Source organism: Elaeis guineensis, chromosome 5 (assembly GCF_000442705.2).
Source record: "Elaeis guineensis isolate ETL-2024a chromosome 5, EG11, whole genome shotgun sequence".
Classification (NCBI taxonomy): domain Eukaryota; kingdom Viridiplantae; phylum Streptophyta; class Magnoliopsida; order Arecales; family Arecaceae; genus Elaeis; species Elaeis guineensis.
Window position 1 is genome coordinate 28,920,988 of NC_025997.2, and position 72,089 is coordinate 28,993,076.

Below are 72,089 nucleotides of genomic sequence, written 5' to 3' on the forward strand. Positions count from 1 at the left end.
CATGCTTAGCTCGTGTGTCATTAGCGATCCTAGAAGCTCCTCCAAGAGTAAAATATTCAGATCTTTGGCTTCTTAAATTGCGGTCACTTTGGCCTCCCACGTCCTTGGTAAAGACCTAAGAATCTTTCTCACAAGATCGCTGTTAGAGTAAGACTTTCCAAGACTTTTTAGATCATTAATAATATCCGTAAAATGAGTAAACATTTTAGTTATTGATTCATCATGCTCCATTTTAAAGAGTTCATATTTGTGCACAAGCATGTTAATTTTTGATTCCTTAATTTGATTAGTGCCTTCATGTGTTACTTCTAATCTATTCCATATTTTTTTAGCTAACATGCATGTTGAAATGTGATTAAACTTATTAGTATCTAAAGCATAATATAAAATATTCATAGCTTTTGCATTAAGTTGAGCCATTTCTTATCAACCTCATCCCATTCTTTTTCGGGTTTGGTTGATTCCACACCATCAATTATTTTAGTGGGTGTGTATGATTCATTTACTATGATACTCCACATATCATAGTCAAGTGCTTGAATAAAGATTTTCATCCGAGCTTTTCAATAGGTATAATTTGACCCATTGAAAAGAGGAGGTCGGTTTGTGGACTGCCTCTCGGCTAGTAAAGCACCAACTTGAGTTGCCATAGATCTTTAGCTCTTTGATGGTTAAATCAAAGTAGGGCTAGAGCACCGAACTCTGATACCACTTGTTGTCCAGCTATGCAACCCAAGAAGGAGGGTGAATTAGATTTTTAAAAATTTAAAATTAATCTAGAACCACAAGGATTAAGTAATAAAAGGCAAGTTAGTTGAAGTGAGTGATTTTAGCAAAGTAAAGATATTAGATGCAAGAGTGCAAGAAGAAAAAGAAAATAAGATAGAGAACAAGTAAGCACACCACAAACAACCAAGATTTATAGTAGTTCGGTGCCAACCTTGCACCTACATCCACTCTCCAAGCTCCTACTTGAAAATTCAAATCCACTAAACCGTATTCAACAAGAATACAACGTCGGTACCTCCGACTCTAGCTATCTCAAGTTAGAACACTTATTTTTTGGGTACAAACCAATCCAATACAATCTGATTCAAAGTTCGGATCAATCTTTCCACGTTTTAGAATCCTTCCAAAACTAAAGATCAACTCAAAAGCAGAGTATAACAATTAATCACACGAAAATACAAAGTAGCTCCTTTAATGAGCAAATAAAACTTTAAATATACTTTACACCACAATAAAGAAGTTTTTTTGATTTTTATCAAGGTGGTTGAAGACTTGAATAAGCTCTTGAGGAGTTGGTGAACTTGAAATGAAAGCTTCTTTAACTTCAAGAGGGCTCTTTCTTAGGGCTAAAATGAATGTTTAAATTTTTTTTTTTAAAAATTTTATTTATTTTCTCCTTTAAGTACCTTTTATAGCTTCAAATGATAGTGGAGAGTGATCTGGATAGTTTTAGAGCCATTGGAGATCATTAAATGAGCATTAAATACACCAAAACGAGCTGAAAAACTAGTCGTTACGGAGTTTTTCCATCGTAGGGGTTGACTCATAGGGTCGACTCATACACATGAGTCAACTCATGGGGTCGACTTTCGTGGCACAGAACAGAAAATGATTGTTCTGTAATTTTGACGTACACAGCAACAGAGGTCGACTCATAGGGTCGACTCATGCACAGGGATCGACTCAATTGAGTGTACCAGCCAAAAAATAGCATGCCGTTCAGCCCCATATGACATGAGTCGATTCAATTTTATAAACATGATTTTTTTTTAAAATATATATCCAAAAATATTGAAATTACCTCCAATAGATCACAAATCTTCTGTTCTTGCTCTTAAGGCTTTCAAGTTAGGACTTGGTGAAATTATGATTTTGTCTCTGAAAAATAATAAATTTTTTTTTCAAGTCAAAATCATTAATAACCCCCTTAAATACTTTGTAATCATCAAAATGAATTCAAGGAGCAACAAAAGCTTAACAGCAAAGCCACTCCTTGCATCTTTGTTGGCTATGGAGATGAGGAGTTTGGGTATAGATTATGGGATCCAAAAAAGGAAAAGGCAATCGGAAGCAGAGATAGAGTCTTTCATGAGCACGAGCTCAGAATAGATCTTGAGAAGGTTGAGAAGACTACAGAGATATCCGATGGTATTGTTGATTTGACTGCAGTTACTAGTTCATCACAAATTGCCACAGAGGAGGGAGCAATACAAGACATAGAACTTGAGGATAGAGATGAGCCAGCCATAGTTAATGATGGATTAGATGCAGATGATGATCAGGTTGAGCCAAACACGGAGGTATTGAGCAAGGAGAGCATTCCTCTCCGCCAGAGGATCTGGGACTTCAGTTGAGAAGATCCACTAGAGATCATCATCCATCTACCAAATATCCTAGTTCTGAGTATATTTTACCTACAGAGCAGGGGGAGTCGGAGAGCTTCCATGAGATGCAATCTCACAAAGACAAAGACAGTTGGATACAAGCCATGCAGGAGGAAATGAATTCCTTGAAGAAAAATGATATCTATGAGCTTGTTGAACTTCCTAAGGGTAGGAAAGCATTGAGAAACAAGTGTAAAGTACAAGGCTCGCTTGATGGTGAAGGGTTTTAGCTAGAAGAAAGGCATTGACTTCGATGAGATTTTTTCACCAATTGTAAAGATGAGTTCCATGAGAGATGTACTGGATCAGCAACTAGTTTGTACCTTGAGCTTGAGCAATTGGATATGAAGATAGCATTTCTGCATGAAGATATATATATATGGCTCAGCCACAGGGTTTTGAAGTGAAAGGGAAGGAGCACCTAGTCTGCAAACCAAAGAAGAGTCTGTACAGTTTGAAATAGGCTTTGAGGCAGTGGTACAAGACGTTTGATTCATTCATGGTGAATCAAGGGTATAAGAGGATAGATACGGATCCATGTGTATATGTTAGAGTACTCCCTGGAGGTAACTTCATTATTCTTTTACTTTATGCTGATGATATGTTGATTGTTGGACAAGATTCTAGTATGATTCGCAGGTTGAAAAAAGATTTGTCCAAGTCCTTTGATATGAAGGATTTAGGTCCCGCAAACCAAATTTTGGGCATGAAGATTTTTTGTGATAGAAAAGTTAGAAAGTTGTGGTTATCTCAAGAAAAATATATTGAGCGTGTTCTTGAAAGATTCAATATGAAGAATGCGAAGTCAGTTAGTACTCCACTTGCTAGTTCTCACAAGTTGAGTAAGAAGAATTGTCCATCTACTGGAGCGAAAAAACAAGCAATGGAGGTTGTTCCGTACTCCTCAGCTATTGGTTCTTTGATGTATGCTATGGTTTGCACATGTCCAGACATAGTATATGCTATTGGAGTTTTTAGCAAGTTCTTGTCTAATCTAGGAAAGTCTCATTGGGAAGCGGTTAAGTGGATTTTCAAATACCTCAAAGGTACCTCTAAGTTGCATTTGTGCTTTGAAGGTTCAGAACCTATCCTAGAAGGGTTTACAGATGCTGACATGGCAGAGGATCTTAATAGTAGGAAGTCTACTTCAGGTTATTTGTTCACATTTGTAGGAGAAGCTATATCATGACAATCTAAATTGTAGAACTGTGTTGCCTTGTTTACTACTGAAGCAGAGTATATTTCAGCTACTGAAGCTGAAAAAAAGATGCTTTGATGAAGAGGTTTCTTTAGGAGTTGGGTTTGAAACAGTCAAGTTATGTTATTTTTTGTGACAGTCAAAGTGCCATTGATCTGAGCAAAAATAGCATGTATCACTCTCGCACAAAGCACATTGATATGAGATACCATTGGCTGCATATAATAACTGAGAAGAATTTGATGCAGTTGGAGAAAATTCACACTAAGAAGGACACCGCAAATATGTTGGCAAAGGTGATTTCCAAGGAGAAGCTTGAGCATTGTGTCGAGCTCACTAGGATGGACAACTCCACGTGAGAGTCGGGTGGTCAATCTCTGCCTACATGGGCTGGAGGTGGAGATTGTTCCGTTTGGGCTTCGATCTAGTGGATGCCCATTTTCATTAAGCCCATTAGGGGTGTCTTTTGCTTTTTTTTTACTCTAGCCACATGGTTGGCGGCACAAAAAGGTGAGTGACGGGCAGAAAAAAAAGTAGAAGAAGGAGGTAGCAAAGGAAAAAGTTATGGGAAAAAAAAGAAAAAAATAGAGGAAAAAGAGAGAGAGAACAGTGTGTGAATAAGAAAGAGAGTTGCTACTAGAGAGAATATAATAGCCTGAGGGAAGCCACGAGACAGAGAGAGAGAGCAGTGCACAGTGAGCACCGGTGATTTCCTCCATCTTTTGGCTAGTATTTTTCTATTGTAAGGTTTCCTCTTCTCACTCTTATTTATTGAGTTTTGGGCATAAACTTGATATTGGTACTTTGTATTTTGTTCTCTTGATTTCGTGGATTTGATTTGCCCCATGACCCTCTCTGTTGGAAGGATTTTTCCACATAAATTTGGTATCTTGATCTTTTTCTATTTTTCGATTGATTGGCTAACTTATTCTGCTATTATTATTATTGTATTCTATTTAGTTTTGTGAAAATTATGTGGTCTTGTACAATACGTGATGGCTGCACACTCAGAATAAGGTCCTAAAGAATATACCAAGCTTGCCTTTTCTCAGTCATTAATCCAACTCAGATAGTGGTGAAAGCAAATTCGATAAATTTTATTCAAATAAAATATAGTTCACTAATATCTTATCATAATCAAGATCAAAATATTTATTTAAAAATAATTTAAATAATTTTTTTTAAGATCATATGCTCCTCACTGCTCGATCCTAAGTCCAATAGAATCTTTTGGATTTGAAAAAAAGATAAAAAAAAGAGGGTGAGCTTTACGGACTCAATAAGTTATCAATATCTCTAAGGAATCTAGTATAATTACTTTTCAAAATATGATAATTTAATAGTAATATGTAACAACATAATTTTCTCTCAAAATATGTCATACACATCAGTAAAAGTCAAAATTTCTCTCTCAGTCTTTAGTGACTATAGCCACGATAAATTCTATGATAAGATCCGAAAGAGACTAGTCATTAAATAACAAACACGTGATATATCAACATATGTCAGTGGTCAACCCTAACTGGCTAGGCCCAAAAGGAACTAGCTCTCATTCACATGGCGACAATTAGCCCCGTGACAAGCTAAAGAGATTAGTTCTGAAATATATATACATAATATATCAATGTGTGCCAGTGATCAGCTCCAACTGGCTAGGTCTGAAAGAACTAGTTCTGCCAGTGATCAGTCCCAATTGGTTAGGTCCAAAAAAAATATATTTCTAACGTGTGGTCAATGATCAGTCCTATTGGCTAGAACCAAATCATTATCAAACTTAAGAGTTTTTCTTGCAATTTCACCATAACCAATATCTCATAAACAATCATACTTAACTTCATAATAGTATCAACACAAATTTTTACATCTTCCAAAAGAGCAATAAAATATTTTTTATTCAAAAATTCACATAAAGGTAAACATGTATAATTTTATTTTTAGAAATCATACAATATTAAAACAAGAAAATCATTTCTTTCTAAATTTTGTATCATATAGAGGTGGCATTATGCTTGATCCAATATTTTTAAATTATTTTTCATGCATACATACATACTTTTAAACTTTAATAATTTTTAAAATTTTATATATATAAAATCTATTTTTTAAACACATGAATATATATAAAAATAAATTTAGAGATAAAAAAAACTTACAGTTAGTCGAATCCAAAAAGCATGATCTTCGGCATGTGGTTTGATCCTCAAATTTCATGCTTCTCTCGATCTAGATCAAAATCTTAGATCATATCTATCTCATTAATCAAGCAAAAATAGACTAATAGGTTTAGCTTGATCAATCAGAAGAAATACAAAGGAAAGAGCAAATCAAAGTTCGATCTATTTGATCTGACTTAATTAATCTGAAAAAGAGATAGGTGCTCGATCTAGATCATAATTTGGATCGAATTGTGATATGAGGCGAATCTAAATATCTTAAATCTGCCCCTTTTCTTTCTTTCTTTTTTTTCTTTTTTTCCTTTTTCTCTTCTCTTTCTTTTCCTCTTTTCTTTCTTTTTCTCTTCCTAATTCATAGAGGGTTCCACCAAGGGATAGGGCAGAGGGGAGAAAAAGGGGATGGGGTCGACGATGGTGGTGGCGTGACGGCGGTCCGTCGACGGCAATAGGAGATCCAAAAGAAAAAGGAGAAAAGGGGCACTACCCCTTTTGCCATGACAGCGGCACCCAGGTTCAAAAAATGAAGAAAAAAGAGGGAAAGAGGCTTACCAACAGTGGCAGCGATGATAGGAGGTGGTCGATGGGGTTGATTCCAGCAAGTATTATACTCGAAAGCTTCCAGAATAGAGTAGATCAAGAAAAATAGGGAGAAAGAAGGGTTCTTGGGCAATGATAGTTTGATTGTAGCCATCTGTCGGTTGTCAGAGGTGAGGGAGAAGGAAGAGAGAGGTGGAGAATGCTCCATGTTGGAAAAGATCCCTCACGAGTGCAAAATACGAATCCTCCACTCAAGATTGCTAATCCAGATGATGATGTTGATATCGCAACAAGAAGAAAGAAGAAAAATAAAAAAGATACAATCAAATACGTAGATTAGTCCAAAGCTTACCTTCATGAGGATATAAGCTTTACTATGAAAGAAAATAAATATAAGAGAAGATCACACTCTCTCAACTCTCATAAATCTCTCTCTCAACAAGAAGCACAATCCTTACAATAGCTCTCACAAAAAAATCTAAGAGACTCTTTCTACTGCTCTCTCTACTCGACAGGCCACTCTCAGTCGCTACACATTGCCTACAGGCCATCAGGCCTCTTTTAAAGATCCAAAGTCGAGTCCTGTTAGGAATCCAGGTCCAAACCACATCAAAAATAAGTCCAAACCATTTGATCATACCCACATCAAATTTTGGCCGTCTGATCACACACTTCTACCTCTAGACTATGTGTGGACCGCGCTCACTATGGATCAGCCCTTCCTGAATGTGCTGCATGTCATGCGCTCTTTCGCACCATGTAAAAATGTGTCTGGACCATGATGGTCCACGGGGAGCACATGGACTGCAACTCCTGCGTGGTGGACCGCACATGCACCGTGCTGGGTTATTGGGCCATTCGTGGGTGCGCACTTGGATCGAATGCCTACGTGTATCCTGGGCCGCATGCCCAGCTAGGCTGTACGCACTGCAGACCCCACCTAGGCCATGCCCTCTACAGGCCTTACCTAGGCCGCATGCGCTGTAGACTTGGATACCCGCATGCCAAGCCCGTGTGCTTCTCCTCTTGGATCCTGGGCTTCTCTGCTATGGGCTTCTCCATCTTGGACTTCTAAGGGTCGAATTCGAGGTATCAAAATCTAACAATCTCCACTTCGACTCAACATTCGATTTTCACATAACTTTGAGAGCTTCTAAATCATCTCGTCCCTATGTCTTAGGACAAATGTCTGACTGCTCATGGATGGACAAATATTGGAGTCGAGCCAGACTGTTCGATCCCATCTCCATCATGTGCTGTTATCTATTTGACCTGAGATCTTCTTGAGATAGCCTCATATGGTAATAGAAACTTTATCCTGCGACATCATCTGTCATCCTTCCGAGTATCCCATCTTGTGCCCAATCCACCTGTATCTGGAGCTCTACCTCACTCTGAGCTTCTACTGACTCTTGAAGCTCCATCTCGTGCTGAGCTTCCTGTCAAGAGATAATATTCTCTATATCTCTTTTCTTTCAATACAACTCTACTACCGTGCAAAATCTTTAAGATTCCATCATCAGTTCTCTATCTGTAGCTGCTTAAATTCAGTTTGCTCAATGAGATTAGATTTCTCTGAAAATTGGGTATGTATCAAATCTCACCCAATTTCTTCACTATTTCATCATCACTTTGTAGGCTGATAGTCTCGATATCCTTGATTGCACAGTTCGATCCATCTGACAGATGAACAGTGCCCTCACTGCTCTTTAGAAAGTCAAACAGCTCTTCTCTGCAATAAATATGATACGAACATGTAGAATCTAAAATCTATTATGAAAAAAAAATAGATACCTCATCAGACACCAAAAGAACATCATTACTTTCTTCTGTATCGCTACCTTAGACCGCCACCATAGTAGCCTTTGTCCGATCTCTGAGCTGTGGACAATCTCTGACTCGATATCCCAACTCATTACATCTGTAGCATCTGATCTTGCTGTAGTTTCTCGATTTAGACCTAGACCACCCACCTTACGATCCTCTGCACCTTCATCCTTTGCCACCAACTTCTCTAGTCACCGTCATAGTCGAGTTACCACCTGAACTCAAAGCTTCTGTCTGAGAACCTTATTTTGGAAAAGTGTAGAAGTGACCTCATCCATCTTGATTGTGCTCTTCTCCACTAGAAGAGCAATCATCAAGGACTCAAAAAAAGAGAGAAATGATGAAAGCAAGACCAATATCCTGGTCTTCTCCTCAACATTCTCACCAATGCTAAGGAGATCAGTGAGGATTTTCTGAAAGTTGCTTGGATGCTCCTGCACGCTCTATCCCTCGCTCATCTGAAGTTGGTAGAACTGCTTTAAAAAAAATATATGGATGAGTGACTTCGTCATGTACATCTCTTCGAACTTCGTCCACATCACTATCGGAGAAGTTTTGCTAAACATATAGATCACCACATCATTCAATAATTATAAGTGGATCATACTCACTGCTTGCATTTGGAGATGCCTCCAATCCTTCTCCTCTATCATGGTCGGCTTTTTCTCACATAAGAGAGTATCAATCATCCTTTGTTGGATGAGCATATCCTTCACCCTCGCTTGCTATAGGAAGAAATTGCTCTTTTCATCATACCAATTGATCTCCATCTTGATTGAGCCAGCCTTCTCCATCTTTTTCAACCTCGATCAACATCACCACAACCTGGATAACTGCATGTTCTAATACCACTTAACTGTGATATCACTTATTGAAAAGGATCCCTCGTGAGTGTGGAATACGGATACCCCACCTAAGATAGCTAATCCAGGTGATGATGTTGATACCGTAACAGAAAGAAAGGAGAAAAAAAAGATACAATTAAATACGTAGATTAGTCCAAGATTTATTTTCATGGAATATGCAAGCTTCACTATGAAAGAAAATAAATAGAAGAGAAGATGACACACTCTCAACTCTTATAAATCTCTCTCTCAATAAGAAGCACAACCCATACAATGGCTCTCATAAAAAAATCCAAGAGACTCTCTCTGTCACTCTCTTTGCTCCACGGGCCGCTCTCAGTCACTACACATCACCCACAGGCCATTAGGCCTCTCTTAAAGACCCAAAGATGAGTCTTGTTAGGAATCCAGGTCCAAACTGTATCAAAGAATGAGTCCAAACCATTTGATCGCACCCGCATTAAATTTGGGCTGTCTGATCGTGCACTTCTATCTCTGGACCGCACGTGGACCGCACTCACTATGGATCGGACCCTCCCTGTATGCACCACATGTTGCATGCTCATCTGCATGCACGTGAGCCATGTGAAAATGCATCTAGACCATGGCGGTCCATGGGGAGTGCATGGACAGTGACTCTTGTGCGGTGGACCATGCGTACACTGCACTAAGTCGCTGGGTCACATGTGGGTCCACATGGGTGTGTGGTTGGAAGAGCTTCTCGAATGTACCTCCTCCCCTAAGCTCCGACGGGAGGGAGAGTAAGTTGTCAAAGTAGGGGAATGATGAGAGTGTCGCTAGGAGGTGGATCTCAAGCTTTGGGAGCGAGGTTGCCGACCATGATAGGAGGGAGCCACTTGGGGACTCGACTCCACCTGTCAGAGGGAGTCACTGTATAGTGCCGATGAGAGTCTAGATTTGGGGAGCCAGGATGTTCAGCAGCGATAGATCTATTATAGCCGGAGGTTGCACTGCAACAGGCCCGCGAGCAGCACTGCTTTGGCTACGATAGATGGATTACCGATGAGAGGTGGTAGAGTTCTCTACTCTCATTCGCACCATATTCTTTTTTTTCTCAAAAAGGGGATGGCCCTTTCTTTAGCACCAATCTATTACCACAAGGCTCTGATAGATGGTTGATGTGGCTGGAGATGGATGCCACATAAGATTTGAGATATCGAAAAAAATCTGCAAGAAAAGTCTACACTCATCGAGGTTGTTCCAGCGGGGGACCCTCCGATGTTTAAACCAGCTGGAGCTTTGAGAACAGTAGAGAGAAAATAGAGAGGTTGTGGGAGAGCATGATGCGGGATGAGAATAGAAAACCTAGATATAAGATGCATGCAATCCTAATAATCAGATCAACAAGAAGAATTATTAAAAGCAATTAAAATCTAAACATAGCATAGAAATTATAACGAGTGCAGAAATCATGTAGAAGTTATTTTGCCTAGATTAAAAGTAAATCAGAAAAAAAAAAACTCGACATGCACCATCAAAGATTTATTCTGGTTGGACTGGAGGTCGTTAAAGAACTACCCCATTTAGGTCAGGGCTCTACTCCTAATAATTCCTAGATAGATCAAACAAAGTAGGTTCTCAAGCAGCTAATAATGATATGGAGGAACTATCTCTAGGGAAAACCTCACCTAGCACGAGATCTTGCGCGATTTGGAGGAGAAGATCAATCCAGTAGGAGTTGAAGAGTGCCGTAGGGGTTCGACGTTAAAGGAGATCACCTTGCCTTTAGATCTGGATAGCAAACTCGTAGAAAGAATTTGATTGCTTCAGTTCTATTCAACCTTCAAGGAGAGGGCGTTAAGGTGTGAATCTGGTTGTGGGTGGTAAGAAGTATATTATTGTTGATTGAGAAGATGTGGATAACAGATTAGGAGATAGAGGATAGGGGGAAAAGGTAGAGGAGAAGGGAGGGAGGAAGAAGGAGAAGGAAGAAATGGATAGAAGGGAGAGAGACACACCAAAGAGTTTGAGAAAGATTTTTGTTCTTATTCCAAAATATACTGCTACAACCATATGATCGATGGAAATAAAAAAAGAGAGGACGCCCTCAATAAAGGAGGAAATCGCATCCAACTCCTTTCTTGTATGCGTGAAATCACGATAGAAAAGGAAGGGATGGAGGAAAATCATGCCCAACCCGTTTCTGGCGTGCGTGAAATCGTGATAGAAAAGAAAGGGGTGGCACTTTGGGCAAATCCCATACTAATATCCTAATTATTTGAAATTCAAATTTTTTAATTGAATTTCAAATAATCTAAGCTTAGCTTAGTCAAGTAGACTGGCCCACATAGGACTTATAGGACTTGAACTCACAGAACTCAAATATATCAGACTCTACTTACATGACTCATGACTCAAAACAACATAGTCGATGATCAAACCAAATACATAAGATCAAACCAAGTACATGACTATCAAAACAAATATAAATAGATGCTCTCTTGATGAAGGAGATGGCCACTATCTATCACGATGAAGGCGACGACTATGATCTGATGGTGCTCTCCTAATAAAGGTGATGGCTATGATCTATTCTAATGAAGGCGGTGTCCTCACTAATTTCTCTGGACGGAAAAGAACTCGACCCTGTCAAGTCTGGATCTGCTCGGCCCTAGTGATACTCAAGTAGCTCTGGATCGATCCTCTGCAGCTCCTCCTGAGTAATCTATGAATCTTCTGACTTGTGCCTTTCTCACCATCGAACTAGATAACGGCGGTTGTCTCGTCTCCTGGTGGACATGGTCTGCTCGTCTAGAATGCATTTGATCGAGTCATACTTTTTTCACTTTAGCTTGGGGACACTCAGGTGGGAGTTCACTCTCAAAAGAAGGTACAGGCTTAAAAGAATCACTGAGTATTGTTATTGGTTCTTTGTATGGTACCAAATCAGAAACATTAAAGGTAGAGCCAAAATTATAATCAGTAGGCAGGTCAATAACATATGCATTCGAACCAATCTTTTTTAAAACTTTGAAGGGCCCGCTCCACAAGCATGTAACTTCCTAACAGTCCTTGGGGAAACAGTTCTGGTCTAATCCTAATTATGATGTAATCACCCTCAGCAAATTTCTTAACTCGTCTGTGTGAATCTGCCAGTTGTTTATACTTTTGATTACTTATGTTAATTTTCTTAGTGATCTATTTACACAGACTCCTAATATGCTCAGCAAAGGAAGATGCAGACTCAGACACTCTAGCATGAACTGGCAATGGAATCAACACAGTAGCCATGCACAACCTCGAATGGACTCATGCCTATAGATCTATTTACTGAACTATTGTATGCAAACTCGGCTCGGGGTAAAAGTAAATCCTAGTTCCTAACATGCTCCCCGACTAAACACCTTGATAGGTTTTCTAAACTCCTATTTACAACCTCAGTCTGACCATCAATTTGGGGGTGGTACGTAGTGAAGGAAAAAATTCGATTCAGGGTTGGATCGCTAGAGAGCATCTAAAAGTTTTTCTATAATAAGCTAACATAAGTTTTATTTTTTATCTGATATACAGTGGAATAAAGATTAAATATCCAAAGGATTCTTGAATTCGAAGTCTCGTAAAGGTTTGAACATACAAACTCTCTACTTCGTGTGCATGCCAAGCTTCGCAGGAAAGCAGGATAAAGTCTCGGATCGTCATATCTTCTCAAGGCAGCAAGGGACGGATGAATTAGACCTTGGATGAGACATCTCTCACCAAAGAGTTGGATGCCTGGACCTCTTCATGCCAAGGAGAAGTGGGATGCCCAAACGAGCACGCCAAAGAGAAGAGACGTCTCTCTTCTCTTGGTGCCCACACTCTCTCTTCTCTTTCTCACCTTAGTACTCAATCTGATTGTTATGCTTTGATGGTTAGAGATCCTCCCTATTTATAGATGATTTTCTATGAGCCAATAGACTAAGAGTTCTAATTTAAATCAGCTTTGAATTATTCCATCCCTCATCTAAGAAGGAGTCCTATTTGAGATAGGATAGGTGCTTAACTTGGCACCCCCATGCACTCATGCTTGCACCCAAGAGGGAAGTGGCAAAACTAGCACCCCCACCCTCCTTTGGTCGGCTATGAAGAGAGATAGTCCCAGCAAAATTAGACTCTAAGGATCTAATCCAAATATAGATCAAAACAAATCCAATTCCAACCTGATTCGAATTAATTTTGAATAAGCTGTCAATCCCAAACTGTTTAGGATTTAGGATCAAGTTTAACTTAAATTTTTTAACCCAATTAAGTCTAATTAAATCAGATCTAATTTAAAATTAATTAGCACTTAAATTCAATCTCTCATAGACTCCTTGGATCATAGATCAAATCTTATTCATCCTCAAAATTAAACCTGAACCTCATGTCTAATGCTAGCTAGACATAGTCAACTGTTTAATCCCGCATAACCCATAATTTAATTCTTAATCAAGCCAGTCTATATATTCAATCAAATCATGTACTTTCAAATTGAATATATAGACTTACGTCAATTTTTTTCTACAATGCTTGACTTTATGCGTGACTCCATAGATTTGAACACTAAGCCAATAGTATAAGAATCATTTTCTGTATTAATCGAAGTTACCATCTAGCAATAATTTTCGACATTTGGATAGGTCAAATATTTGCAAGGCAATATTCAAGAATCTATGCATATGATTATTGCATAATACATCTCTTTGATCCTGAATGCTCAAGGACGATCTAGGGTTAAACCGTCCACCCTGAAAGAATCATCTATATTGTATTCCAAACTTTCAAATCCATCTAATGGATTATCCTGGTCAAGATTTTATTAAATTAAAATACAGTGATGCATCAGCTCTTATAATCTAGAGGGGTCAATCCCATCTTAATCCATGCACAAACTTCGTAAGTACTTGACTGTACCCAGTAGCTTTCCGTCATTGCATTAGAAATATAAATAGTACGGTACCAAAATACAGTGAGTTACTTGTCAGTCATTATAGTGATCTCAGATCTGAGAGACACTTATGTTCATACGCTTTGTGAGCTGCTCTAGACAGCAGAGCACTCAGTAAGTGAGTCACTTGTTCAGTAATGATGTATGTCTATATCTCACCTGCATGTCATACCAGTGTCTCCATATTTTTTGTTTTAAGAGGATAACCAACTTATATGACACACAACGATCTTCACTCGATAACCATCATTGTCCTTTAATGACATATCATTTGGTCGTGAATATTTTTAAGAACTATACGATAAATCTTCCTTTATCGATTGCTTTATAGTTCTAAAAACTTCATCACAATACAAGAGTTCAAACAAAAAAAATATAACTTTATGATAAAAAATATCAAAATAATTTTTATTTATTGATAGATAATTTATATATATATTACAAAAGGAGTATAATCATCCAAACGATTAATTTTAAGACATATTTTCTAATAATTCTTACTGAAACTAAAGCCAATCGAGGTAGTATCTTATACCCATCTTCCACTTATGATCATCGAACTCTTGGATCCTGAGAGCTTTAGTGAAAGGGTTAGCTATGTTCTCCTTTTCATCGATCTTCTGAAGCTTGACGTCACCTCAATCCACGATCTCACATCCAAGGTGATAGTAACATAGAATATGCTTAGTATGCTAGTGACTTTAGTTCTTTTGCTTGAGCTATAGTTCCAGTACTGTCACAGTACACCAGAATAGGATCATCAACTGAGGGTATCACTCCAAGCTCGATAATGAACTTTCGCAACCACATCGCCTTCTTTGTAGTATCGATGCAGCAATGTATTCTACTTTGCATATAGAATTGACTATAGTATGTTACTTCAAACTCTTCCAGTATATTACTCCTCTATTTAAGATAAATACGTAGTCTGACATGCTTCTAGTATCATCATAGTTTGACTGAAAACTAAAATCAATATATCCCATAAGTTTCAAGTTAGTATCTCCATAAATAAGTCATTGGTCTTTAGTATTTCTCAAATACTTAAGGATTATCTTCATAACTTTTCAATGATTCTCATCTAGATCAGATTGATACCTACTTGCTACCCCTAGTGAATAGGACACAACCGACCTCGTACACGTTATGACGTATGTGATAGATCTCACTATCGAAGCATATGGGATCCTACTCATACATTCTCTCTCCTGAAGGATTGTCGGATAATTTTTTTTGGAGAGAATAATCCCTTGGTCTATCGGAAGATAGTCTTTCTTAGAATTTTCTATGTTGAACTGTTTCAACATGGTATCGATGGACTTGGATTGGAACAATCCAAGCAACCTTCTAGATTTATCTCTATAAATCTTCATTCCTAGGATGTAGGATGCTTCTGTCAAATTCTTCATAGAGAACTGTGATGAGAGCCATAGCTTTATACTTTGCAAAGCTTGGATGTTATTTCCTATTAACAGTCTGTCATCTACATACAGTACAAGAAAGATGACTATAAAATTATTAGCCCATTTGTAGACGCAAGACTCTTCTCTGTTCCTAACGAAGCCATATATTTTGATCATCTTATCAAAATGCATGTTCCAATTCTTAAATACCTGTTTCAATCTATAGATGGATCTATTAAGTTTGCATACATTAGATTCATCTGTGGATGTGAACTCTTCAGGTTATATCATATACATCTCTTCTTCCAGCTCCCTGTTAAGAAAAATAGTTTTGACATCCAATTGCTAGATCTCATAATCTAAGTGTGCTGCTATTGCAAGCATAATCCGGATGACTTGAGCATTGCTACAGATGAGAACGTCTCATCATAGTCAATACTATAATATTGACGGTAATCCTTGGCAACTAGACAGACTTTATAGGTCTCTATCTTTCCGTTCACTACTTTTTTTTTTTGAAAATCCACTTGCACTCTATGGGTTTTATCCCTTCGGATGGATGAACTAGTGTCCATACACTATTGATCTCCATAGACTTCATCTCAGATTTCATAACCTCAAGCCACTTTTAAGAGTCGCACCTTTGCATGGTATCTATATAGGTGTCGGATCCTCATTGTTCTCATCTAGTTCGATATGATCACCATTCTGGATCAAAAAATCATAGTATCTATCCGATTGATGCGGTACTCTATCGATTTACTTAATGGTGCCTCTATAAATTTCGAATTTGATTCTTCAATCAAATCCGATTCTAGATGTGTCAGTTTTTCTACCTCATGAACTTCATCAAGTTCAATTTTGCTGACAATAGTTTCTTCTCCAAGAATTTTTTTTTCAAAAAGACTACCCTGTTGCTGATGAACATTTTATTTTTTAGCAAGATAGAAGTAGTACCCTTTAGTTTTTCTTAGGTACCCTATGAACAAGCATTTATTGGACTTTAGTTCAAGCCTATCTGTCTTTAAATATTTAACAAAAATTGGACACCTCCAAATCTGAAGGTGTGAGAGCACCGACCTACGCTCTGTCCATATCTCATATGGAGTTTTGTCGATAGACTTGCTCGAAACCTTGTTAAGTATGTAGCAGACAATTTCAAGAGCGTATTTCCAAAAAGAGATTGGCAGATTTACAAATTTCATTATGGACCAAACTATATCTAACAGGGTTCGATTCCTCCTTTTAGATATCCCATTATATTATGGTATTCCAAGAGGAGTCTATTGTGAGAGAATCTTATTCTTCTCTAGATATATCAGAAAATCACTGGTGAGGTATTCACCTCCTCAGTCTAATCGAAGAGTTTTAATACTCTTTTCAGTCTGTTTTTCTACTTCACTACGAAATCATTTTAGTATTTCAAATGATTCAGATTTATGCTTCATAAGGTAGACATACCTATACCTCGATTGGTCATCTGTAAATGTAATGAAGTAATAGTATCATCCTCTGGTGCCTATATTCATGGGTCCACATACATCACTATGTATTAGATCTAAAACATCACTGGCTCATTCACCTTTTTTCTTAAAAAGTGACTTGGTTATCTTACCAAGTGGACAAGATTCATAGATCGGTAATGATTCACAATCATTAATTTTAAGGATATCCTCCTTGATTAATCTGTCTATCTTGTTCTTGTTCATATGACCCAACCTACAATGCTAAAGGTGGGAATCATTGATATTATCTATCCTAGGACGTTTGTTCGATATGTACATTACACCAATAGATTGTGATAATATGTATATACTATATTTTAATTATCTACATATAATTATAGTATCATTCATAATGATATCACAAAAATCATCTTTTATTAAAAATTTAAAATTAAGTTTGGCTAAAAGATCTACAGAGAGACATTCATCAAAAAAGAAGGACAACAATTACACTTATCTAATATGATACTATTAGACTCGAAAATAAGCTGCATAGTTCCTAAAGTTAGAACTGAAACATGACTTCCATCTTCAACATTCAGAAACTGCTCGTCTTCTCTAAATTTTCTATTGACTTACAGTTTCTGCAATGAATTACAAATATTAATTGGACTTTCAGTATCCAATACCCAGATAGTAGTATCACAAACAGAGAATTACAAGGAGTTATCATATAAATACCTTATGAAGCAACTGATTGCTTGTTTTTCTTGCTCTTTGATCTGTTTGGGTCAAGAGAAGCTATATATGTAGGATAATTTTTTTTTCAATGATCCAGCTTCTTACAAAAGAAGTATTCTATCTGGCTCTTGTCGACTTTCGACTTTTTACTCTGCTTTGACTTTGGATAAACGGCACGATTCTTTTGCACTTTTTTTCCTCTCTTAGAGGATCGATGACCTGCAGATGAACCTCTCACTGTATGCACTGGCTCTTTTTGGAGCCGATGGTCTTTCTCGAACATCTGCAGCAATCCTAGTAAATTATAGTAGTTCACTGCAGGCTTGATCATTCTATAATGACTCAAGAAGGATAGGTAAAATTTTGATAGCGAGTTCAGGATAGCATCTTTGTCTATCTGTTCATGTAACAGAAAACTAAGTTTGCTTAAGTATTCAATCTGCTCGATCATGTACCATACATGATCGATGACTGATGCCTCCTCTCGCATGCAAGCATTAAATACAGTGCAAGAGGTTTTATGTCTCTCTGCATCCTCAGGAGTGTCAAAGGACTTATTCAATATTTGAATCATATCCTATGATTGCGCATCCTTGAACTTACGGCTAAATTTATCGTTCATAGCTGCCCTCATAATACAACGTATAATTATGCGGTCATTGAGCCACTTCAAATAAGTGTCTCTTACAGCACAGGGTGCATTGGCAGTAGGTTCTTTGGGTGCTAGATCCGTAAGCACGTACAAGATCCTTTTGTGCTCCAGAACAATCTTTAACTTCTAATACCAGTTATCAAAATTGGATTCGATAAGCTTATCACTGTCCAACAGTAAACGGAGCGACAATATGTTAGTCGTAGCTGAAAAAAATATAAACTTATTAGTATATAAATTATTTAAATTTTAAAGATATGGACTTTAGTCTAAAGGTTCTCTCACTATTTTATACAAATTGGTAGTCTCTACCTTCAATTCGAAGAATTACATTAATTTTTAGTGGATATTAGAATCCACATAAACTACATTCGAGTCTGAGTGTGGCTCGACCAATCTTAGTGCATCCATATGTACGCTCCTAACTAATTATTTCTCCAAATAACTTCTAGTAATTAGGTTTTGTCTCAGGCATCTCTTTAGTAGGTGTGTGGCATCTCTACTAAAAATTTTGGTTAGATCCAACCATTAACATGACTATACCAAGCGCATCCAATAAATAAATATTCAGATCTGAGTATGGCTCGACCAACTTGAGCATTGATTTGAAGGACATAATAAGATGGTCATATGATGAATGATAATTCTAATGCCCAATAGACACCAGGCGTGTGGTATCTCCAATGCCTATTTAAAATATTAGACTCATTATTACGCACCTTAATAGGAGGCTATAAACTAGTTATCCCCATAACTATAACATTTAAAGATCTAATAATTTAGAAGATTTGATTTAATGATTTGAGAATAAGAGAAGAAATTGACCTGCAAGTTGTAAATCCTCCCACTGATTTCACTAAGTTATGAAGAGAACTATATACAAGCTGGTCTAAAGATACCTAAATCAATCACACTGATTTATCTTAATGACATGGGTCAGCTCGAATCGATTAGTGACCTAATTAAACTATAATCTATCATGTCAGTCAGATAAGTGAGATCGATGGGTGGGATATGCCATTAACTCACCGTAGATGCTATCAAGGTGAGTAGTTCTCAATTAATGACCACCGATCAAAACTGTCAAACTTATCTTAAATACCAACTGATTAATTAGTTTCGATTTGGTCCATCAGAAGATTCGAGCTCAACCATTAGGTCATAATCATGGTCTACTTAGTATGGTCAAAAATATGGACTCGATCAAGCTATAACTATTGAGGTTGATCTAAAAAAATTCTAACCTAATCTAATTCAACTCTTAATTAGATTCAACCAATTTTTCTATTTAGTCCATATTTATTTCTAACTCTAGGTCTAACTCAGTAGGAGGACCTGATTCATGCTAATCCATTGCCCATCAATTTATCTGGTAGCTTAAACATCTTCAATTCTCAAATCTAGATCATTTTAAACTTAATTCTAAATTAAGTGTGTGAAATATGTGTTTCAGTTTGTAGAACTATTCTACTAAAGATTCAAATGTAGCATACCATATATTTTATATCATGAAAACTAATTTTTATATCTATATTTAACAATTAAACATGCATAATTATGATCTAAACTTCATATATACATCACATGTATCATGATTACTTTTAAAGCACTATCAATTACATCTAATATAACATGCTATTCAAATTTGAAAATAATTTTATATCTAAATTTATCTTATTGAAATTGTAATGAGTCATAAATTATTTTAGATCTTATCTAAACATATTCATGATCAAAATAATTTATAAAAATCTGTTCGCTGTCCTTCTTCATGAAATAGGATCACAATGACACCCCTACACATCATAAGAGAATCCATCGAATGAGTAAGAGAGGGACATTAATCCCTACTTTCTTTTATGATCGGATGGTCTGGTGATCTCATCAATCCAAGTACTGGGCTACTAAGATCTAAAATCTAATTTTAAATAAAAATCACATCTATATATAATTTTTAAAATAAAATAGGTGGGTACATGACTTTGATCATTTCAATCATATTTTTTATCTAATCTAATCAGATTTAATGCATCATGTACATCATATCAGATCTAAAACTTAATTTATACAGAATATAAAATATTAAATTCAGATCTAAAATTATATAAAAAAATATTTAGATGTACATATAAATATATAAAGATTTAATTTCTGGTTAAATCTATTTCGATATTATGTAAAATTTTATTAAAAATTAGATATGAAAATCTATCAAAATAGATTCAATTCAGATCTAAAATAAGTCTAACTTTTAATCTGAAATAACAATATAAAAATTTTATTAAAATTGATTTAAAATAGATTATTATTTCAATAAAAATCTACAGCAATAAAATTTTATTATAACAAATTTATAACAAACCTTAACTAACCATTGATTAGGATCATAAAATCTAATCAAAATCAGATCATAAATTTTATTTAAACAGATCTAAATTAGATTTAATATCTAACATAAAATTTTAATCACATACTATATGTAAAACTAATAGAAAAAATTAGTTATGCATCTATATATCAAAGCCTGGCTCTGATATCAGTTGAAGAAAAAAATTTGATTCGGGGTCGGATCACCAAGGAGCATCTAAAAATTTTTCTATAATAAGCTAATATAGATTTTATCTTTTACCTAATATGTAGTAGAATAAGGATCAAATCTCTAAAGAATTCTTGAATCCGAAGCTTCGCAAAGGTATGAATGTACAAATCTTCTATTTCGCACGCACACCAAGCTTCGCAGAAAAGCAGGATGAAGCCTCAAATCATCGTATCTTCTCAAGATAGCAAAGGAGGGAGGAATTGGACGTTGGATGAGATGCCTCTCACTAAGGAGCTAGATGCCTGGACCTCTTCACGCCAAGGAGGAATAGGACGTCCAAAATAGCATGCCAAAGAGAGGAGACGCCTCTCTTTTCTTGATGTCCACACCCTCTCTTCTCTTTCTCACCTTAGCACTCAATCTGATTGTTATGCTTTGATGGTTAGAGATTCTTCCTATTTATAGATAATTTTTTATAACCCAATAGACTAAGAGTTCTAATTCAAATCAGCTTTAAATTATTTCATCCCTTATATAAGAAGGAGTCCTATTTGAGATAGGATAGGCACCTAACTTGGTGCCCCCATGCACCCATGCCTACACCCAAGAGGGGAGCTGCAAAACCAGCACCCCCACCCTCCTTTGGTCGGCCATGAAGAGAGAGAATCCCAACAAAATTGGACTCTAAAGATCTAATTCAAATATAGATCAAAATAAATCTAATTCAAATCTGATTCGAACCAATTTCGATTAGATTATCAATCCCAAATGTTCAAGATTTATGATCAAGTCTAACTTAAATTTTTTAACCTAATTAAGTCTAATTAAATCAGATTTAATCTAATTTTAATTAGCATTTAAATTCAATCTCTCATAGATTTCTTGGATTATAAATCAAATCTTATTTATCTCCAAAATTGAATCGAAATCTCATGTCTAGTGCTAGTTAGACATAGTCAACTATTTAATCTCGTATAACCCATAACTTAATTCTCAATCAAGCCAGCCTATATATTCAATCAAGTCATGTACTTTTAAATTGGATATATAGATTTAGGTCAATCTTTTTCTATGTTGCTTGATTTTGTGTGTGACTCCATAGGTTCGAACACTAAGTCGGTAGCACAAGAATTATTTCTTATACTAATCGAAGTTATCATCTAGTAATAATTTTTGATGTCTGGATAGATCGAATATTTGTAAGGTAATATTCAAGAACCTATGCATATAGCTACCATATTATACATTCCCTGAATGCTCAAAGATGATCTAGGGTTAAACTGTCAATCTTGAAAGAAACATCCATATTGTATTTCAATCTTTCAAATCCATCAGATGGATTATTCTAGTCAAGATTTTACTAAATTAAAATATAGTGATGCATTAGCTCCTATAATTCAGAAGGATTAATTTCATCTTGATCCACGCACAGACTTTTCAAGTACTTGACTGTATCCAGTAGCTTTTCATCACTGCATTAGAAATACAGCTAGTACAGTACCAAAGCATAGTGAGTTACTTGCACGTTACAATGGTGATCTTAGATCTGAGGGATACTTATGTCCATATGCTAAGCGAGCTGCTCTTGACAGTAGAGTGCTCAGCAGGTGAGTCACTTGTTCAGTGATGATGTACTCCTATATCTCATCTGTATGCCATATTAGTGTCTCCACACTCATTGGTTAAGAGGACAATCAACCTATATGGCACATAATGATCTTCACTCGATAACCATCATTGTCCTTTAATGATGTATCATTTGGTCACGAATATATTTAAGAACTATACAATAAATCCTCCTTTATCGACTGCTTTATAGTTCTAAAGACTTCACCACAATATAAGAGTTCTAACAAGGAAGATGCAACTTTGTGGTGAAAAATATCAAAATAACTTTTGTTCATTGATAAATAATTCATATACATGTTACAAAAGGAGCACAATCATCCAAACGATTGGCTTTAAGATACGTTTCCTAACACACAGTAGAAAAATTTAATTTGGTTCCCAACATGAGCCACAAAGTTTTTTAGAAATAACTTACAAATTTCACATCCCTATTCGAGATAATGGTTTTAGGCAAACTGTGTAATCTCACAATCTCATCTAGGTACGATTGGGCAACTCTAGAGGCATCTGACGCTTTGGAGCATGGTAAGAAATTGACCATCTTAGAAAATCAGTCTATTATCACACATATCAAATCATTCTTCCTAGCTGTACATGGCAAACCCAAGATAAAGTCCATGCTCATGTCTTACCAAGGACAGTTAGGAACATGTAGCGGGGTGTAAAGTCCGATGTTTTGCTTACATTGTTTTTCTATGGCGCAAGTCCTGCATTGGGCAATGATATGAGTGACATCACACTTCAGACTCGACCAGAAAAATTGGTTCTCTACGGTCTCAATGGTCTTATTTCTACCGAAATGTTTAGATAAATCTCTGGCATATATTTTTCATACTAAGAAATCCCTAAAAGAAGTACGTGGGATACACAACTTATTATTTTTAAAAAATAGCCATCTTGAAAAATGTACTCACTATACTTCCTAGACGGTCTTTTTCCAAGTGAGGCAACAACAGCACTAAAATTAAGGCAATTTTCATAATCCTCTTTAAGCTTCTCGAAGTCTACTACTTCAACACTTACTACCGATAAGAAGGCCACCCTATAAGAGAGTGTGTCAACAGCTCAGTTCTCTATTCCAGCCTTGTGCTTGATTATGAAGGTGTAGGCTTGTAAAAATTCAACCCACTTGTCATGCCTGAGGTTTAATTTCTTTTGAGAATTGAAGAATCTAAGGGCTTTGTGATCTGAGTACAAGATAAATTCTTATGGTAGCAGATAGTATCTCCAATGTCTAAGAACTTGTACCACAGCATAGAATTTTTTATCGTAGGTAGAATACCTGTGCTTGATTCATTTAGTTTTTCGCTAAAGTAAGCCACAGGATGTCCATCCTAACTCAAAACTTCACCAATTTCTACTGCTGATGCATCACAAGCCACCTCAAAAACTTTTGAAAAATTGGGTAGATGCAGGACAGGTGCTTGGGTCATTCGATCCTTGATTTTTTTGACAAGCTCGCTCAGCGACTTTAATCCATTCAAAGGCTCCTTTTTTTATATAATTAGTAATGGGAGCCACAATCATGCTAAAATTCCTAATGAACCAATGGTAAAATGTGGCTAATCCATGAAAGCTTCGTACGTTATGGACATTCTGGGATTTGGACCACTCACTAATAGCATGCATTTTTTCAGGATCAATGAATATACCATCAGGAGTAACTATGTAACCCAAGAAAATAACATGTTTGGTCATAAATTCACATTTCTTGAGGTTTGTGTAGAGGCTCTCAATTTTAAGGGTTTGAAACACCTGACGTAAATGATCTATGTGATCTTCCTTGGATCTACTATATATAAAGATATTGTCGAAGTATACGACCACAAATGTATCAATGAACGGGTGCAGTACCTGATTCATTATCCTCATAAAAATACTTGAAGCATTGGACAGACCAAACGGCATGACCAGTCATTCATAAAGACCATCTTTCATCTTGAAGGCGGTCTTCCACTTATCTCTGGAACTAATTCTAACTTGGTGGTATTCACTCTTTAAGTCAACCTTGAAAAAAATAGTGGATCCAGCTATCATGTCTAGCATGTCATCAAATCGAAGAATGGGAAACCGATACCTTACCGTAATTTTGTTAATTGTGCGACTGTCCACTTACATCCTTCAAGTTCTATCCTTCTTGGGAGTCAGGAGCGCAGGAACCACACAAGGACTCAAACTTTCTCTAATAAATTTCTTCCTAAGGAGTTCTTCTACTTGACGTTTTATTTTCACGTGCTCTGTGAGATTAAGGTGATAGTGGGGCAGATTGGGTAAGAAAGTTCTCAGAACAAGATCTATTATGTGTTGGATATTCCTCATGGGCGGCAAGTGATCTGGAAGATCCTCAGGAAAAACATCTTTGAAGCTTTCAAAGAGATTCGCCATCTCTTGAGGGTGATGACTTGTATCCTTTGTGCTAACTTCCTTAACAGTTAGAATCCAAATAAAAGAGTTTTTTCTTAAATCTTTTTCAATTTTTTTTACACTAATTAAATGTAAGCTCTTATTTTATTTTGCTTTTCTTCTTTAGACTCTAAAGGGCCATTTTTCTTTACATTCCTAAGAGGTGAAGGGTATATTCTATGTTTTTTTCTTTATTCATGAACATACATGAGTTGGATCGACCATAAAGTATTGCATCCTGATCGAACAACCAGAGCCTGTCTAGGATTATGCTTCCTACATTTATGGGCATAACATCACACCATACATTTTCCTGATAAGACTAAAATTTTATGGGGATCAGGCAATGGTGCCTAACTGGGATGGACGATATGTCTATCCAGATGATCTTGTATGGGTTCGGGTGATCTACTAGCATCAGACCAAGTTTTAATACCGTATCAATCGAAATAGCATTGATGCAACTACCACTATCAATGATGATCTTGCACACTTTATTTTTCTGACCTATGAAAGCATGAAAAATAGTAGTCCTACACCAATCTTTACTTTCTTTTGGTTGGACTAAAATGCATCTTACTACATCTATTCTCTCTTTGGGTCCAATAGTACTGGGTTCCTCATAAGCTTCAGCTAACTCAGTCTCTACTATATACACTTCTTCATCTTTTGGAAAGTTTTTGGGGTTCTCTTCTTCGAGCTCTCCAATGTATAGAGCTCGAGTTGGGCACTGACTAGAAATGTGATCTAACCCATTGTACTTGAAGTATCGGGTTCCTGAACTGCTTCCTCTCGAATTTTCTACAAAGGCTCCTTTGCCTTTATCATCCTTTCTTACCAAGAGACCAACAGGTGGGGAATGATTGGTTGGGATCCGATTATAGCCAGATTTAGGGGTCTGATTAAAGTTAGATCTAGGGCTAAGAGTACTAGGCTTACATGACTCAAGTTGTTGGGTGACCGACAACCTTTGAAATCTCTCATAATCCTGTGCTAATTGATAAGCTTATTCCAAACTATAGACCTCATGCATGAATAGTTCTCTCTGTATGTCATCTCTTAAACCAGCCCTAAATCTTGACAAGATGACAAACAGATCTTCACTAATACCACATCGCATAAGGTATTCATTGAATTTGCCGATGTACTCAGTAACAGACTTGCTACCCTGGGTCAACCTTTGCCATTGGTCCAGGAGATGCTGCTAATAGGAGGTAGGGAGATATTTTTTCATAGAATTTATCTTTCATTTCATCCTAGGTACTTATGGACTCCTATCTCCTATGCATGGCTAATCACTTGACATTATACCAATATAATTTGGCTTGATCTAGAAGTCTCATTTTGGTGAACCTAATTTTTCTCTCTTCATACATATTGTACCATTCAAAATAATGATTCATGTCCATCTTTCAGTCAAGGTACTCATTAGGATCCAGATGGCTCACAAAGCTTGAGGCTTCGACCTTAACACTCCGAAATATTCTCTTATCCTGATCATTATGATTGTGATGGGGTGGGACTGCTTGATTGCAACCTTTATCAAAATCAAGATGGTCACGTCACCCTTAAGGGTAGTCATCTAAGAGAGGGGCATTTCTAACATGTTCTTCCATGCTATTTATCTTTTCTTCTTCTAAGATCCTTACTTTCGCATTCAAATCCTAGACTAAACCACCTATGGTATTTAGCCTCTCAGTAATGTCTTTAAAGGCTGCAGCAAATCAAAATCCATTTTATGGCTTGACTCTGAATTTTCTGGATGATATCTAGCTTCGGACTTAGTAGATATATAGTATAACCGACTCTAGAGATTTTTAGACCTAAAAGCTCAAATCACTATGAGTTGATCGAAGCACAAGTAGACCAACAGTCGTATCCTAGGGCTGGCCAAGTAAGAGATGGAATTTGTGGGAGGCTCCCCTCGCTTTCATGAGGACCTAATTAGATAACCATAATTTGCTTAGGCATTGCCTTATACCTCTTAGACACCAGCTTACGAAATCAATTGCAGATCAAACTCGTACTAAGACTCATCATAGCAACTGAACTTGACTTGTTTTAACCCTATTCTTTTAATGTCTAATCGATTTTAGCTTATGCTTGGGTCAATGCACATGAGGTTGATCGTTTTTGGATCAAGAAAAGGTAACAAAATCCTTCTCTTATCTTATGATGGGAGTGCCCTTAAGGTAGGTTACGGATGCAAACAAAATGCATACATTGATTTCAAAATCAAATAAAACAGTACTAACCAAGTTATCAAACAAGAAAATGGAACAAAGTTGCTGAAATTATGAATTTTAAACAAACATAAAATGAAATTGACACTCTAATCAACCCTTAAGTGAGGGATTTTTTTTTTAAATGCAAGATATTTTAGATTTCAGAAATTATGTTTTGGATTACACAGTCCTCTGATTGAGGTTCTACTACAGGGCTCTCAAAGGATAGCTCTCATAGATTTCAAATCAAGATAGAATTTCTTAATGAGTAAGGATTCTAGAAAAATAAATCTCTAAATTTTTGGATGTTTCAATAGGTGGAAAACTCTATTTTTCCTTAAGTTGCACGAAAATAAGATAGGTCACAGAATTCTATGCGCTGACCTTCAATAATAGATAAATCTATCATCAATTCTAGATTTATTTTTTAGATCTCCACTTGTGAAAATCTTTCTTATCTAGTCTAGTTTCTAAATCAATAAATTTTATGAATTTTCTATGGACAAAAATTTTAATTTCTTCCAAGGGTGCACAAATATTTCCTGAACATGTTTTTAGGTGTAAAAATCAGGACATGTAAGGTATTCCAGATGGGTTTTTGAAAATCAAATGATCTCAAATTTCAATGAAATTTAAAGTTTCACTTATCAATCAAGTCTAGAATCTCCATAGAAAATTTGAAAATTTTTTGAAGTTTCTAAAAATAGGAATCGAGTTTCTCTAAGAACTGCATAGGGTACCCGCCTGTGGATTCTGATGCAAAAATACTACCTAAATACAAAACTCTAGCCCTAACCAAACCATGCTCTGATATTAAAACTGATGCGGGATGAGAATGGAAAACCTATATATAAGATGCATGCAATCTTAATAATCAGATCAGCAAGAAGAATTATCAAAAGTAATTAAAATCTAAATGTAACATAGAAATTACAATGAGTGTAGAAATCATGCAGAAGTTATTTTGCCAAGATTAGAAATACATCAGAGAAGAAAACTCAGCATGCACCATCAAAGATTTATCCTGGTTGGATCAAAGGTCATTAAAGAACTATCTCGTTTAGGTCAGGGCTCTACTCTTAATAATTCCTAGATAGATCAAATAAAGTAGGTTCTCGAGCAGTTAATAATGATATGGAGAAACTATCTCGAGGGAAAACCTCACCTAGCATGAGATCTTGTGTGATCTGGAGGAGAGGATCAATCCGATAGGAGTTGAAGGACACCATAGGGGTTCAACGTCGAAGAAGATCGCCTTGCCTTTAGATCTGGATTGCAAAATTGTAAAGAGAATATGATTGCTTCAATTCTATTCTACCTTCAAGGAGAGGGTGTTAAGATATGAATCTGGTTGTGGATGGTAAGAAGTGGATTATTGTTGATTGAGAAGATGTGGATAGTAGATTAGGAGATAGAGGATAGGGGAGAAGTGGTAAAGGAGGAGGGAGGGAGGAAGAAGGAGAATGAAGAAATGGGCGAAAGGGAGAGAGATGCACCAAAGAATTTGAGAAAGATTTTTTTTCTTATTCCAAAATATGCTGCTACAACCATATGATCAATGAAAATAAAAAGAGGAAGAATGCCCTTAACAAAGGAAGAAATCACACCCAACTCTTTTCTTGCATACATGAAATCATGATAGAAAAGGAAGGGATGGAGGAAAATCATGGCCAGCCCTTTTCTAGCATGCGTGAAATCACGATAGAAAAAGAAGGGGTGGCACTTTGGGAAATCCCATACTAATGTCCTAATTATTTGAAATTCAAATTTCTTATTTGAATTTTAAATAATCCAGACTTAGCTTAGTCAAGTAGATTGGCCCATATAGGATTCATAGGACTCAAACTCATAGGTCTTAAATACATTAGACTCAACTTACATGACTCATGACTCAAAATAACTCAGTCGATGATCAAACTAAATACATAAGATCAAACCAAGTATATAACCATCAAACTAAATACAAATAGATGCTCTGTTGATGAAGGTGATGGCCATGATCTATCATGATGAAGGCGATGACTATGATTTGCTGGTGCTCCCCTGATGAAGGTGATGGCTATGATCTATCTGATGAGGGCAGTGTCCTCACCAGAGCATAATGGTCTTCTCCTAGTCCTCCTACCTGTTTAGCTTCACTTAACTTGGGGTCCCCTTCGTATCTCTTTAATTTAGAGGTTGAGTCCGTAGGCTATTAGATGGAATCTATAGGTTTGTTAGACCTAATTCTCTAGATCGTTGGGCCATATTTTGGCCATTTATTTGGAAGAAAATCTATCCTCCAATCATAGGATCAAGGTTGTTAGCTGTGGGTATTGTCAGGGGCTTCACTCGGGTGTGGTCAAGCTAATTGTCTGAAATGGGTGAGGGGTCAAATATTGAGCCCACATCTGGTGTGGCTTCATCAAGTCCCTTTGGGCACTCACCATAGGAATGATTGATCCGGTTGGCAGATCACCTCTATAATAAATAGTATATCATGTGTATAGGAAATTTTTTTTAGAAACATATTTAATATATGTAAATGTAAATGTGATACCACAGGATTATCATGGCCCTTTGCTATATTTATAAATAGTATATCCACTACATATACATGAAAATATTTTCTTAGAAATATATTTAATAAATAATTATTTAATTTCATATGGAAACATTTTGGCTTCAATAGCATAAATGCAAATGTGACATCATGGGAATAATCATGGCCTTTTGTCTTTCTTAGGTTTCCATAAATTCCTCTTTTTTTCTCTCTCCTTTCCTCCTCCTTCCAATTGATCATCCCCAAAATTCTAATAATAAAAATTGTTTCCCTCAATTTCTAATTCTTAGATTCTCTCCTGAGCCATCGGTTAGACATACTTACATTGGTTGCTTTATCAGTCAATTCTTATTGGAATCTCAAAGGGCTGTCTCCTATCATCATCTTCTCCTGCAAGAGATGAGAATGTGGCCATTGAAGGTGTCTTCATGATCAAGTCCTCTACATTGATATTTTCTCGCTTTGTTTAGAGTTTGAAAATACTACTATGGTGACCAAACAAAGAAAGGTCATTTCAACGAGTGGCATCGCTGACTTGTCTATTGGGAGAATTGAGGGGTGTGAGAGAAGAGGATTGAAGGAGAGTTGGAGGTATTTAACAATAATTAAAGAAAAAAATAAAAAAAATGAAGGGTTTAAAAGTAGACTTCATGAAATCTGGGTCATTAAATCTTCACAAGATATGCCCGAATTTAGTAATATTCACTACTCGAGTTTGATATTTTTTTAATATTATATTTTTATTAAATATTAATAAAAATATATATTATTTTTAAAATAAAAAAGGTTTCTCATACATTATGCGGGTTATCTGCTAGTACAAAACTAAAATGGAGATATTTTGAGAGATGAAACTTAAGGGGTTTTAGTCTTCTGAGCCAAGAGTTTGTTTAGTAAGGATATCCTCAAAAGGGGGTTTTTCAAATTAAGGTATTTCAAGAATAGTGAATGTTTTCATATAATTATTTTCTTGCTTTTGGATTTCTAGGACTACAGATACTCTTATAACAGAAATATTATGACTGCTCTTATTTATTTGTTTATGAGAGAAAAGAAAAACTTATTTAATTCTATAATTAGCTATATTCAAGTAATCAACGATGCAGCACTTCCAAGTCAAATCCAAACCGTTTGTTGGGCGATGGCAAAGTAGCAAAGGTAGTATATATGATTGTTGGGACAATCAGATCTGCTCCCTTCGATTCATGGTCGGTCCCCCAACTCTGCTTCGACAACAGATGTTGGACCGTCAAAATAAGACCGTTATGGGAATCATCGGTTTGACTATAGCATCTATAAGGTTCATCACCCCGACATTCAATTGGTTTCACGGAACACAACTAATGGTCGACTGTCGGCGGTTAGCCGATTGCCTGTCGGTAACTCCCGACTGCCTTCTCAAACGGCAACCAATCTAACCGATCTGATACACTACTACCAATGACTCTTCGATACAAAATATAAGAAATCGATAACCAGTCGGTATATTTGAATCACCGACTCTCGGTTGGTATATCAAAATCACCGACCTCCAGTCGGTATATTAGAATTTACAATTGTGATACCACAATTGTGCGTGACGACTGTATACCACGATCGTTAGTGGACATAAACTATCCACTAACTCCATGATTATGGTCCGATAATAGGGGTTAACTACTCTTTAGTGCCATAAAAAATAAGACTCCACGTACTCAACGGTTACACCGAATCGCCTATAAAAGGGAGATAACGGAATAGGCAACAGTGAGGAGAACTTCTGGGCTAAAACTCCGTCAAATTCTACTCTAAATTTTCGGTTCACCACTTTCTGCTGACTTAGACATCGGAGGATCTCCGTCAAAAAAAATTTTGGCTAGTGGATTTGTTTTACAGGTCGCTCTTCATCGGAATCAGACGCACATGGAGATTGGCCGCAACAAGGATAAAATCAAAAACTAGTCCAACATATACACCACTAACTTCTAAAATTTATTAGCATCATTCTCCAAATTATTAAAAAAATCTAAAATATTGATTATCTAAATCATTCTCAACGAACCGATTTGATTGAATGTGATACATTTTTTGGCTAAAAGATCGATAGATTACTGATCTTCTCAATTTACTATGATCCTATTTTTCCGTGTGGGAACTAATTTATGCTGATCATTAATCCGTCGTTCCTCGCATAGACATTTATGATGCTCCTCACCTTCCACAAGCTTTTCCCGCGCCGTTACTGTTTTCCCTGTTCCGCTCAAACTCCATCACTTCAATACATCACAATCTCAACCGTTGATCTGGTGGGGCCCACACCAAACCTCTATATATTCCGGGCCGGTTAGCGGAAAGGGAGGCCATACGAAATACTAAACCCAAAACCCAGTCCCGCTCTCCCGTTTTCAGCGGTAGGAAGGGTTTCAAGGGGAGGGAGAGAGAGAGAGAGAGGTATAAAAGATTTAAAACCCTAGCCCTTGTTCTAAGAAATTTTCCCTTCTTCTATCCTTCAACTAAAAGATCGTAAAATAACTAGAAGGATAGATCGAATGCCGGCTTTTTACCATGCGCTTTGATGTAATTTTCTCGTGTATTAGTTCGTTGATTAATCGTCATTTGTTTAGCTCGAGATGCTTTGTTCCTTTTCTTTTTTCCCGTAATTTTACTCGAAAAATAGGGTTTGTTTCCTTTCTGGCTTGATATGTTAGTCGCTATTTTTTTTTTTTTTTTAAATTTGGTCGCTTTTCGTTCACTTTTTTTCTGGTGAATCTTAGACGATAGGGTTGTTCAAGAGTTTTGAATCTTGATTAATGTAATGTATGTAGATAAAGATGTGTTTATTTTGGGCAATGCAGCATGATTAAGGGTTTTCAATGGTAATCTTGATGGATAAACCGTTGGGTCTCATTGATTCTGATCCTGACCCACTGCTTTTTGTTTGTAAAATTTTGTGTATTAAGTCCTTCGATAGCCTTTTTTTTTTCTTTATATCTTTTTTGCTTTTTAATTCTATGATTTGTTGTGAAGCTTGAGGGGCTGCAAGATGAGCATCAGGAAGATTGCTTTTGAGGAAGGATGGCAGTACCTGGAAGAGGGTATTGCAAAGCTCACGAAGATATTGGAAGGATATGATAGCAGAGGCATACTGACACCATCTGAACTTATACATTTTTATGAGTATATTGTCTTCCCTTAAAGAAATTAACGTTTTGCTTTATGGCTTGAAGTTTTTGATTGTAATATAGACAGAAGTGCCACTGATCATGTAAAACATACGACACCTTCTCCAGTTGTGTGTACACACTGTGCCTACAGAGGCCCGAACCCTGCCAAGAAGTATATTGTAGATTCAAGATGTCATTGGACCGAGCTATCTCATCATTGGTAAGATTGAATTTAATATTCATTCATATGCTTAGCATGATGTGTGATGTAAGGTGAAAGGTGCACTTGGGGTTCTTAGATTTTCCAGGGTAGCTTTCAGTTTATTCATTGCATTTTGTGATTGTAGATGAAAACAACATGGCAGATTGCTAGGCTTTATACTTGCCAGATTTGATAATCTCAGTTTGCTTTCTTTTCCTCTTTCATTTCTGTTTAACTAAAAATATAGGTTTAGTAGATGTGTTGAAGGGGAGACATATACAGGCACTTAATTTAAAGCCACAGAATTAAAAATTACTTTGGGAGGCGCAGTTTGGAACAGATGTTCAAATTTATGACATGTCTAGGGTTTTGATGTCAGGCTGAAAAGTTGGCAGCGTTTCTTGTTGCTTATCAAAACTTGTTTAGAGGCATGAAATAGGAGAATTTATTTGTATTAGTTATGATTGGTGCTTTAACATACAAAAGGTTTTGCTTTTGGCTTACATTGTTAAGCCAAGCTCAGGGTGGGAGTTGTTGACCTAAACCTAGCCCAAAAGCAACTGTTGTCCATAATGACGTACCACAGTTAATATCAGTCTTCTATACAATATGATAAAAATATAGTCCCATATTATATGCTTTATCTAATTCAGTTTATAATTAATCATCTTTCCATGGTTCATGTTGACTGGTGGGATGCCTTACATTTTCCAATTTTCACTGACATATTGCTTATGCATGGCACCTGTTGTTAACCCTGATATTATTTCAAAATGCACGCCTTTCCTTAATTGGTCTAGCATCTCAAATCTAATTTCTGGGTCGCAGCTCATGTTATTCAACTTGTGTATCTAATTTTAAATCTTCTAGATAATTGTGTCAACTATCAAGTCATGAAAGTTTTTGTCTGTTTTAGCCATTTTGTTATGCACACTTTTTTGTGTTAAGTGCAATTTTAACAAAATCCGTATGGTAATACCAGATACAAATTAGAAAACTTTCTTTTTAAACATTCCAATGAAAGGTATAGGCATGGTTTCAGGCATGATAGTTGCATCAAGAATTGAATTAAAGCTATGTGGTTTGAGCACCTTTATGTGCTCAACTGGTTTTGCATTCACTATGTTGGTTACAATTGTTATCTATAGAAATGTTAGTCAGAATATTACAAGCACATGCTAGGAGAAAAATTGTGGACCACTTGACATAATCACTAGGGTGATCTTTAAATATGTTTTGTGGAGACTGAAGATAGTTTTCTGAAGATCATATGGCAGATATAGGACAACATAGTCTCTTAAAGCCATCTGACTTGAGTTCAGTCTTGTATATCCTCTTGATATTTTAACCTTCCAAGCTTTGATGTGGAGGAGGGTTTTAATTTCTTGGTGCGCATTCATTTCTCTCTTCTTTTGCAAAATGATGCAGAGTAATATTTAATAATAAAACAATAACTGGAAGAAGAATATGGGAGAATTAGGGTAAATACCTAAAACTTGGATCTTTCAGAAAAATAAAAAAGGTTTTCAGAAAATACTGAAAGGACTTGAAGTCATGCCTCCTTTTCAATACAAAAAATTGATGGCAGTTGATTTTATTTGCTGGCTTCATTAGGGTCCACATAAAATGACCAAAACAACCCTCTATATATATCTAATATTTTTCATTGCTATTTCTTGTTTTAGACTAATCCTAGTTCAGCTATGTTCTGTAAGATCTAACAGATATGCTATTATTTTTGGGAGACCACTGAACAATTAAAAGAAACATCTAATAAGTAAGCACAGCTCCATTCTTGAAAATATCTTGTCTGTCTGTATAATTCATCCAAAATGTTTCAAACTTGTAAAATAAGCAAAACAGGACAGCTTATTCAAATCCATGCTTTTTTTTGATCAAAATTTGGTAATCAGGCTGCTGGTATAATGATTGAATGATTATGATGAGGTAAATGTTCCATGCTCTATCTATAATCTTAGAAATTATGTCCTGCTGATATGATCTACAATCTTGAGACCACATGTAAGAAAACTCATCTTACATAATCAGCATGCTGTGTGCTTTTGATCCTTTGTCTACTTTCTCTTTCTGCATATTTGGCCTTTATGATGCACTTGTGTTTACTTGCTGCACACTCTGAAGTTAATCGTCTGGCCTCAAAATTTTAAACCTATGTTTAATGAGCTTGTTTAACCATTTGTTCATATACACGCCATCCTTGAAATTGAGGTTTCACAATACCGATTTCGGTAATTGTATTGGCACCATGTTGGTATGGTATCGGTATGAATCAGTTCGGCATATCGACACTTGGCACACTCCCGTATCAAGTATCGGTTTGGTACCCATGCAATATGGTATGCCTGGTATAGAATAGTACACACCAGTATAGTGAACCTTGCAATTTCAACCTTCATTACTTAGGTCATGCAAAAATTTAAATCATTGCAGTTGGTGTTTCTTAACTCCCTCTTTGAGATTTGGATCTTCATACCTTAAGAGAGCATCTGGTTTGGAGTGATCAACCCAAGATCAAGGATGATGTGGGTGGAGATAACCTAAGATCAAAGATGATACGGGTGGAGATGATGAGATTATTGTATTTGGTTGCATCATGATGATCTTATATGGCAGTGATCCCAAATCACCTCCACTTCTCAAATCATTGCCTAACCTAGTGATGTGATATTTGTCTTTAAGGTCAGGAATTCAAGATTATCCCCTAGTAGTGATCTTGAGCTGAAATTTGAGAACAAAAATATTCCTCAGTCTAGCAGAAAAATTGATATATCAATATACCATTAATTGATTACATGAATATTATAGACCTGATATTATATTATATTATATTAATATTATATTTATGATATAAATTATATTATAATATATTATTAATCATATTATCATCATATTATGATTCAATGATAATTTTAAATAAGACTAGAAATATCTTATTGTTCTTTGTATTTATATATTGAAATTATTTAATATATTACTTTTATTTGTCTTATTTTTCTAATCAAAATAAATATTAGTACTAATAAATAATATATTATAAGTATAAATATTAATTCTATAATAACAATTAGTATATTTTTATAAGATTAACAATTTATAGGACTAATAAATATATTTTTATAGAATATATTAATAAATATATTTATATTCTATTATAATATATTTTATATAATTAATAAATATATTCTTATGGAATATATGAGGAATAGTTTTGGTATTATATGGTCGGTGATCTTGGATTCCTATAGAATACCAAATAGGAATACCAAACAGGTCACTCGTGGATACTTGGAGATCTTTAATTATTGGACCATAGCCTACCAAACATGGTGATCTTTGATCACTGGGGATTAGATCACCTCAGGATCCGATTTGGCCCACCAAACACCACCTAAGAGCAATCTTTGATATCGCTTAGGGATAAGGATGGACTGCTTCTAATTGTAGGTTGGGAGGCTTCTTTGTTTTTATGTTTAGAAGTGGCTAGGAAAAGTAAATTTGCAACTTACTCTTTAATTATGTATCAATAATGTTTGCCATCTCGATATCTGACCCTATACTGGTACCATCCTATTACAGTGTCGGTACGCGGTTTGGTATGGTACAATAGTATCATTACAGTATAGTGGGACATATTAATATGGTCCTAGAACGCCCCATATCAGGAGGTATGGGGCGGTATGGCAAACCTTCTATATCATAGTTTCAACAAATCTAATTCTTCACTATATGCAGTTTCATCATTTTCTTTAAAGATGCCATCTTGCTGTATTCCATGCATTGCGTGTTTCTTCAATTTTCCGTCATTTCTTTGATATGTTTTCTTTAAGTATAATTTGAAATTGACTTCCGACCTCTTCCTCCTTGAAACACTTGATTTGCTTTCCAGCTTTTTGAAGATACCAATTTTCTAGCAGCCATTGCCAACAAACTTACTGTGTATAGGACTTAGACCAATTTGCATTTCATGTTGATACTGGCCAAAATCTCCTTGCAATTTTTATTCTTCTGCATATTTCTTTCTCTATCATTTCCTCTCTTGGCATTCAGATGCTGAATGTTTTTTGTGGCAGAGATTTTGCTCGTGACTGATTGCTTTTGACCAAGTTGTTTTTAGGGGATAATTGATATTAGTTTGTTCTTGTTCTTGTTGATGTCACATGGTCCTTGTTTCACAATGATTGAATGTTGAGTAGAGAACATCATCTTGATTTATTTGCATTATTAACAAGGAAATATTTTTTTGCTTGCAATGTAGTTGATTGCTACAATTTTCTTATTTTCTTCCAAAACCTACAGATTTTGAACAAGTATCTGTAATCTGTATAGCAATTGTCCAGTTGACTTTTTTTAACTTAAATTCATTTATTTTTATACGTCACTGATCTTGAAACAACACTTTCTAGGATGGCAATCTTGTTGTTGGACTGTTCATGTAAACCACCAAGATGTAGAGATGATTTCATCAGCCAGTGTTGCACTGTTGCACCATAATGCTGATGTACTTGATTCCTCTTAATTTTCAACTAGTTTGTGTAATGATAGTCTTCTTGTTACCATTTGGCAATATCTCGTTGCCTTGGGTCATTATTCTTGTTTAAAGGGGATACAACGTCCTTGCACATACCTGTATCAAATCCTCTTTATATCTCCACTAGTTTGGTTTCCAAATTGATTCTGCCATAATGCAGGAAACATCCTTCTATATCTTCCTAATGGTCAGAACTTATTCCTCATTTTGGATTAGCCTTATTCCAATTGGCACCTAGCTGACAACTTTTCAGTTTCAGGTCTGTTACTCTTTGCAGCTAGCTGTTAGAACAGCAGATATTGAGATAAATACTTGCATGGCACGAGCACAACAAATCTCATGGTTTTCTCATTTTGGCTTCCATTTCTAATTAAAATGTTTCAAAGATACTAGTGAAAGCAATAATGATTACTAAATCAGTTTTATAGCTGGAAATTGGCTAATATTTTGAAAACTAGACCTACTGTAGCACTTGACATGTCAGGTTCACAATTTTTTTATCCATCTTTTGGTGATCTTATCTTCATCAGTTCCTTAATTAGGCTCTTAGGATGGTTAGGATTTAGAAATAAGGAATAATTGTGCTTTTAATTGTTAGGCTATTGTTTGTTGATTAATTTTGTGGAATTAAACTTTGCTAGTTCAGTTTAAGTTACTCGCTTATCCAATATCATTAAATTGTTAAAAGATGAAATTCCAGTCTCTTCTGAAAAGGTAGATCTGTGGATGTCGTTTGGGATGGTGTTGATGTGGTCATCTGACAATGGGGGTGGAACAGGATAACTTGCTAACTAGGATGTTGTTTAATCAGTATTGAGTGTGGATTGATGGGAGAATAGTACCAAATTGACAATCTGTCATAATTTTGTTCAGGACAAAACCTTGTAGTTCAGTAATATTATAAAAGTTATTTTGGAAAACATAAGATAGTAGAAAACAAGGAATAGAGATAAAGCCAAACAAAAATATTGGAAACATTCTAATGAATGGGCAAATTTATCATCTCACCTCTATTATAAAGCATTAACAGAAACCATGATACTCCTGTAATTGTCACCAAAAAGTTGATAGAAGCATGATTTTTAATAGCAGAAACGCAGAATAACTGGAAAATCTTCAGTGAGTCCAAAAATTTTGCCCAGGATACTCTGCAGAAGATTTTGTTAGATATCCATAAATTTCTCATTCATTATTTTCAATTTTTTTATCATTCCATGATTTTATTTTTTACCCTGGCCATATACATCTTTGAGAAATTCTGGGTTCAAACCTTAAATTTACCTTGATTATTGTATTTTGCTTCATTAGGTTTTGCCCTCTCTGATGGATAAAGACAATGAGGCTTTGTTGCATGAGCTTGTTAGAATGTGGTTGAACTATCAAGTTATGGTTAGGTTTCTGTCATTCATTTTTAGCTACCTTGAACGTTGTTATACAATTCGGGTTGCAGTTCCTCCACTAAAAGACGTTGCTGCTAGTTGCTTCTGCGATCTGGTAATTCTTACACTTTAGGCTTGTTTGTTGTCTATTATTTACTGTTAGATAAGGATAATGACTTTTGTATTTATTTAGTGAATTTAAATCTTCTCATCTATGATCTGCATTATCTACATCATTGACTTTCAGGTCTGTCCAGCATTAAGTGGCAAAATAAGAAATGCTGTGATTTCTATGGTATGTCGCTGAGTGCATTTATGTCTCTAATTTGTGATTATGAGCTGTTCTTATTTAATTACATTGTTGAGTAGTTCTTGTATTTCAGATTCATCAAGAACGTGAAGGACAGAAGATTGATGTTGATCTATTACAAAATTTTATGGGTTTCATTCTGGATGCTGGAACGGCAGTTCAAGGTTTTTATAAGGAATTTGAAAAAGCCATTTTTGAATGCACTCTGACTCATCATGCTCAAAAGGCTTCTGAATGGATCATGGAGTGCACCCTAGAAGATTACTTGCTAAAGGTAATTTTGATGTGATATTTGCTAGAAAAGAATTTAGATTTGACTCTTCAGGTGAACGAGGATGGACTTTGGTAATCTTCAGGTTGGAGATGCTTGAAGAGGGAGGGTGAGAGACTCTCACGTTATTTGATTGTTAGCAGTTCCTTTACCACACAGACTTCACTGAAGGTATGCAGAACAATTCCCCTTACCGGTTGTGGTTGAATCACTGTTAGCCTAAACTTTACAATGGAAGCCTGCGTACCATGATTGTTATCAATTGCTGGTGGAATACCCATCAAAATCATAATTCGCCAATATTACTTTTGGCAACCAGATTTTTCAGTTACTGACCCGTGTTATATATGAAAATTCAAATGTGGTCCCATGGGATCAAGAAGGCTGGCTTGTCTAGATATATGGCTAGTTGAAGTCATATTAGAAGATGATGACAGACACTGTTTCATCTGATTTTGAGGAATCTTTTGAGGCTTTGGCATGTGACATAGCATAGAAAGTCAAGTAGATTTTGTATAAATTCTAAATCAACTTTTGGTTTTCCTGCAGGTTGTTGAGTCGCAGTTGTTGAGCGTGTATGAACACCATTTAAAAGACAAACAGCTAGATGCCAATCTCTCGCTTCAGACATACATGGTGTGTCTCGCAATGGCAGATGTTTGAAGATATATTTCAACTTTATATATATGAGCATGTCAACATTATCTTTTCATTTGCAGCATTGAACTGATGCTGGACTAACGGTATCAATGCTTCGTCTTGATTATATAAGCTATTTCTCTTTGGCAGGATGTATATCAGGAACTATTGCCTAGGTGTTCCAGCTTAACTCTCGGCGATGGCAACGTGGGTGCAGCTCCACGCATGGATATGGAGTTGAAAAAGACTTAAAACGGCATGCTTATGAGCAGATCTCACTGAAAGTGAATGACAACCATACAGTCTGCAGATCTCGCTATGACTTTGCATATGAAAAGGAAAAAGGTTTAGTGGAGGCTTAAGCTGAAGTAACCGGTCTCTTGGACTTTGTTTGCTTGGATTTTGTGGTCAGACCAATACAATCTTTGCGAAGTTTCCTTATCACTGACCCTATTTAAGTCGCTAGCTTTTGTTGCTATATTCTCTTTGATCCTTTTCTTTATAGCTGGTGAGAGTGCCCTATGGGTCCCCCCAAGTTACTCGGAGATGGGCCCCGATTTGTGTATGCATGACCTAAATTGATATGAACCAAACAATATGTATTCCACTGGAATTTAATAAAGATAAAATCCGGACAAAGAGTAGAAAATCCTTTCAGTGCGCTTGAAAAAAGAAATAATTGTTATGTATCATTTTCATATTAACATAAGCCAAAATACCGGTGGTGTGTATTTTAGAAAAATGAGACTGTCTGAAGATAGGAAAAGGAGTTATCCTTATTTTATCGAGATAATCGAGATAAAGAATAAATTTTATATTAAATATCATAAATACAGTGGTTCATGGATGGCAACAAGGCCATCTAGCAGATGCCAAACATAATAAACGGTTGAAACACAAATAATCATAGAAACATTAGCCATTAGCATAATCTGAGGTGATACTCCATGGATATATCAAGTAACCAACCAGGACTTCTTTTATTAATCAAAACATGTAAGTGCTTTAAAGAGTTGAACCATGCGAGATTATTGAAATTAATAACAATCCAATATAAAGAATTATCAAGATGGGGGAGGAAATGGGGCATGAAATTGGACGCTGTAGATGATTGGAATTTATGTGGTGGATCCCATGCTGGAAGAAAAAAGGCATTATATTGGATGGCTAATATTGTAACAAGTTATTAGTATCTAGAATACTTTGATTTCTATACATTATTTACTATTTTTATAGAAGACATTTTAGAGGCATTTGGTAGCACATTGGTGCTGATTGGCATCACTTGCATTTTTATTTTCAAAAATTGAAAAATAAAAATTTTATTTCTTTTTTCTAATTTATAAAAAAAATATAAGCATGTTTAGTATAGTTGATTATATTTTAAAAAATTAACATGTATACATAATGATGGATATGGAGCTAGTTGTGGCAGAGCAATAGAGACTGATAGTATTGATAGTAGGCATGATAGCAAAAATATTGGAGGTGGTGCTATGATAGTGGTGGTATGGTGGAGGCAAAAAATGGTGGTGGTGGTGATAGCAATGGTTGTGGTATTTAACGTAGAGACGATGTTGATGAAGATGATAGCTATGGTGATGGTGGTGTGATGGAGATGATGATGGTAGTAATAGTAAATATTAATGGTCGAGGCAACGATAATAGCAATGGTATGATGTCAGTGGTGGCGCTGACAAGGATAGTGGCTAAGACGATAATGATGGCATCTGTAATGATGGTTAAGATGATAATAGTAGCAATGGTGGTAAAAATTGAGTTTTTTATCTTTTAAAATATTTAATAGAAATGATTTTTTACTTCATTTATCCTAAAAATAAATTTTAAAAATAAAAAATAAAAGGAGTAATGCCAAACATGTTGTCTTGATTTATATAATTTTACTTTTAAAAATAAAACATAAGCACTAAAAGTGATACCAAACAAATCCTTAGTATGCAAAATTTGATGTGGCCAAACTTACAAAAATAAAGAAGCATATGATTATCATAATATATGGCTGTTATTAGATGACTTTGCATGCCAACTAAGTTATTTTGGTATCTTATCTTGACAAAAAAAGACATAAGGTTGCTTTTACTCCAAGGGTACTTAAGTTTAATCCAAATTAACTCAAGCCTAGCATAACCATTAAGGACAACAGCTTTTCCCTCCTTGGTTATAGGAGGAACCATGATATTTAGACCATATTTGAGCATTCATAATCTGAGGAGTATGCACCATAAAGAATGGATTGAATTAATATAGAATCAAGCTGAGGTTGACCAACACTGAGGCTTTGAAAATGGTCTTAAGTTGTGAGACTTGATTAACATAGTTAATGAAGTTCTTTTTTCTCCCTATCTAGTTGGTGTAACCACCAAATTGGCTTGTTGATGTAGTCAACTGACCCAGCCCATCAGGCATACTTTTTTATTTAAATTAATTATAATTATAGTAATAACAATTATGATAGAAAATTTAATGATTTCTGCTATCTCCTTTGAATCACTTTGCCAAATAGATGGCATTCATTTTAATGTTTCAAAACATCTGAATAATAGAAAGAAGAGAGAGAAGAAATTAACATCCTATTTACTACAGGATAGGAAAGGCTAGAGAAGCAATGTTATTTGGGTTAAATACATATCCAAGTCAGATTCATATCACATTTGAATACTTATAATATTCTATAGTTCCCACTTCTAAATATTGGTAGATGGTTGAATTCTTTGAGCTTCATTTTTGTACTAGAAATAATATCCATTCTTTTAATAACTGATCTAGGATGCAAGTAATGTAACACTTTGCAAAATATTATTTTATAATTTTAAATTAATTGAAGACTCAATAAACAACATCTTCTTTATGTCTATCTATATTTATGTATTTATTTATTATGTAGAATGATAAAAATTAGCACATTAAGAAAGCATAGCCCATTGAGTCCTCCAACTTTCTTAGAAAGCTATGGTGGTCATCCCAACTGAAATTGTCCCTACCGTAGCCGCATGACTAGCCATAGAATCTACTACATAATTTTCTTCTCAATATGCATGTGAAGCCTTGAAGAAAGACAACATGGAAGATCATTGCCAAATATCCATTAGAGGTAGGTGGGGCTCCTTAGACCTAGGGTTTGATTTAGAGTTGCTGCATACCCAAGATGCTTAGATCAATTAACTAGATAAGGTCTATAACTAAGCATCTAGTTTAATAATGGAGAAGTGCTATAAGGGCACCCCCAACAACCTCCTACAAAGTGGTCCTAAAGGAAGATTTGTTTCCTAATCCATTAATGGTGTTGATGCATGCATGGTAAATAAAAGAAAAATAGAGAAGATGAGAGAGAGGGAAAGATTTAGGAGCCTGATACAACTTTGAAGCTTCTTTCTTTCTTAACGAATGGTAGTGTTGGATTAAGATTTAAGGCTCACGTTATATAGAGAAGGATAGAGAAGGAAAGGATTTAGAGAGGCTCAAGAGAGGTAGAGTTTTCTTAGGATTATCCAAATTATAATCTAATTCTAAGAGCTTTTTTCTTATTTCTTATGATTTTCTTCTATGGATTTCTTGTTGTTTTTAGGGAAGGAGAAGGGTATTTACATAGATGGAGGTGAGAGATCTTAGAAGTAGGATTTAGTACGGGTGAGTATATCCTAAATCTGAGAACTAAGAGAAGAAAATTGAGTGGATCATATGAGCTATTTGACTTGAGGGGAGATTTGTGAGGTGACATAAAATTGGAGATGAAGGAGAGTATGTTCACTATATCATATTTCTTGAGAGGGCTAAGATTGTGCAAGTAGATCTGATATTGTCAAATGCTTACTAACACTCATCATTCCACACTTTGGATATATTTTTCTGAATGATTTAAATATTCGCTCGCAGATCAATGTCAACTGGATAATAAATTTGCTAATATACTAATTTCTTTCTAAGAAGCCTGTAATCTCTTTCTTTGACTATTGTGTTGGCATATCGATGATCACCTTTATTTTTGTTGGATCAAATTCAATACCTTGATGGCTAACAATATGAACCCAAGCATCTTTCCTAAATTGGCGTAGAATATGCATTTGGCTCGGTTGAGCTAGAGCTTGTACATGTGAAGTTGCTTGAAGAGCTTCTTAATGTGCTTCAAATAGGACTTAATGAAACTCTTTACAACCTTCTATGAGCAAACCATAACAATCTCAAGATTGAATAACACATTCATCACTTTAATTCCTAAGAAGATAAAATGCCCCTCGATAATGGATTATAGACCAATAAGCTTAGAGAACGGGGTTATAAAAATTATTTCAAAGGTGCTCTCCAACATACTCAAATCGAAGTTTGAAAACTTGATCTCTTCTTTTCAATTGGTTTTCATTGGAGGGAGATTGATCTATAAGAGCTTTGTATAAGCCATCAAGATTATTTCTATCAGTAAAAGAAAGAAGGTCAAAGGATTCTTGTATAAAATCGACTTCAAAAAAGCCTTCGACAATATTTCATGAAACTTTTTGCAAACTCTACTTGAAAAATGAGGATTTAGTACTAAGTGGAGATATTGAATTTCATCAATCCTGTCCACCAATTCATCCATCCTTCTTAACGGTTCACCTGGAAGATGGTTCCATAACAAATGCGGACTCAAACAAGGTAATCCCCTCTTTTCAATGCTCTTTATTTTAGCTGTCGATCTCTTAGCTAGGGTCATGAACCATGCTCAGTCAACCAACCTCATCGAAGGCATTGGTCCTAATGAAACTATAAGAAAAATCCAATGCCTTCAGTTTGTCAATGATAAGCTGCTCTTCTACGGTGCATCAATGAGATATGCCAATACCCTCAAATTCATCCTATACTTATTCAAGATGATGACTGGATTAAAGATAAATTTCAATAAATCTCACTTGGTTGGGGTGAACCTTATAGAAGAGGAACTAAAGAGATTGGCAGAGATCATAGGATGCCAAACCATCCATTTCTCCATTAGATAGTTGGGACTACAACTTCACCATTCTCCTCTTTCATCAAGCCATTGGGGCCGTCTTCTTAAGAAAATTGCCAAAAAACTCAGCGGTTGGAAGCGCAACACTCTCATCTTGGCTAGAAGAATCACTCTGACCAATGCTGTGCTAAAAGCAATTCTACTATATTGGATGATAGTTCTTAAAATTTTCAATCCAATCATTCAAAAGATTAACAAACTTTATCGAGACTTTATTTAGAGAGATGATCGCTATCATAGGCATCAAAAATAAATTACTAACTTAAAACTATGTAGATAGTAGTGAGTCAGGTTTATATCTACGGAGATCGTGGGCTAAGTTATGTTTGAGTACTTCAGATTAAAAAAAATATATAAATTGATTGATTAATTAGAATAATTTTAACAAAAGCAAGTAAAGTATATGCTAACAGAAAAGCAAAATAAGAACAAGAGAGAGTTATCTCAAGATTTTATCTAGTTACTTGGCAGATAGTTAATACCCTCCTACTATGCAATAAATCCATATGCCACCTATCAAGATATAACCTATCTAGTGAGAGCACGGCTTGTCCTTCTGAAGTATAGGCTAATCAAGATGAGATGCATATAAGGTAAAAAGAATCATACTTAAAGATAATCTATCACAAGAGTACAAATCGTATCCATAGATTACAGCTCGTCCCAAGAGTATAGACTATTCTAAATATAATTTTAAATGAAAGACAGATAAAAAGATATAGAATTAAAATCAAATCTTTATTTTATAGAACTTTTGAAATAAAAAAAATTAATTGGCCATAGAACTTTTGCTCGCTAACATCTTGGGGCTGAGGAGACTCCTGGGCAATAGCTGAAAGATGGTTGGAAATGGTAGAACGATTGGTGATAGTGCCAAAGAGATAGGACTATGGTTCTAGGGTTTTTAGGTGGAAGAAAGGGAGAGATGAGAGGCTATAGCATGGCGCTGATTGGTGCTAATTATAAATATATATGAATTGATAAATAATAAAAGTTATTTGATATTTTTCATCAAAAAGATACATCTTCTAACGAACTCTTATGTTGTGATGAAGTCCTTAGGTCTACTTTGATAGATAAAGGAGGATTTATTGCATAGTCTTTAAATTGATTTGCGACCAAATAATACGTTATTACTAGGATGATAGCGATATCAAGTGTAGGTCATTGTGTACCATATGCATTGGTTATCCTCATAACCAAATGGTATAGAGATACTGGTATAACATATAGGTGAGATGTAGGAGTACATCGTCACTGAACGTGACCAACAGTGGAGCACTCTGCTGTTAAGGGTATCTCGCGAAGGGTATGGGTATAAGTATCCCTCTGACCTGAGATCACCATAGTGACTTACAAGTAACTCACTGTACTTTGATGTCGGACTAACTGAATTTTTAATTCAGTGATAGAAGATTTTTAGGTACAGTCAGTACTTGTCAAGTCGGTGCGTGAGTCAAGATGGGATTGACCCCTCCGAATTAGTAGGAGATATGCATTAGTGTATTTCAATTTAGCAAAATCTGGATCTGGATAATCTATGTGATAGATTTAAAAAAAATTAAAATAAAATATGAATGACTTATCTAGAATTGACAATTAAATCCTAGGTCGTCCTCGAGCATTAGGGTCAAAGAAATGAATTATACGGTAACCATACGCCAATCGGTTCTTGAATGTTGCTTTTCCATCATTCGATCTATCCAGATGTCGGATCATCATTGCTAGATAATTACATCGATTGATTTAGGAAGGTATTTTTATGCTACCGATTAGGTTCGAACCTATGGGATCACACTCAAAAAAAGTTTTTGACTGATCATGTGGTTGATCAACGATTGAGAATCGTCAATTTGATTGATGATTATAATAAATTAATTCATCAAGTGTTAGTAAATTAATAAAAAATAATTAACAATTAGATTACTAATTAGCTCAATTTGATTGAGCAAAAAAGATTAAATAAAATTTAATTAAATTAGATTCAATTAGATTTGACTCGATTAGGTTATGAGATGACCTACTTGCTAAGAGAGAATTATCCCTGATTTGATCAAAAATTTGGTTGAATCAATTTTTAATTTGATTAAGATTTGATTAAAAATTTATGGACCTAATTAGATTAGATTTCATATATTTTATTTGGACTAAATCAGAAGTGATTTGATTTGAATTCAGACAAAAAAATTAAGAGTCCTTATTGGAATAGGACTCTTCTTCCTATGCCAACCCAAATTGCATGCCATATATCTTCACACACAAAATTATTTTGTGTGAGATTTTTTCACACCAAAGAGTTTTTTCTCTTATCTATCCCATGTTCAAATCTGATTTAGTTTTGATAAACGAAAGGTTCTAAAATTAGATTTTAAAATATTTCTTATCAGGAGAATCTGTTCTCATCCAGATCAACCTCTCCACGTCAATAAATTTTTTTCTCCTTATATGTGCGATATTTTGAGAAGATTTTTTATGAGAGATCTATTGGAGAACTACTTTATCATAAAAAAAATATGAAAAGGGGCATCCCATATTTTTTTGATATATTTTGAGATATAAAATTATGAAGGGAGGCAGAATCTTATAAGAGTCTAAGATCATTAGGACTCTTCACCCCATCTCCTTACATGCCTATAAAAAGGGCTTTTGTAGTTTCTTTTATGTGTGTAAGATACTAGAAAATATCTCTTCATGTGGTAGAAGTTGGGCATGGTTCATGGTGTGAAAAATAGAGAAGAGGATCCTCTCTCTTGGGATATGTGCAAAAATCTGAATTTCAAATTTTTAATTCTAAGGATTTAGGAAGAGAGAATAAATTAGAAAAAAATTATTTTTTTCTTCATCTTTCTTCTATCTCTTCATCTCCTCCAGAAGTCTATCTTCAACCTTTGAAAAAGTTTCAGAGATTTGAAAAAAAGATCCAAATCAGCCAAGAAAAAGATTTTTGTGCGAGCTAGTACTCCCAAGAAGAACGATCAGATCGGGGCTTCGAGTAGATTTCTCGTAGAGGCTGGATGCATGTGTGGTTGCGAGCAACCAGCAAGGATCCTATTCACCATATCTCTCAACAGCAGAGATCGTCGATCCGTGATCAGGTATGGAGTTCTGAACTCAGATTAAAAGTAGATGTGATCTACTGCTCATATACGTGCATGCTGATTTTATCTTCAGATTATTTCAGATTTTATATGTAACATAACATGTCATAGATCCTAGAGTAGGTTGATTTGATGATTAGATCATATGCATGTTAGATTAATTTGATTAATCTAGTTGTCTTCCGCTATAATTTTTTTGAAAAAATTTTGAAATACATGCATAAAATCGTCTGTGCATCCCAACAAGATTTGCTATGTTGCTCTTTGTATCTACTTGTTCAATGATTACATCTTATCTCTCGATAATTCTGTGAACGAGATGGAAGTGCCTTAGAATGTACTTAAATTTATGATCAAACCTCGATTTCTTTGCTTGAGCAACTGCTTCAGTATTATTATAGTAAAATGTTACTGGGTTCTCAATCTCAAGAATGATATCCAATTTGGTGACAAACTTTTTCATCCAAACAGCTTCCTTGGCGGCTTCATTTGTTACTATGTACTCTACCTCAGTTGTTGAGCCAGCTATAGTCTGTTATTTGAAACTTTTTTAACTCACTGCTCTACTATTTAGAGTAAGGACATATCTTGAAGTAGACTTGCTATCATCAAGATCTGATTGAAAACTAAAGTCTGAATATCTTTTTAGTTTTAGATCAGATCCTCCATATACTAAAAAAATATTTTTAAATTTTTTCAGGTACTTAAAAATATTTTTTACTATTTTTCAATGATCCTCATCTGGATCAGTCTGAAATCTACTAACTATGTCTACGGCATAGGCAAATCAGGTCATGTACATAGAATAGCATACATGATTGACCCTACTGCTGAAGTATAGAGAATAGAGCTCATTTTATTTCTCTCTTCCAATATCTTAGGAGATATCTTCTTAGAGAGATGTATGCCTTGACTCGTGGGTAAGTAATCTCTTTTACTCCTACCCATGCTAAACCTTTTCAGTATAAGATCTATATATCTAGACTGGGACAAGCCTAACATCCTCTTAGATCTATCCCTATAGATCTTATACCAAGTATATAGGATGCTTCACCCAAGTCCTTCATAGAAAACTTACTTGATAGCCATGTCTTGACCGATTGTAACATTGGGATATCATTTTCAATGAGAAATATGTCATCCACATACAGAATTAAGAAGATAATGACACTCTCACTAGTCTTCTTGTATATACAAGATTCATCCATATTTTTGATGAAACCAAACTCTTTGCCTACGACATCAAAATAGATTTTTCAACTCTTCGAGGCCTGCTTTAATTCATAAATAATTTCTTAAGCTTGCGTACTTGGTTTGATCTTCAAGTTGAGACAAACACCTCTGGTTGAGACATATAAATCTTTTCCTCAAGATAATCGTTAAAGAAAGTGATCTTCACATTTACTTGCCAGATTTTATAATCATGGTATGCTGCTATTGCAAGCATAATCTAAATATATTTGAGCATATAATAGGTGAGAATATTTCATCATAATCAACACCTTACGTTAACCTAAAATTTTTAGCCACCAGTCTGACTTTGTAGGTTTCAACCTGACCATCTGCTCTAATCTTTTTCTTATAGATCCATCTACACCCAATAGGGGTCACACCCTCTGGTGCATCAATCAAAGTCCACACTTGGTTGGAGTACATTAAGTTTATTTCAAATTTTATAGCCTTTAGCTATTTGTCTGAGTCCCTACTCAGACAGCTTCAGTATAGGTCAAAGATTCATCATTCTCAATGGGCTTCATTATTCTCAATAATGAATCCATACCTCAAAGGTGCATTTTACACTCTATCCATCCTTCGGAGAGGAAGTGTGTGTTGTGATTGTACCTCATTAATGGATACTTCTGATTGAGAAATTTTTTATTCTTTTACTTGTAGGTCTTGAACTTCATCAAGTTTAATTTTTCTCCTATTGTATTTTTCTAGAATAAACTTCTTTTCTATAAAAGTGGCATACTTACTGACAAATACCTTTTATTCAGTAGGATGGTAGAAGAGATTTTTCATACTCTCTTTAGGATAATCTATAAATAAGCATTTATCTATCTTAGGACTTAGCTTATGTCCAAAATTTCTTTTGATATAAGCTAGGCAATCCCAAATCTTAAAATACTTAAGATTAAATTTTTTTTCTCTCCATAACTCATATGGAGTGCTACTCACAGATTTTGAAGATACTCTATTCAGTATATATACAATAGTCTCTAGGATATATCTCCAGAAGAAAATAGATAAGTCTGTAAAGCATATCATAGATCGTACTATATCTAATAAGATGTAATTCCTCCTTTTAGCTATACCATTTAATTTTGGTGTATAAAGAGGGGTCCATTCTGAGAGAATCTCTTTTTCTTTAAGATGTTCTAAAAATTCACTGGATAAGTATTCTCCTCCTCAATCAGAATAAAGAATTTTAATACTTTTTTCAGTTTATTTTTCGATCATACTTTGATACTCTTTAAATTTATCAAAAGCTTCAGATTTATATTTCATATGATATACATATCCAAATCTAGATAAACCATCAATGAATATAATAAAATAAGAGTATCCTCCTCTAACTTTAGTTGTCATTGGACCACATATATCTGTATGTACAAGTTCTAATAACTCATTTGTTCTTTCTCAATGTCCACTAAATGGAGTCTTGGTCATTTTATCCATAAGATAAGATTCACAAGTTTTCAATGATTCATAATCATATGAATCAATGAACTCTTCTTTCTATAACTTGTTAATTCTTGTCTCACTTATATGACCAAGTCGACAATACCAAAGTAAAATATTATTTATATATTCTCTCTTTTATTTTTTATTTTCATCAATATGAAATATATTATCATTAAGAGATAGAATCAGAAGACCATTATCCAGAATGCTATGACAGAGAATTTATTAGAAAAAAAAATTGAGCAACTACTACCCTTTCTATTTATTTCATATCCTTATTACAATAGCAATGGTACAGAAATAATATTCTTAATGATCTTAGGTATATAATAATAATTTTCTAGCTCTAAGATCTTCTCAAAAGATAACTTCAAAATATATGTCTCCATAGTTTTCACCTCGATGGACTCTCTTCCAGCACCATAGAGCTTGAAGTCCTCCTTCTTCAAAACTCTAATTTTCTGCAGTTCTTGCAATGACTTACAAACATGAGAACCGTAGGCAGTATCCAATACTCAAGAGTTTGAATTAGAAGAACTTAATGATAGAATTGTATGTATCTTATACCTACTTTTTGGTGCATTGCTTGCACCAACCTTTATAGATGTAAGGTAAACCTTATAATTTCTTTTCCAGTATCCTGCCTTACCACAGTGAAAGTAGGTATCTTATCCGAAGGCTTTTTTCCTTTTCTTTTTCATCTTGCCAACTTTAGGGTTCAATTCTTTCTTTGAACCCTTCATACTTGATTTCTTCTTAGAGATCTTACTCATAAGAAGAACTAGAGCTTTATTCTTTTTAATGTGGCCCTCAGCTATTTTGAGCATATTTAACAGCTCAGACAAAGAGGTATTCAGTTTGTTTATGTGATAATTCATAATAAACTAAGCGAATGATTCAGGGAGAGATTGCAAGATTAAATCCTGACTCAGTTTTACATCCATCACAAAAACTAATTAATTCAATCTAGTGATCAAGTCAATGACCTTAAGGATATAGTCTTGTATGGATGACCTTTCAGTCATTCTAGTACGAAATAACTACTTAGATATCTTATACCTAAAAGTTTTACTTTGTTCTCCATACAACTCCTTAAATTGAAGAGTATAGATTGAGTATCCATGCTCTCATGCTGCCTCTGTAATTGGTTGCTCATAGAGGCCAATATGATACATTTGACAGTCAAACTGTCATTCTTCCATATTTTATATGTGGATACCTCTTCCTCAGTGGCATCATCCCTATCCTCTTCTGGTTCAGAGACATTAAAAATATATGAAAGCGTTTACTGAGTGAGCATAATTTTTAAATTTCTTAACTAGTCTACGTAATTAAGATCAATCAATTTGTTGGAATTTAAAATTTTTCGTAATGATAATGAAGATGTCATTATAGAATTTTAAACTATATTAAATAAAAAATATTATATAAGCAACCAACTCATGATGACACACACAATTAAATAAGATCTTTGTCTAATTATATCTTCCACTATTTTATCGAATATCATAGCCCTTTTCTATGATGAACGGGATATACTAAATATTTATCTTAGTGAAATTGAGATCCCAATTCCTCATAAAGATCTTGTGGTAACACAAACAAATCTTTATAATTTCATAGGAAACTCTTTTCAATTGTATCTCATGCAATTCTCAACTTTATCTTGACCTCTAAAATATTAATAGCTTTGTGATAACATAACAAACTATAATATTTTAGTTAAGTAAGACCTTTCATTTCTATACAGTCAAATTTGAATGTAACTATCCTTGTGGTAACACAACAAAGTAGCATACCCAAAATTATTGTAAGCATCTTCCATGCACCAGGGCTATATTACATCAGTCTCCATAACAAGCTTTGTAGTAACACAACAAATCTGCTACGGTTCTTAATATAACATTGACCTAACATGAAGAAAAGCCCCTAGTAGTGTTTTCAATATTAGGATTTTTCAATTTCAAGATTGCTTAACTAAATTAGCCAAGTAAGTAGATGGGAGGCTCCACATAGCTTTTCTTAGACATCAACAAGTTGATCAGATAAGCAAACATATCTAATTAGATAACCACTTTTAGCATTTTTCTAAATACCAACTGATCAATTGATCAAGAATTGGTTAACCCATAGTTGCTGCCACTACCACTTAATATAATTTTTATAAGGTCTTCACTTGGTCTCATGTACATTCTAATATGAACTTATAGTATTCAAAAATTATATACCATAAAACATCATTTCGTGGTTCTTCTTCTTGATTCATACAGACACCCCTTCCACCATAATCCTCTATGATAGGATGGCCTTTATTATGATTCTCAAAGAGTACTAGACTATTGAGAATTCAATTCTCTATTAGTACATATCACATATGTATCAAATATGCATCAATTCATATCATCATATGAAAACATAATCATAAACATGATTATAGCATAATTCATAGCATATTTAAATTTGACACTATGAGCATTTATATAAACATATGATTGAGCCAAACAAGATCAGGCTCTGATACCACTGTAGTGTTCGATTAATAACATACATAGCGAAAGCATAATAAATTTCAAAAATTTTAGCATCATGAAATCCTAAATTACTCAAATCCTAGATCCAGGACCCCCTTTGATAACATTCAATCATATAAATAATAAGCATGGTGATGATAAGTATCATACCTTAGGCTGACGTAGATGGAAAGAATTTGGTATTCTATCTTTTCACTAGGTGCCCAAGCGTTCGTCCTCCAATGTTGATCTACACAGGATCTTGATCAAGATATTCTCTCCTTAAATAGGTTCCTTTTCTCTAAATTTTTCCTCCAAGAACTCCTCTGGACAGTACTACCCCTAGGCTTCCTCCCTCTCCTCCTAGCCTTTCTCTTCTTTATCTTTTTTATCTCTCTGTCTTCTTTAATTCTCTTCCTAGGCCCTTGTTATGAAATCGAACTTATCCTTACTATTTTGAACTTATCCTAATAGGGGAAGGAAGAGACTAATTGGATAAACTAAGAAACTAATGTAAGAAAGAAAAGAGAAGGCTTTCTTGGATGATCTGAATACCCAACATTTGTCTCCTTTTATAGTTGGAGACTGGACGCCTTTGGGATTCACTCACACCCATTTGAATGGATTTCTCACACCCATCTACCTCATCTCATGCCCAATTTGATGATCTCACACCTGGTTGAATTTTTCATGACATGTGGAAGCATCAGGGATTAAATCTAAGAGTCGCTTCTCTTCAAAAATAATTCTCGATGTTTTTCCAATGAGTTGCATAACTTCATAAGTTGTGCCAACCTAATCCAATAGATGAGATTTCATCTGATGGCTATTCAATGGCCAAGATAGGTGGTGCCCAACTAGATTTAGCATGGAGAATTAATTGGCATGTAGGAAAAATGAGATACCATAACCACTTGGACTCTTAGTCCAAGTGGTGCCAAGGATAAGCATGGGCGGCTAGGTTAGGATCAAATCCATTTGATTTCATCCTTATCTATCTAGCCAACCACATGATGGCTGACCAAACTCTATGCCCAAGAGGTGTTTATCATGGAATAAATTAGATGAGGCTTAGGAAAGGGGTGTCCCATCCCATGGGATGCCAACCATCATTTATCGCACACAACAAATTCCCACGCTCCAAGAAAAATTCTTCTAGGATGTGGAAACCTGATAAGTGGTGCCAACTCCTTGGCTCAACCAGCCAAGGATTAATCCAATTTAGATCTAAATCTGATTTGAGTTTAATTGGATTTAATTAGCCCAAAAAGAAACCAAATTCGAATTCGATTCGAACACAGAAGTTAGGGTTTGCAACATATGCTAACATATTCATCCTAAAAATATGATCTAATCCAATTAGATCCTTGATTAATTCTCTTTATGTGTGATTCATTGGATTCCACATCTAGCTAGCAGTAGGTCCGGATGCAAGTTGATCTGATTTGATTGGAATCCAACCTAAATGATTTAAGTCCAATCGAGCTAATCCGAGTTCAACAATTAGAATTCTTTCTAATTAGTGATCGAATTAAACTCTTTAATTTGATCAAATCTACAAGATAAGATTGACGTCTAGCAACGTATCATATCTAACCAAAAGATATAAAATTTTAATAGAAATACCAAAAATATCCTTCAGTAGTAAGTTACCATGCAATTGGATCCTGCGATCATCCTGCATCCTAAATATGACTCTTGAAAAATGTTAAAACTAATATCATATTCATATCTCTCTCAATCTTATAATGACGATTCGATTAATAAAATATTTTTTTTTTTTAATTTTTATTCTATTTTAATCAAAGTCTCCTTGAATCATCATATGATTAGAGCAAGTAGGATGCAAACTTCTCTTATCAGGAGTGATCTATTCCATATCGACCTACTTACAACCTTCATACACAATCCACCATATCCAGAATATTCTGTACACAACTAAGTCATAAATGAGTATGAACCAAAATATGAATTCATGTATATAAGGTTCTATGGTAGTCTCAGGTCAAAGGATTACATGCACAACTCCCACTATAAGAAAACATCATCTGACAGATAAGTAGATTTCATAAGATATTTTTTAAGATGGATTAATTCAATAAACTTATTCTCTAATAAGCATCCACATTCTTGTATTAATGTCTTACACAAGTTGCTTACGAGATCAGCCATTTTCACCATCAAGCATACATAGGATATGCCAATCTATCTGGAACATTGATTTCTTACTCAATGTTCCTATGACTAGAAATATTTAAAATCAGAATTTTAGGTCTCATATGTATGATCTCATCATAACTCTAAAATTATTGCTCTGATTATGGGGTTCATTATAATCATTACAAATATAAGATATAGCATATGATGAAAAATAAATACCTTTTATTTATTTATAAAACGTCAGTTATATGAGTCTGGAACATTAAAAGAAAAATTCATCAAAATATAAATTTCGATTGACTTGTAGGGCATATTCCTTTCATATTTCATTCATCTTTTCTTTCGTTCTTTCTGTACCAAATAGAAAAAAGAATCATTTTCATCTATTCATCCTTCTTTCACCAAACATATGATTTCCATCCATCCATCCTCTCTCTCATCCATCCATCCTTTCTTCAACCTATCTTTTGTACCAAATAGAGGGTTACCATGAACGGAAAACATGCTTTCTTTCAAATGTACTATATCTATATATAGAAGATGCAGCACCCACCTGATATAGAATTGGGAATATATGTTGTCAAAAATGCAGTAGAAAAGGCACCCCAATCCCTTGAAGGTGTCCTTGCATTCTCGGTTGTATAAGCAATATATAATGACATCCTCCATATAAGTGCAAGCAGCTCTTGCCCATTGCATAGGGGTAATAGTCTCATTTTGGAAAAAACGATTATCTCTTGCTATCCACAGCCGCCATGCAATGTAAGCTATTAGAGATCTTAGACTGATCCTCTTAGTATTACCTAGCATGGCTAGAAATACTAGTAAAGATTCCTGATTAATCTCATAGCCTATCACTACTGACAGTTGCTGCCAGCACTGATGTTGCACATAGGAGAAAAAAGATCACAATACAAAAAACTATCAGTCACTATTCCCCTCCTATACAATAGATCTTTGCATGGTAAGTTAACCCATAGTAGCTTATAACAAACGGTTTTTTCTGTCGTTGGACCCATAGCTTCCAAACTGAAGTAAAAAAGGTAATGCATACCTTGATGTGCTGCATGCAGGTGATGAAGTCCTGCATACCTCCTTCAGAGTTAGATGAGTGGATCTATTAGATGCCCAGATCAGCTGATCAGTCCAAAGTCCTTCTAATATCGATATTTTGCCACTATTCCAAATCCTGATAAGCAAAATAAAATCAGCAACATGCTTGTCCATCAGGTTAGTTTGCCTCTATGTTAATAGAAGTAGGCCACAAAGAGTAGTGAGGTATATTAGAAATCTATAGGGCTTCCATGGTATAGTCATTTATTCCGATACCCACTGGCTATATGAACTAGAATTGAACTGGGCCTATTGGAGTTATAATTTTCCTCCAGACAAGTGAAGCATTCCGAGACATCCTGTAGTTGTGCCACTGCCCCTGAAACCTATGTTTTGCAGCCACTAGCTATGCCCACAGTTTGGGGTTCCAACACCAACCAGGCGGTAAGCTTTGCCATGAGCACCTACTGACAAATTAACAATAAATGTATGTCCAAACCCTCTTGTAGTTGTGCCACTGCTCCTGGAACCTATATTTTGCTGCCACTAGTTGTGCCCACAGTTTCGGGTTCCAACACCAGCTGGGCAGTAAGCTTCGTCATGAGCGCCCACTGATAAATTAACAATAAATGTATGTCCAAACCCTCTTGCTAGCGAGGAGAGCAAATAGACTTCCTGTTGGTGCACCTAATCGATCTTTTACCGCATAACAGTATCAGAAAAGATCTGCATTATATCGACTTATAGATGAAGCATCATTTTAGATCAAGTTAGATGAATACCGATCTTACATCAATGTTTAGTCGGTCCGTCCATATCTATATTTTGTTGACATCGAAAGAACATCGAATATTGACTAACTTTTCGTAAGCAATAATAAAATCTCTAAACTAACTATTCTCCACATAGGTCAACCCACGATCTTTCTACAGCTGGTCAATCTGTTATAATCAATGGCTAACAAATCAGAGTGGTTGTCTAAAACTGCCTAACAAACAAGATCCTCCGAATCAAATGGTTATCAATAGCCTAACAAACTCCTCTATATGTAGAAGAGAACAAGACTCTCTAGAGGTAAAGGGGACCTGATTCTGAAAGCGAAACTCTGACGAAACTTTAGTTCTCTAGTTCCTCCATTGAAAGGAACTTGAGTTTTCCTATTCCTCTCATTCCACTCTGCTCTTCTTGTTCTCTATTTTTTCTTTTTCTACTATCTGTTCTTGAGTTTCGACTGACTTAACTATTGAAACATCTTAAACCGAAGGATCTTCTCCTTTGGTTCGTGGATTTTTTTGCAGATTCATCAGCAGATTACATCACTTCGGTTCACCATCGAACTCTAGCTTGAAATTGGACTGACCTCATTGAGTTTGTTTGAAGCATCACAGTAACAAATTGGTACTAAAAGAAGAGCCTCTACCTAAATTTTTAATGAAAAATAGTGAAAGTGAGAGCATAGAATCACTCCTTACTCTCACCATCTTCTCCAAGAGGCTTGCTAGAAGCCACTTAACCTCCAATGATGGTTGAACCTCAGCAATTCAATTTTTTGGTTCAGTAAGTTCAAGCTCTTATAGCTGCTGTGCAATAGCTCCATTGCACCACAGAGCAGCAACAAGAAGTAGCCCGTCTAAAGGTCTTGCCCTAGCATAGCTTACAACCAACCCATCAGGATCTCCACCACAATCATCATCCTGGTCAAACCATCAAATCTTCTAAAGAAGAATCAGTTCTTAATGCTAGGAAGTAACTTTGAGAAAGAGATCTTGAACAGAAGATTCAAGATATTGAGAAAAGATTGATGGAGGTCTAAGTCAGAAATCATTCTCAGAACAAGAGAGAAAATTTCAACCTACAATCTTCTTTCTCCCAAGAAATCCTCTGTGAGCTGGTTCCTTCTAGGCTGAAGATGCCAATAGTAGAATCGTTTGATGATTTTACTGATCCGTCAGATCATCTTAAGGGCTATAAAGCTCTCATGATGTTGCATAGAGCTATCAAAATGGGTCAGGACCCATGAGCCAACCCATTTGGCCCTAAAAATGGGTTAAGTCGGGCTAAGAAATTCTGGCCCATTTATAAAAATAAGCTTTTTGGCCTAGCCCCTGTAGCCCATGGATTGAACTGGGTTAGGGCCAGGTCAGCCCGTGGGTCGGCCCATATCCGATCAAACGAATAGGCAATCACTTGGTGATAAGTTTAGTTTTTGTTTGGTCTTAAAAATACTATTGCTACTTGACTTCTTATTACTCGCTGAATGTTGAGTTTTAATTTTCTTTATAGTAACTCCAAACTAAGGAGAAAAAGCTATGAAAGTGACTTCAGAATGGGCTGATCCGGCCTTAGAAAAGAAAAAAAAGAAGTGGGCTGACCTGACCCTAACCCACACCTATATGGGCTAGGGCCGGGCTGGATCTTTATGGCCCATTTTAACAAGTGGGCTGAGCCCAGCCTAGCCCATATAATCACAACCCACATGGGCTAGGGTTGGGTAGACCCATTTTGTCAGTTCTAATATTGCAAGGTGCGCTACTCTATCCTGCTTTTCCTGCTACCCTCAAGAAGTTAATGAGGGTGTGGTTTTTTGGACTTCAATCGGGGTCTATTTCTTCTTTTGAGCAATTGAGAAGATTGTTTGTGACTTACTTTGACAATAACCAACCACATCTGGAGAACACTGATAGCCTCTTCTCCATGCAATAATAGGAGGGTGAATCTCTCCGTGAGTATGTGGTGCATTTCAATGTGGCTATGTTTAAAGTTAGAAACTTCAACAAGTCTATCGCCATATTTGTCTCAAAACGAGGACTCAGAAGTAATCGTTTGATCTTTTTTCTCAATAAAAATTTTTTAGACACTTATGATGAAATGTTGGCCCGAGTTCGAAAATATAATCAGGCTGAAAAGAAAGAAAAAATTTAGCGACAAGCGAAGGAAGAAGAAAATGGAAAGAAGTGACCTCATGAGGAAGATCATGAGCTCGAAAAAAGGAGAACTCCAACTGACCTCAAAAGAACCCGGCCTAGAAGTCCACCATTTTGTTTTGATATTTATACTCCCCTCTCTGCTCTGTGTGCTCAGATCTTGATAAAAATTGAGGGATAAGGATATATTTGCTAATCAAATCCTATGAAGGCCCCACCAACAAAGAGGAACAATAGGAAATACTGCCACTTCTACTATGATCATGGTCATGAGATAGAAGACTGCCTGCAACTCAGTGATGAAATAGAAGCTTTGATCCATCAAGATTATCTTAGTAAATATATACAAAATCAGATGAGGCAGGCTACTGAGCTTCGATAGAAGACCAATGAAGACACTGAGTATTATAATTGGCCTACTATTGGCGTCATCAATATGATATTAGGTCTTATCGTTGATTGTGGGGCAACAGCTGAAGATTCTTTGTCAAAGAAACAACACACTAGAGATGTGATTTCATTTTTGATGATGATCTTCAAGGAGTCCAAACTCTTCACAATGATGCTGTTGTCATTTCTATGATAATAGCAAATTATAATGTAAAGAGGATATTAGTTCATAATGGAAGCTCTGCTGATGTGTTGTTTTTGGATGCTTTCCAAAAAATAAATTTATTAGATCGATTAAGGCAGGTAGGTACATCGCTCATCAGATTTTCTGACGACTCAATAATGGTTGAAGAAAAAATCACTCTACCTGTAACAATAGGACAAGAAGCTCGATAATCTATTGTATAGCTCACCTTTTTGGTTGTCGAAATGTTATCAGCTTACAATGCAATTTTTGGCTAACCTAGACTAAATGCCCTCAAAGTAGTAGTCTCCACTTACCATCTATTGGACTATTTTTTGATAAGAAATAGAGTTGAAGAAATATGTGGAGATCAAATGCTTGCCAGATAATTTTTTTGATAGCTGTTAAAATGAAAAAAACTAATGAAAACCCTACCAATTGAAGGATCAGACCATAAAGATGAGATCGATAAAAATCAAGGAGAACCAGTTGAACAACTTATGGCCATACCATTAGATAAAGATCTAGAAAAAACTATCTAAATCAGGGCACAATTGAAATCCAAATTAAGAGAAGCTCTGATCTCTTTTCTTTGAGCTAGTGCTGATGCTTTTGCTTGGTTAGCTTCAGATATCCAAAATTTCTTTCGATGTCATTGTGTATGAGCTGAATGTTGATTCAAAGCATCCTCCAATTCCACAAAGAAAAGGAGTTTTGCTCTAGAATGGTAAAAAGTTATAGATGAAAAAGTTGATAAGCTTCTAAAAGTAAGCTTCATCAGAGAGGTTCATTACCCGAAGTGGATAGCTAATGTTATTATCATTAAGAAGGTAAATGGCAAATAGAGGATCTGCATCAATTATATTAATCTTAACAAAGATTGCCCAAAAGATTTTTTTTTTTATCCAAAATAGATCAACTTATTGATGTCACCTTGGAATATAAGCTTCTTAGCTTCATGGATGTTTTCTCTGATTACAATCAAATCCGAATGATACCAAAAGATGAGAAAAAAATAGCCTTTGTTGCTAAAAGAGATTTGTATTGTTATAAAATGATATTTTTTGATCTTAAAAATATAGGTGCCACTTATCAACGTTTAGTCAATAAAATCTTTAAGCAGCAGATTAGCCACAACATAGAGATTTATGTTAATGACATACTAGTAAAAAGCACTAAAGCAGATTGACACATAGGCAACCTAGAAGAAACTTTTGGAGAACTTCGGAAGCACCAAATGAAGCTCAACCCAAATACATGTATCTTTGAAGTGATGTCGCAAAAGTTCTTGGGTTTTTTAGTAACTCAAAGAGGAATAGAGGTGAATCCTGAAAAGATCCGAGTATTACTGAAGAAGAAGCACCCAAATACAATAAAAGAAGTACAACAACTTATCAAATTGGTGGTGGCATTTAGCTGATTCATTTTCAGATCAACTGAGAAATACCTTTCTTTCTTCAAAATCTTAGGCCAAATCAAGAATTTTAATTAGTCAGAGGAATGCTGAGGCATATTTGACGACCTTAAAGAGTATCTCGACTCACCACCACTATTATCAAAGTCAGTTCAAGGTGAGGAGTTATATATGCATTTGTTTGTTTCTCTTAACATCGTTAGCTTGGTATTAATCTGAGAGGATGCAGAAACACAAAGGCCGATTTACTACATGAGTAAGTTGCTACGGGATGTTGAAACCTGATATACAAAGATAGAAAAAGTGATCTATGCTCTCATTATATCAGTTCAAAGACTTTGACCTTATCTTCAAGCTCATTCAATCATCATCCTAATCGATCAGCCCCTAAAATCAATCTTATAATGGCTAGACACTTCAAGTCGTGTAGCAAAATAGACCATTAAACTCAGTGAGTTCGACATTCATTACTGACCTCGACTAGCAATGAAGGCAGAGGTACTAACTAACTTTGTCAAGGAGTACACTATTCTAGATGAAAAGCCAACCTCAGAAAGTCCTGAGAAGATTGTTAAAGACCCATATTGGATGCTACATGTTGATGGAGCTTCAAATTTCAAAGAAAGTAGAGTTGATTTGATTTTAGCCAATTCTGAAGGCGTTATCATTAAACATACCTTAAGATTTAATTTCAACACTTCAAATAATGTGATGAGTATGAAACCCTGACTACTGGGCTTAAAATGACAAGAGAGTTTGGAATCAAGAAATTAAAAGTTTTCATCGATTCTTAGCTTGTCATTGGATAGGCATGAGGTTAATTTAAAGCTATAGATTCTATAATGGCTCAATACTTGCAGAATACAAAAGAGCTGTCAAAAAGCTTCGAAGATCTGGAAGTGCTAGAAATCCCAAGATTAGAGAACACCTGAGCTGATGCCTTACCACATCTTGCCACATCGGGGTTTCCAATACTCAGCCAAAGGGTCCTCATTGAATATTTGGAGAAACTGAGTATTGAAGCCCTATCAGTCCTGTAGGTTAGTCATGAGTCGAGCTGGATTGATCCACTAGTCGATTGCATCACCAAAGGAGCTCTACCAACCGATCCTATTGAAGCAAGAAGAATCAAAAGATAAGCTCCGTGGTATGTTTTATAGGCTAATCAATTGTATAAGAGATCGTATTCTCTTTCTTTACTTCAATGTCTATGACCATCTGAGGCTGATTATGCTCTTCGAGAAGTTCATGAAGAAATATGTGGCAATCACCTGGGAGACAAGTCATTGGTATGCAAAGCCATTCAGCAAGGTTGTTATTAGCCAACTATCTAAAAAGATGCAGTCGATCTAGTTAATAAATATGACCAATGTCAAAGATATGCCAACATTCAACATCAGTCTGCTACTGAACTCATCGCCATCACAGCAACATGGCCCTTTGTCATCTGAAAAATGGATATCCTCGAACCTTTTTCAATGGCAACTGGGTAAAAAAATTTTTTAGTGGTAGCCATCGACTACTTCACCAAATGGATAAAAACAGAACCCTTGGTACAAATCTCTGAGAAGAAGATGCGGAATTTTGTTTGAAAATCTATTATTTGTCGCTTGGGTCTATCTTGGGTCATTGTCACAGATAATGAGCGACAATTTGATAACTCAAAATTCAAGAAACTCTGTACCGAGCTCCATATTGAACACATGCTCACCTCGATGGGATATTTGCAATCAAATAGGGAAGCCAAAGTCACCAATCATATCATCCTTCAAGGTTTGAAAATATGACTTACTGAAGTAAAAGGGCTTTGGATAGATGAACTCTGCAATGTCTTTAGGGCCTATAGAACTACACCTTGAGGTCCAACCAAGAAGACATCATTCAAGCTCACTTTCAAAGCAGAAGCCATAAATCTCTATAGAAATGCTTACCTATAATCTGAGTAGAATACTTCTTTGAAGAAAGCAACTCAGATCGGCTGAGGACCAACTTGGACCTACTTGAAGAAACTAGAGAAAAAGCTCGAGTACATATGGCTACTTACCAACAAAAAATGGCTAGATACTACAATGCTCGAGTAAAACCAAAGTTACTTCATAAAGGAGACCTTGTTCTTCATCGTGTTGAAGTTTTAAAACCCATTGAACAAGAAAAGCTTGCTCCAAATTGAGAAGGACCTTATCGGATTTCCTAAGTGATTCATCCAGGGATATATAGAATTGAAAACTTGGATGGTTCAACTATTCCACATACTTGGAACGCTAAAAATCTCAGAATGTATTAGATCTCCAATAAAACTTTTTGATGTACTAATTCTTGTCCAAACGAGGTCAGATTATTCGACCAAATGAGGATATTCTAAAGAATAAGTGTTTGTCTAAATGAGATTGGAGAAATCAAGTTTCGGCTATAAAAATCCTGACCAAACCAGGATAATTTAACAAAAGATCTAATCTCTTATCAATGTATGATGTTAGGTACCCGATCTCTGGATTGGACATCATAAATATCTAATGTGAGATATCCGACCTTCAAAATGGACCTAACAAATATCTAATATGAGACATCCGATCTTTAGATTAGACCTCACAAATATCTAATGTGAGATATCTGATCTCTAGATTAGACCTCATAAATATCTAACGTGAGACATTTGATCTCTGAATTAGACATCATAGACATCAACTTAATACATTCGAGCTCTAGCTTGAACTCTTAGATGACATGCTCTTGAAAGGATAGAAGATGGGACACCTCAACTCAAGTTGGAACCCCATCAACTAAATCTAAGACCCGATCTACCCAGTACGACGTCAAACATAGGTATGTCTCAATCGCAAAGCTATAAATAGGAATCATTAAGATCGGTCTATTTTTAGTTGATTAGTGTGATTCCTAAAGTCAGATTGATTTAATATTGTGAGTTGGATACTTATTCAACTTGACTTAGCATTTCCTAAGCCACATCAGTTTGCGATTAATTTAACCAAGGTTATAATAAGATTTATTTTAAATCAATTTCTAAGTTCCTTATGAAACAATTAGACATAGATTAGATTAATGGAGGTTAAATGGACCTACTATAAAAAAATAATAATGATAAAGGAGAAAGAAGAAAAATGTGAATAACAAGTATAAGAAATATTGATTTCGTTGATAAAAATTATGATTACATAAGCCCTACACTAGGCTAGTACAAAAGTTTCAAAAGAAGGACAAATACATTCAAGCTTTGGGAAGATCATGTGAGGAAGGTGGAACTTGGAAAGCTCCGGTCACTAGAGACTCAACAGTTATAACTTCAACTATTGGGACCTCGATTGTTGGCTGGGAGGCTACTTTGCTTGACAGTTGAGGAGTTATCTCAGTTGAAGGCTGAGGAGTTGCTTCAACTGTAGGTTGAGGAGCCACCTTAGTTGGGGTAGGAGCTTCAGTGGATGCATCAGCCGCCACTTCATGAGTCAAGTGACTAATGTCGAAGTCTGGGAGAAGCTTTTTCACTAAGTCCTTACAATTTTGAAACCCAAAATCATAAGCTCCCTCAACAGCTTCAGTGACTTCATCTTGAAAGGCCTCAGAAGCCTTATAATCCTCAACAGCTTTAGCCATAGCCTTTTCTTTCCCATGCTCAGCCTTCTTTTTTAATAGTTCCACCCTCCTTGAATTAGATTCAACCATTCCTTCAGTTTCCTTCAACCTGTTGGGTTATAATAGGTGCCACACATGTAGAATTTTCAAAAACTAATTTAAACACGTAGCGGAAGTTAGATTAAAACTACTTTTAATCTACACATGCATAGATCTAATCTTATACTTATAGATCTAGTTCATATGATGAAAAATAAGAAGAACATACATCTGATTTCATACATAAATTTAATCTGATGATCGAATCACCTATCTGTAGCACTAATTTTTTTTTCAAATCTGAATCTAAGGATGTTTGCAGGTTCTGTTGAAAGCTACACATGTATTTGACTTCTACGGATATCCATACAGGACTAAGGTAGATCGAAAGCATCAAAAATCACTGAGGTGCTAGCTTTTTTTTAGATCTTTACTTTGCTGGTTTGGATCTAATCTCCTTCTTTGACCATTGTAGAAGAAGATCTAAAAATCTACACGCAGACTGCCGTCGCGCAACACTGGAGGAATGCAGAGAGATACTGGGAGAACACCTTCTCCTTCTCTTTTTCTTTCTATTTCTAATCTTCTCTCTCTGATCTCTCTCTCTCAATGGCCGACTAAGGGTGGGCACAGAAAGAAAGGATGGGGTGGCACTTAGTTTTTCTTCGATGAAAAAATTTCCATAGAAATCTGATTTCTCTTCTATTTAATGCCACAAAAAGCTTCCTTAATTAAATCCAACACCCCAAACATCTTATCCTATCCATCTAGGGTTTAAATTCAAGTTTAAATCAAATTTAAACTTAACTTAATGGATCAGGATAAGATAGAGAATATCAGGTGATACGATCGCGATGCTGTCGTTAGGACATCATGATTATCAATCAAATTCCGACTTCAATAAAAATTTAAAATATATAGAAAGTAGTGAGTCAGATCGAATCTACAGAGAAGGCAGGATTTTGACTTAAAATCTTTAATTTTACAAAAAAAAATAAAATTTTGGAGAAAGCAATTTAAGTCAAAAAATAAAAATTAAAAGTATAAAAAATAAATCGAGTACTAAGATCTACTAACTAGATCCTAGCATTTACTTGCAATAAAAATAAATAACAAAAATTTAAAAAAATATAAAATAAATCAGATACTAAGATCTACTAACTAGATCCTAGCATCTATTTACGAAAAATGAAAGACAGAGATTTAAAGTGCAAGAAAATAAATTTTATATTAATTAAAATTAAAATTCAAGTATAAAAAATTTAAAAAAAATAATAAAATAAAATAAAATTGTAACAAAGATCTGAAGTTGATCAGCCAAGTCTCATCGAAAAGATGGTTGATGACCTTTCCATCTTCCGTCATACTCCGTAGAGCGAACCGACTTTTCTCCTTCTTTTTCTTGGGTCTCTAAATCTATCTAATTTTTTTTCTATTTTTTCTACACTTTCTACTCAATTTTTCTGCTCTCAAAGCTTATTCTCAGATTTTCTATTTATAGATAAATTTTTTATAATTTTTTAGTAGGAAAAAGAATCCTAAAACCTTTAGAAATCATATTAATCTCCTTAGAAATATTTCTGACCGTCGGATGGAGCTTGAACAGCTCAGATCTGATAAAAAATCAGCCGTTTTAATCCTTATCAAAGTCGGATCGAACCACAGCCGTCCGATCACACCTAGGATTGGTTCTGGGCTGTCGGATCATGCAAAAGAGTTCTATTCAAAGTCAGAAGTGATAACAACCATTGGATCACATGATGGATTGCTTCTGAGCCGTCGGATCGTGCAAAAGAGTTCTCTTATAAACCGGCAATGAACAGTTGCCGTTAGATCTACGTTGGATTAAATCTCAATCGTTGGATCGCACCAGGATCTTTCTCTCACTGTGAATCGCGCCTGTGGACCGCGTAACTATTCCTGTGGATCGTGTCCTAGCTCTGTGGACTAAGCGGCCGGTCCACCGTGCACCGAAGGTTATTTTTTTAGGATATTTTAGCTCCATTTTCGCTCCAATTTTCATCTGAAAAATTGAAAAAAATATGCATTAAATTTTTTATTTTTTTTTCATTTTAGTTCTTAAATTGCTCAATTAAATTAACATCTATTTTTTTATAAATATATCTAATTTCATATTTTTTTTAAAATCACTTATTTTTTAAGAAAATTCAATAAATTCATGAAATTAAAATTTTTTAAGAAGATGTTAGCACCATAAATTATCAAAAATACCTTCAATAAATGTAAAAATATATCACTTATCATCAGGAAAGAGGGGTGCCAACTTTCGGCACCCTCTCTTCTCTTTGTCGCACACCAAAGGAGGGAACATCCATCCCTATGCACACCCCTCCTTTCTAACATGAGGGAGGAGAGAGAGTTTCAATAAATCTGAAATTTTGTATCATTATCTAGTTTGGCTTAATCTGCATTCAATTCGAAACCAATTCGAATCTAATTCGAGCTCAAATTGATCTAAACTCAGTCCTAATTCAATTAGGATTCAAATCTGAAATCCAGATACTAATTAGACTAAATTAAGTTAAATCTAAATAAATTAAATCTGATTTAATTATTTAAAACTTGATCTCCAACTTAATCTTATCAAATTAGATTGCAACAATTGCAATTAGGTCCTCCATGCTAACTATTAGCTGATCCAATATTTGTAATTTTTATAAGTTGATTCAAATTATCAATTATATTGATAATTTGATCATGATCCAATCGTTTGATCTGATCGAATTTTTTTTGTATATGACCTCATAGGTTCTATTCTATCTGATAGTAAGACATACCATGATCTCCATCATAGTATCATCGAAATACTTTTTGATGGATTAGAATATTTTTAACCCTCATCCATCAAGGATCATCGATTTAGAATAATCCTAATGAACTCTCACAATCCATTAGTAACGTCTAACAACATGTGATGGCAATCCAGTAGAATAGAATAATTAGAATCTCTAGGTGTAGTTACTTTATAATTTAATTCTTTCATCATGAGTTTTGATAAGATAGAGATTATTGAAACTCGTCAAACCCCAACATCCGTCATATAAAAAATTTGTTTTAACTCAAGTCCAAATCATGATACTGATGAAAATTTTTTTTCATCAATCACCTTATTGTGGCCACAGACTTAAGGACTCAGCCTCACAAACCTCATAGGATTACTCTTTACCTACTAAGATCGATGATCCCCTCTATGTGCGCACCCTACTGCTATAATGAACCTACTATAGCCAACATATACTATAAGAATCTAAATGGCTAGGAGATCATGTTTATATGCAGTCAAACTATAGCAATCTCATCGTGAGTAGCCGAGGCACCACAGGTTAAAGAATCACTCACACCACTACATCATCGAGAAGATCACTAACGAATGAGTAGACATCTATATGATCTCTCGTTTGATTATGCTCAAAACCAATATTCTCTAACAATTATCTACACTCTCGCTCAGTGTCTCTACACTATAAACTAAAAATTTATCTACCTCTGAAGAAATAATTCGTGCGTCGATCTAACTGGATCAGTCACCGTCCCTATGATGAGTCTCAACTCTTGAGAATATGCATCTTTAATTTATTAATTTCTAAGATGATTCTTGGACACATTAAACAAAAATGGATAAAAAAATATCTATTTTATTTATAAATCAATAATTTAAGTATAAATATATATCCTAGAATTATTACAATGTATCCACCATTTTGGCTTCTAGGACATACATCTAACAATCTTCCACTTGATCTAAAATCAATTAGCCATTAACCTAAGTCCTATCTTCTCAAAGTGGGCTTCAGTCTTCTGTTGGCTCAACTGTTTCATCAATGGGTCTACCACGTTGTCCGTGGAGTCTACTCTTTGTATTTCGACATATTTTTTCTCAAAATGATCGCATATGATATGAAATCATCACTCGATGTACTTAAACTTCTGATGAGACTTGGATTCCTTAGCGAGTGCTATGGCATCATTGTTGTCACAGTATAAAGTGATGGCATTCGATGTCATTATGTAAAATTTTGTGATGAATTTCTTATACCAGAAGACTTTCTTTGCAGCATCCAAGGCAGCGACATACTTAGCTTCCATCATCGAATTTGCAATGATGGACTGCTTAGGACTCCTCCAGCTAGTTGTACCATCATTACATACAAACGCATATCTTGATGTAGACATTATATCATTAGGATCAGACATAAATTTTGAATCAGTATATCCTTCAACCTGTAACTCCGATCTTCTCCCAAAGGCCAAGAATAAATTTTTAGTTCTTTTCAAGTACTTAAGAATATTCTTCACCACCATCCAGTGCTCTTCATTTGGATTCGACTGATATCTGCTCATGATACTCATAGCAAGAGCAATATCAGGTCAAATATATAACATGGCATACATAAGACTCTCTATCGCTGAAGCATAGAAGATCCTGCTCATGCACTCAATCTCCTCAGATGTGCTTAGACATATCTTTTTGGAGAGAGTGATACTGATACACCTTGTCATGAGGTGATCAAAGATAATTAAACTGATCTGACTAATAATATAAATTTGGTGAGATCAGATATCGATACATAAGGATCTTGGGTAGTTGTTTCAAAAGTGAGATTAAAGTAATAGAAAAATAGTGGCAATCTAATTAACTGAAAGATTAAATTAATAATTGCAAACTTAATAATATTGTGCAGATTCAAGCAAGAGAAGAAAGCCTTGAGATTTCGATTCCACTTTTGTTAAGTAGATGTATTCTTGACTTATGCAAACAAAAGATGTGAGATCAATCTAGATATAACCTATTTTGAAAGAGCACGACTTGTGCCTTTTGAGCATAGGCTAGTCAGGGTGGATCTCCTACTTGGGAAGGAACTCACGTTGGAGATAGTCTATCTCTCGAGAGCACAATCTGTACCCATAGATCATAGCTCATCCCAAGAAGACATAGAATATTGTAAACATGATTCTTAATGGAAATAGAAAATCATAACATATGAGAGAATAATTTCTTTTATTGCAATAAGAACAGGAATACAAAAGTTTGAGAAATAAAAACAAACTACTTGGTACAAAAGCTTCCTCTTTTTTTCGAGTTGAACGGAATTAGCCACGCATGATGGAGCTGACTGCTGGAATCCTAGTGCTTGTAAAAACACCCAACTGCAACTTGGAAGGAGGATGGAAGTGGAGAAGAGGGTGGAGGTGTGCAGAGAGAATTGATGGGAGAAGAGATGGATAATGGTGGTGGCCAGGTGGTGGGATGAAAAAAAATATTCGATGCATCTTTGCGTCTTTTTAAATAGAGCTTCAATCCATATTAACTGTGCCTTTGTTCTTGCATCCCAAGCATGTCGTGTATCTCAAGCCCATCCGCCGCGTGAAGTTATTTCCACATGTTGCGTGACTATCCATTCGTTTGAGTTCCATGTCCGCCTCGTGTTTAATCCATGCGCAAACAAACTTATCTGATGTGAACCCGCACGCGTCCATTTTTCCATTGCTTTGAAGCCTACCAAAACACCGGCCCCCATGCACTTCCAACTTCCGCATGAATTACTGTCTGTTTGAATCCCATGTGCCGACCACATGAAGAAGCCCAGCCGCATGTCAAAAGTCCTCCATGCGTCCCACATCATTTTAAATCCTTGAACTCATGCCCAGCCAACGTTGTGTTTTTCCTCCGTTGCTTTTAAGTACACATGAGTCCCACATCATTTAATGCTCTTAAATCCCTCTTGTTTCCAAAAAATTTATTCATTGATCTAATGCCATATATATCCTTTAATAAATAATTTATTTTAGCATCATTTTGCATCCATGTCACGCCCGATGTCTGCATAAATTAATTAATTCCAATCTACCAATTTCTTACAAAATAAATCAGAAAGCATCAAATTTTTAATAAACAAGAAATAATTAATAAAATTGAATGCTTTCTAATGACTTAGTTTCAGTTTTTATCACACCCTTCAATTTGAACTTTGCTTGTCCCTGAGTAAAGTAGATAAATCAGTAATATGTACCAATTTATCTTTGAAATAAAAGTTACCTTGGCAATTCTAATGTTAGTTGATATCTAGTTAGACCATTAAAAGGATACTTCATTGGATTGTCAATTTTACCCATCTAGTGGTTGAGTGAAGTCCATAGAAATTTTTAGAGTTTTTCTTTTGCCAACTCCACACCTCACTCTTTAAGTCCTCTAACCTATTGTAGGCTTAGTGTAGTATCTTCTTGTAGTTTAGTCCCCTTATCCTCTCTCTCTCTCTTTCTTCTTCTTCTTCTTCTTTTAGAATTCATGTATAGTCAGTGTAATATCCTAATCTCTTAAACTTTCTAGTTGACCCTTGTAATGAGTTTTAGGCTAATGACTCTCAAACCAATTAGTTTTAGGGTATTAGGTGTAAAACATCCCTCAGACTTACTGACTCGAGTCAAAAAGGCCACGAGTTAAGACTGACTCTACAAGAGATTTTTTCACATTCTCACTTTTTAACGCGAACCATAATGCTTACTTAGGTGAAGGAGCTCGATTACTTAATAAGAGATGCTAAAAATCTATTTTATTAATCTAAATAGACTTTTAAGGTGGACTTTATGCATACTTTGACCTTTTCACTTATACCCTTGTGAAGTAGATTCTTTATTGAAATCATTGGGCAGTAGGTTCTGAAATCACTTCAAAATTTATTCTGCTCTAAATTTTACTATTTATTGGGCTTCCTTAATAATTCACCCCTCAATATCTCTAAAATTATCGAAGCCGTTAATCATTCATCAATTAAAATGCCCGATTGACTTCAAATCGAGATAAAATTTGGTACACAAAATTGATTATGATCATACATGAGGATTTGATTAATTTAATTATTCTCTTCTCCCAATTTTATTTCCATTGTCCCCATTGAAAGAAAAGAATAATAAATTAAAATAGAATAGAGAAAGAAATTGCAAGGAAGGATACCATCTGATTTGATGTGCTCATTCATTGTCAGGTGAGAGATTCTTTCTTTGTGGGCGTGATTTGTTTGTGACTCTATCTGAGACTTAGATTGGATGC

At 35.3% G+C, this 72,089-nt stretch overlaps 1 protein-coding gene across 1 annotated transcript; it reads left to right on the plus strand.

Moving 5' to 3' along the window:
- Positions 1-31,830: 31,830 nt before the first annotated feature.
- LOC105045253 (cullin-1) lies at positions 31,831-40,601 on the plus strand. Its single transcript, XM_073256989.1, has 8 exons — positions 31,831-31,910; positions 32,487-32,636; positions 32,750-32,843; positions 38,683-38,868; positions 39,001-39,048; positions 39,137-39,505; positions 39,884-39,970; positions 40,124-40,601. Exons 2-6 carry the CDS (start codon positions 32,503-32,505, stop codon positions 39,350-39,352), a joined length of 678 nt encoding a protein of 225 aa, XP_073113090.1. The 5' UTR covers positions 31,831-31,910; positions 32,487-32,502; the 3' UTR covers positions 39,353-39,505; positions 39,884-39,970; positions 40,124-40,601.
- Positions 40,602-72,089: the final 31,488 nt, after the last annotated feature.

Bases quoted from the DNA above. Each gene is read 5' to 3' on its own strand.
- LOC105045253 (XM_073256989.1), top strand. From the start codon at position 32,503: ATGAGCATCAGGAAGATTGCTTTTGAGGAAGGATGGCAGTACCTGGAA. The intron at 32,637-32,749 runs GTATATTGTCTT...CACCTTCTCCAG, and splicing joins GAACTTATACATTTTTATGA to TTGTGTGTACACACTGTGCC. The intron at 39,049-39,136 runs GTATGTCGCTGA...CTTGTATTTCAG, and splicing joins GAAATGCTGTGATTTCTATG to ATTCATCAAGAACGTGAAGG.